At 45.4% G+C, this 71,461-nt stretch overlaps 2 protein-coding genes and 1 long non-coding RNA gene across 6 annotated transcripts in view; 1 reads left to right on the top strand and 2 right to left on the bottom strand.

The window, feature by feature from the left end:
* syngr1a (synaptogyrin 1a) overlaps positions 1 to 11,970 on the bottom strand; it is a 13,920-nt gene extending 1,950 nt beyond the window's left edge. The window contains exons 1-4 of one of the 2 annotated variants that reach the window (XM_084924872.1): positions 11,435 to 11,970; positions 8,067 to 8,304; positions 7,827 to 7,972; positions 1 to 766 (exon numbers count right to left, since the gene is read on the bottom strand). The exon at positions 1 to 766 is cut by the window's left edge and continues 1,950 nt beyond it. In XM_084924872.1, the coding sequence (XP_084780998.1) occupies positions 644 to 766; positions 7,827 to 7,972; positions 8,067 to 8,304; positions 11,435 to 11,536 (609 nt within the window). In that variant the 5' untranslated portion in view covers positions 11,537 to 11,970 and the 3' untranslated portion in view covers positions 1 to 643. Of the gene's footprint in view, positions 767 to 7,264; positions 7,597 to 7,826; positions 7,973 to 8,066; positions 8,305 to 11,434 lie in introns of those variants that run through there. The other variant, XM_084924873.1, reaches the window with a different exon arrangement.
* A 2,679-nt stretch (positions 11,971 to 14,649) lies between these two features.
* On the bottom strand, positions 14,650 to 22,558 carry LOC146387861 (uncharacterized). 2 transcript variants are annotated; one of them, XR_014800002.1, is made up of 5 exons: positions 22,338 to 22,558; positions 18,900 to 18,986; positions 18,652 to 18,769; positions 18,272 to 18,394; positions 14,650 to 14,733 (listed from the first exon to the last, which is right to left on the bottom strand). It is a non-coding gene; the product is annotated as an uncharacterized LOC146387861 (long non-coding RNA). The 2 variants fall into 2 exon arrangements; XR_014800001.1 differs by having other exon boundaries at positions 14,653 to 14,736.
* A 6,157-nt stretch (positions 22,559 to 28,715) lies between these two features.
* On the top strand, positions 28,716 to 66,401 carry crhr1 (corticotropin releasing hormone receptor 1). 2 transcript variants are annotated; one of them, XM_084924870.1, is made up of 14 exons: positions 28,716 to 28,951; positions 37,156 to 37,246; positions 37,327 to 37,377; positions 37,644 to 37,763; positions 44,904 to 44,986; positions 54,002 to 54,108; positions 60,928 to 61,048; positions 61,129 to 61,282; positions 61,371 to 61,431; positions 61,526 to 61,598; positions 62,027 to 62,112; positions 62,437 to 62,575; positions 62,925 to 62,966; positions 63,067 to 66,401. In XM_084924870.1, the coding sequence occupies exons 1-14, from the start codon at positions 28,928 to 28,930 to the stop codon at positions 63,205 to 63,207; spliced, it is 1,293 nt and encodes a 430-aa protein (XP_084780996.1). In that variant the 5' UTR covers positions 28,716 to 28,927; the 3' UTR covers positions 63,208 to 66,401. The 2 variants fall into 2 exon arrangements, with proteins under 2 accessions (XP_084780996.1, XP_084780997.1); XM_084924871.1 differs by lacking the exon at positions 28,716 to 28,951 and having other exon boundaries at positions 37,173 to 37,246; positions 37,327 to 37,517.
* Positions 66,402 to 71,461: the final 5,060 nt, after the last annotated feature.

Here is a 71,461-nt window from a genome sequence, read left to right as displayed (position 1 = left end):
GTTCACGACCAACACATCACTAGTGGTTAGCTTGGTGCAGCAGCACGGGGTGCTGTGGCTGCTTTAACCTCCTAGGACCTGGCGTCCACATATGTGGACATCACATTTTGGGTTATTTAGACCAAAATACTCAATTTTGCTCTACAAGGGCCTGATATCCACTTACGAGGACATTATACTGCTACTGTTCTATCAGAATTTTAAACGAATATCCTTGTATGTGGCTCTCATTTTTCTTAAAAACAAAAATAAGGTAAAAAAAAAATCTGGTAATTCTTTGTTTTTACATTCATCGGGCCCCAATATGCCCAAATATCAAAGGGAAATTAAAAATGCATGCCGTGGAACGGTTCGGGTCTTAGGAGGTTGAAGCTAAAAATGGGCAGAAAAGTCTCTGAAAAGTGTAGTAACTGTGATCAGCCTTTTACCATGAAGCTGCTTGTATTGTGGTAGTGATTTTTCAGCAGGAAGTGGAGGATTTAGATCATTTCTGACCATGTTGTTTCTGTTCATGTTCTGGACTGTGATTGGCTGCTGATTCAGAGGAACTCATTTTCAATGAAAGTGTCTATGTTGAGTCCCTGAATGCACCATAAGAACAAAAATCCATCGAACAAAAACTACCCAGCACATCTGAAGGGATTTATTCAGTCGTGGGTGCGGCCTCCATGGGTTCGTGTGGATTAGGATCCATGTAGTCCTGGTTGAACATGACGGTGTTGGCTCCCAATTTGAACCTGTGGATGGCAAGCAGGCTCTGCAGCACCTGCAGACACACAACATGCATGTTAGGGGTTGTTAAAAGCACCCACAATAATCAGATAAAAATTCGGAGAAATCTCTGTGTAAGGCCCAGGTGGACGATATATGATAACAAGTAAGACTGGTTTCTGAGTTTTACAGCTGGGGTGGACGAGGCTAAGCATCAGGCTTTCAAATGAATTAAAAGTCTGTGTGGGTCTTTGGTTGATTAATAGGCTGGTGTGAAAAATTGCTGCCACACCTCCCCCTCGGCCTGTGCTTCGAGGTTTCTGGTAGTTAGAATGACTCGGGGGTGTTGATTCATTTAAACTAACATAATCATCCTGCTGCAACCAGGTTTCTGTAAGGCAGAGTAAATCAATTTGTTGATCAATTATTAAGTCATGTACTAACAGAGACTTGGAGGAGAGAGACCTAATATTTAATAATCCACATTTCACTGTTTTACTCTTTGGTTCAGATGTGGATACTGTATTGTTCTTTCTTTGTGATTGTTTATGTTTAAGTTGTTTGTTTCTGGTTTTTAGTTTGTTTTTTGTCTGTTTGGGAGCTGACACAGTCTCTATGGAGACGGGTTTTTGGGGAAGTAGCAGGAGGAGAGAAGCTGCAGAGAGGCGTGTAAAACTGCAACTCTGCTTCCTGGTCCCAACTCTGGATAGTCATATTTTGGGGGGTTTAATAAATTTGTCCATATTTCTAGAAATGAGAGCTGCTCCATCCAAAGTGGGATGGATGCCGTCTCTCCTAACAAGACCAGGTTTCCTCCAGAAGGTTTGCCAGTTATCTATGAAGCCCACATCGTTTCTGGGACACCACTCAGACAGCCAGCAATTTAAGGAGAACATGTCTGTGAAGGTTCTCAGTCATCCACGTCATCGTAGTCTAAGGAGCTGTCATGGTCCTGAGTCTGGGGACTGAGTGTTTTGTGTTTCTTTATATTATTTTATGTTCTTGTTTATTCTGTTATGTCTTTTGTTTAGGTTTGCTATGTGTTAGAGTTTTGTTTTATGCCTGCCTATGTTCCCTCTGTCTGTCCATGGTGTCACTGTGTCTGCTCGTGAGTCTGTCTGTCTGTTAAGTTCAGTGTCTTGTCTGGTCCTCTGTGTCTGTAAGTTTCCTGTTTTATTCTGAAGGTCCTTGTCTTATGTGAGTGTGTTCAGTTTACATTTCCCTTGCCTCGTCAGCTGTGATTTCTCCGAGGTGTGTTCCTGTCCTGTCTCCCATCCCTTGATTACTGCTGCGTGCCTGTTGCTGGTTCGTCTGCGTTATATAGTGTTTTGTTCTCTGGTCTGCATTAATCTCCTCCGTCATCCTGAGTGGTTTCCCTGCGTCTGTCTGCATCTCTCTGTCCTTTTCCACGTTTGGTTATCATTTCATGGTTTGCTCTTTAGTTTTCCCAGTTTAGGTTTACCCAGTTCTGTTTTTCGCCACCCTTGCCTTGTATACTTTCCACCTCCTTTAATAAAGCTTCCTCACATCAGAAGTGCCTGCATTTTGGGTACTTTAACAATTCCACACAGCTCATCCTACGAGCCATGACAGGAGCTTGGAAAGACAAGCGTCTGGACTTCTTTGAGTTGCTTGAAAACGTTTCACCTCTCATCCGAGAAGCTTCTTCAGTTCTAAGGGTCAAATGGTTTGTGTTTAAATCTGGGACTCTCCACCATTTGACCCATAGAACTGAAGAAGCTTCTCGGATGAGAGGTGAAACGTCTTCAAGCAACTCAAAGAAGTCCAGACGCTTTTCTTTCCAAGCTCCTTAGATTAAGGAGAACATGCGGCTAAACATGTCACTCCTGGTCTGATTGGGGAGGGGACCAGAGAAAACTATAGAGTCCGACATTGTTTTGGCAAAGTTACACATGGATTCAATATTGATTTTAGTGACCTCCAATTGACGTAACCAGGTGTTCCGTCAATCGGCCGACGTGAATTATGATTTTACTGTATTTACGTTTACCCTTAGCCAGCAGTTTTACATTTCTGTCAATGTCGCCTGCTCTGGCCCCTGGAAGACAATTGACCATGGTTGCTGGTGTCTCTAGCTTCACATGTCTGAGAACAGAATCGCCAATTACCAGAGTGTGACCCCCGGCGGGTGTGTCACTAAGTGGGAAAAAACTGCTACACACATGAACAGGTTGGTGGTGTACCTGGGGCTTCTGTTTAAGACTATGCTTCTTCCTCACCGTCACCCAGCCGCCCTCTTTCCCCAGCTGCTTGGGGTCTGCCGAGGAACAGCTAGTGGGGCCTACGCTGTCTTTGGGTGCACCGCCTACAGGGGCCTGGCTAGCTACGGGTGTATCAAAGGTGCAAAGCCGAGTCTCCAATTCAGTGATCTTAGCCTCCAGAGCTGCAAATATGCTAAATTTGTTACAAGTATCCTTACTGTTAAAGGAGGCAGAGGAGTAACTAAACATCTGACACAATGAGCAGGAAAGTGCAGAAGGGACAGGTGAAGAGGCCATGCTGCTAGCGAGTTGGCTACGAGCTAAGCTAAGCTAGCAAAACTCAAAAGAGGCAGTGAGTGAATACTGTGAATGTAAATTACCGAGTGAATGCACAGAGAGTGAGCTTTGGATAAAGCATGTTCCACTGTTACCTTCTCCCTCCACATCTCGTCCAGCTCTTCTCTGAGCCCTTGGTATTTCTCCTGCTTCTTGTCTTCCTTCTTTTTGATGTTGATGTCATTGGGAACTGCTACATCGATCACTACAGCCGTCTTCTTCTGTTTGTCTACCACCACTACGTCTGGTTGGTCAGCCACCACCATTTTGTCTGTCTGTATCTGGAAGTCCCACAGGATCTTAGCTCGGTCATTCTCCACCACCCTTGGGGGCATCTCCCATTTTGACCTCGGGACTTCCAGGTTATACTCGGCACAGATGTTCCTGTACACTATGGCGGCCACTTGGTTATGGCGTTCCATGTATGCCCTGCCTGCTAGCATCTTGCACCCTGCTGTTATGTGCTGGATTGTCTCAGGAGCATCTTTACACAGCCTGCACCTGGGGTCTTGCCTGGTGTGATAGACCCCAGCCTCTATGGATCTTGTGCTCAGAGCTGCTTCCTGTGCTGCCATAATTAGTGCCTCCGTGCTGTCTTTCAGTCCAGCTTTGTCCAGCCACTGGTAGGATTTCTGGATGTCCTCTATCTGTCTTCTGTCTGGTACATGCCATGCAGTGGCCTGTCCTTCTATGATGGCTCCTCCTCTTTCTTGGGTTTCTGCTGCCTGAGGTATTCACTGAGCACACAATTGGCTGGGGCCATCTTCCTGATGTACTCATGGATGTTTGTTGTGTCATCCTGGACCGTGGTGCTGACACTCACCAGTCCCCGGCCTCCTTCCTTCTGCTTAGCGTACAGCCTCAGGCTGCTGGACTTGGGGTGAAAACCTCCATGCATGGTCAGTGGCTTCCATTTCCTCCTTTGGCCAGCTTAATATCCCAGCAGGATCAGTGGCAGGGCGTAGGTGTTGATTGCCCAGATCTTGTTGTTACCGTTCAGCTGACTCCTCAGGACTTGCCTGACCCTCTGCAGGCAGTGGTTGTGATTGCCCGTTTGCCTGTGGGATTCTCAGGTACTTGTAGGTGTCCTCCATGTCCGCTCATTTCTGATTGCCCTTTCCTCTCTTCGTTACTATCCAACTATACTCCATGAGTACATCAGGAAGATGGCCACAACTGACCACCTGTTCAGTGAATACCGAAGAAAGAAACAGGAGAAAGAAAAGAAGCAAGGGGTAAGAGGAGGGGCCATCATGGAAGGACAGCCCACTGCACGGAATGTACCACCGGCAGGTGGCTGACATCCAGAATCCTACCAGTGGCTGGACAAGGGAATTATGTGGTTACAGTTGCTCCAAGACAATACAAGTAACAGACTGAACTAAATACTGCAATATATTACAAAGTTTAAAAATTAAAAGAAATAGCTCAAATATACAAATAACTCAATTATAAATATCTAGAATATTACAGAGGAGCTCTGGGCACAAGATCCATAGAGCCTGGGGTCTATCACACCAGGCAAGACCCCAGGTGCAGGCTGTGTAAAGATGCCCCTGAGACAATCCAGCACATAACAGCAGGGTGCAGATGCTAGCAGGCAGGGCATACATGGAACGCCATAACCAAGTGGCCAGCATAGTGTACAGGAACATCTGTAACATCTGTGCTAGGAACCTACGGGACTTACAGATACAAATGGACAAACCAGCGATGGCTAACATAACAAACATGGTAGTAGTGGATAAGCAGAGGAAGAAGGCCAGGCTGAGAACTCGAGAATATGTGGAGGATGAAGGTAACAGTGCTAGTGCTAATTTGGAGAAACAGCACACACACACACGCATATATATATATATATATATATATATATATATATATATATATATATATATATATGTATATATTAGGGGTGCAACAATACTCGTATCGATATTGAACCGTTCGATACAGTGCTTTCGGTTCGGTACGCATATGTATCGAACAATACAAAATTTTTTATTTATTTTATCAACTTTCCTTCTGACGATGCTGTCTGTGTTGAGAGCTCAGTGGATCTGCGCTTGACAGTGCAGCCTAGGCGGAGTAGTCGAATGCAGATTCACTGAGCGCAGGGCAAGCTAGCGAGACAGAAGTTAAGCTCTCCTTGCAACATGACAAATTGAACCTCCCCCACCCTCATTCAGATCTGGCCTTTGGAACTATTTTGGTTTTCATGTGATGTATGACCCTGAAGGTAAGCGCGTCATGGACAAAAGTAAAACAGTATGTCGGATGTGCCACGCAATGCTCAATTACATTGGTGGGAACTAGTGCGTTAGCGCAGTTAGCTCGTTAACGTGTTGGCCGTCCAGCCCCACGTACGGGGCGATCCGCGGTAGCTCGTTAACGGAGATTTGCTGTGTTGTGGCGTTAACGTCATTTCAGATTAAGGCTGACAGCACTAGTGGGAACACAACGAATATGACTGCACATTTACGCCGACATCATCCTAGTGCAAAGACAAGTGGAAGCAGACAAAAACAACAAGCACGCATGCTACAAACTTTACCCGAGTCATTTAGACAGCCGTTAGCACATGATTCTCCTTATGGGGACCTGATATGTTTAATATGCTGCTGAGAATATAGCCCAGAAGAAGCGTATAGTATAGCTTTTATTTTGGAAAGAACCATTTCTCTGTAATAAACTCTCTTTTCCAAAGACGAGTGATTTCTCCATCAGATAGATTTATTTTTTTTATTACTTTAAAATTTCAATTTAAAAACTGTACTTTTGAGTTAAAATATATATTTATAATTTTAATAAATGACAAATTAAAAAAGCATATCAGGTCCCCATAAGGAGAATCATGTGCTAACGGCTGTCTAAATGACTCGGGTAAAGTTTGTAGCATGCGTGCTTGTTGTTTTTGTCTGCTTCCACTTGTCTTTGCACTAGGATGATGTTGGAGTAAATGTGCAGTCATATTCGTTGTGTTCCCACTAGTGCTGTCAGCCTTAATCTCGTTAAAATGACATTAAAGCCATAACGCGGCAAATCTCCGTTAACGAGTTACCGGGGATTGCGGGCTGGACGGCGTCAACACGTTAACAAGCTAACTATGCTAACGCACTAGTTCCCACCAATTGAGCATTGCATAGCACATCCGACATACTGTTTTACTTTTGTCCATGACGCGCTTACCATCAGGGTCATACTTCACATGAAAACCAAGATAGTTCCAAATGCCAGATCTGAATGAGGGTGGGGGAGGTTCAATTTGCCATGTTGCAACGAGCTTAGCTTCTGTCTTGCTAGCTTGCGCTGCGCTCAGTGAATCTGCATGAATTAAAAATTTTGTATTGTTCGATACATATGCGTACCGAACCGAAAGCACTGTATCGAACGGTTCAATAGCGATACGAGTATCGTTGCACCCCTAATGTGTGTGTATATATATATATATATATATATAGATAGATAGATAGATAGATAGATAGATATGATTTTGTCTGACTGTATTCTTTTATTCCTTTTTTTATATCTATTCTTGTTCTGTTCATTGCACATGTTATAAGGACAATAAAGATATTCTGATTCCATTACTGAAGCAGCGTGGAATCACCCTGACAGAGGACAAAAGGCAGAAACATCCAAAGAGGAGCTTTGAATGTCCTTCTGGAAGCCTGGAGAGCTATTTCTGAAGATCCTCGTAGAGATGAGAGAGCTGCTTAGAGAGTTCAGATGGAGCTGAAGGATGAAGCTGCTCACACCAACTATTCACTTTCAAGCTCGTTACAATCATTCAAACTCATTTACTGTATTCCACATACGTTTGCACAGATTTCAATAAATCACCGCATCTATTCTTAGCTATCCTAAGAATGACTCAAGAGTTTTGCTTAGTACAGTAAGTTTGTTCTTTAGTGTTGCACATAAACCCGACCAGGTGACAGCCAGCAGCAGGGAGCAGTCCATTGTCTCTCCATGGACCATGCTTCTACTTTAATATGTTAATCTTAATGTCACTTTATTAGCTCTTCATACACCAAAGTACATGGTGATATCACATCACACACAACGACATCACTGCAAAAAGAAAACGCACAACATAGTTCATGAATGACTCTGTTACCGCAGCAACAGTAAGGCACTTAGAATAAGAGTCCAGACTGAGCTATGAGGAGGAAACAGAAAGCACATGAAGGCTCGCCCCTGATTGGCTAAAAGAGACAAGTCAAGTAAGGTTTGAGTTTCAGGCAAGAGGAGGGCTGAACAGTTTGTTGTATTCTTCCTCAAAGGAGACTCTCTTCAGACGCTCCAGAGACAGCAGAGTGAGACCGCCCTACATACAACACGTCACATCACATGACATGAGGCACGTCACATCACATGACATGGGACACAACACACATACGACAACACAGACAGAAGGAAACAGAATCATATGAGTTGTTTGTTACATGTACACAACATATCTTATACATGTGCAAGGGTTTAAATATTTCTAAATAAACGTGTTTGTGCAGTAGTCTGACCAGCAGGTGGCAGCAGTGGAAGCCTTCACATACTTACCCAGGTGAAGATGGAAAAGAAGGAGAAAACAATGGTTGCTCTGGCTGCGTCGGCTCCTTCGTTTAGAGGATTGTCCTCTTTTTTAGAGACCTGCCACTGATTGGCCAGAAAACAGAAGCCCACAAACCAGATGAAGGCCCATAGAGCTGCACACAGCACGGAGGAACCACATTTAACAAAATGCACAAAACACACGTGCCTAATCCCACCGACTCCAAAGCACAGGAGATGGACACTCACCTGACACTACAATGTCAGCCATGACGGCCTTCTTCCTGTCCTTCACGCCGCTGATCTGGGGGAAGTAAACATCCAGTGCCAGGAAAGCAGCGCTGCATAGGAACCCCAATGTTCCCATGGTGATGCCATAGTTGCAGGCGTTCTGGTTGCGGTTGAAGATGCAATACGGCTCCACCTCCTCTGGCCTGTTGACATAGCCCTCGTTAGCAACGCAGCCGAGGATGACGATGGAGAAGAGCTGGAGCGAGGAAGTAAAGTTTATTAATAAGCAAGTTTAAACACAGCTTTTACTGATCAAAGTGTACTGACCTTGTTAGAATGTAATTTTATATTTAAGGCTATATATCTCATAATTTGTTCGTTTTGCCTCTGAAAACACTACATCCACATGAACAGAATTTCCCTTTTGGGGCATGGTAATGAGAGTGTCATCTCCACATAAGGAGATGTCCAGAAAGGCGCAGAAGAAGAAACATGAGCCGACGTCAGATGTCAAGGCCACGCTCAACAGTTTTGACCAATCATGTTAACGTTCTGTTTCTGTGACCCGCAGGAACACTGTTTACTGGCTGGGTGTGGGGCTCTTTCTTTCTTTTGGGTTTCCTGAGTGACCAAAGAGACACAGCAGCCATTTTTATCTTGAACCTTTATCTGCTTAATATTTTTTTTATAAATGCACTTTGAGCATATTTGTCTTCTCTCTCAAAAATAAATCCAACAACCTATAAACGTGCATGAAATTACATATTACATGAAAAAGCAAACGCAGACACGGAACCATTACCAGGCCATCAACAGAGGACAGCAGGGGGCAGACAGAGTTTCAGCGGGAACAGCCAATGGGAGATCAGTGGCTCAAAGAGAGAAATGGTGGATTCTTTGAGGCACACAGAATGTCTTTTTCCATGGCCTCTCCGAACTCCTCCCACACAGGAGTTTTTGCGTTGGCCACTGCCCAAGCCGCTTTCTGCTAGGCTTGTCGGTACCTATCGACTGCTTTCGAAGTCCCACAGGCTAACCGAGCTCCATACAGCTCCTTCTGCATGATGGACTCCACCACCTTGTGGATGCAGCTCAGTGCAGCAGCTCCAGCAATGTGCTGAACATGGTCCATTTGGACTCAATGTCCTCAGTCTGCCTTGGAATGCTGTCGAAGCTTTACCGGAAGACGGAGGTGAAGATCCTGTGGACTGGGGTCTCTCCCAAGCAAAATCTCGGGTGTGGGAGGAGTTTGGTGAGGCAATGAAAAAAAAACTAAACTGGAACATAAAAAAACCCAAATCTATTAGCAGCAACCAACCAACCCAGTGATGTCACACTGTGCTGTAACACAAGATGGCACTAATCACGTTTTAAAAATGTTAAGCACTTATTTTTTTAGATCCAGCAGAGTTATCTATGTCAGTTTTTGAGAGCAGGACTGCTTGGTGTGAATTTGCTTTTATCAGAGATAGCAAAAGTAGGAACATTCTTTATTTAAGTCGAAGTACAGCAGCACCATTGCTGGAGCTGCTGTACTTCTACTGGAGCTGTTGGAGTATTTTGAAACTGTGTTAAAAAAATACTCCAGTAAAAGTTTAAGTACCGAAGCAACTTTTTTACTCAAGTAAAAGTTTAGGTTTAAAGTACAGATTTAACAACATGAGGACTTCCATGTGAGCTTTAAATGAGCATCCTTCCTTTGACTCTAAGCTCTCTGCTTCCTCTCCTGTCCTTCTTTCTTATCTTTCTCCATCTCTGAGTGAACGTAGCGCTCTGTCTTTTCTGACAAATAAGCAGCTGGACTTTAGCTGCAGCACACTGTGGGACAAACTACACGCACACAGTTTGTGTGTTTGCTGATGTTTGTTGAGCTGATTTGATTTGATTTGATTTGACAGTGTTTGAGGTGAGCTGAGAACACTTTATCATCCGTGGTATCAGTCAGAATCAGCTTTCTATTTTCACCTGACTATTATGTGAGCAGCAGATCACTGTTAACAGTTTCGGTGCTATGAATGGCTCTGAGGCCCGACTGAAACAGTTCCTGTTTCTTGCCTGAGCTGGGACCCGACGGCTGTTGTAAAATGAAAGTTAACTTAGCAACAGGACGGTATGTCCTTGGCATCAAGGTTTGATGTTTTTGTGCCATGGCTGGATTCTGGAGGCAGAGTGGGCATGATCACATGCAGTCTGATGACTTCCTCAAAGAAAGCACTGCAGTCATTAAAAATGCTAACAACACAGCGCAGCTCGAGTGGATACACGGCTCCTGTCACACTTTAATACATTTATACAAAGACGATCACAGTTTTGGAGAATGTTTTATTTGTGGTCCTTGAATAGCGTCTGCAGATCTGCAAATATTTCACATCAGAAACCTGTTAATAAAGGAAGGTTTTCAGCTTTTAAACAATCAATCATGTGCAGCTGGACCTAACAGAGCTCCATGTGACCTTTAACCAGCAAGCAGCTGTTACCCTGCAGCATACACCTCCCAGCTCCACAATTACCTCTTCCATCCTGTGCTATGGAGGCGTGGAGGACTGCATGTTTCTATCCAATCACGGCAGTCTCTCTCCTGAGCTGTCCAATCAGAGTGGCTGCAGAGTCAAACAGTGAGGTTTTGTTTGAGCAGTCTTGTGTTGAGCCTCAGGAATTTTAACACCAATCTCATGACTGAATCACACAGGACTCTCAGGACCCAGCAGCCAGTAAAGTGACAGCTGACCCCAAACAGAGAGAGAACCGACCAGAACCAGAGCCACTCAGTCACACATTAACACAAAGGCTGATCACTTAAACAACAGAACAGGCAGACATTTGTGAAGATGCTGATCTCCTGAAGTTTTACTTCCATCATCTCTCAGGTCAGAGGCACATCAGAGGAGGATGGACATCAGCAGACCAGGTGGACCCAGACTCACCTGAACTGGATCAGAACCACAGATCTAAGAGGTTCTGTCAAACCTCAGACTTCATTCAGAATTCGGACAATTCGGGACTCCATTAAAGTTTTTTCTGCCTCACTTGGCTGGATTTACTCTAACCTGTCAGACATTCATCCCCCTGCTGGAGGGAGCTTAAAACACGTGTTGGGGAACATGCGGGGCATGTTTTGAGAGGAAGGCATTCAGGGAGGGGGCCAGGCACCAGCGCGGGTGTGAGACTGTGCGTTCAGCAGATGAGACTCTGAGAGAATGTGTAGCCCACATTGTCAAACTCACCTGAACGCTCTAGGATAAAACAGGTGAGCCTGTCACATGACACCACAGCTTCTTGGATCTGATTGGATGGCACCGTGAGACCTCTCAGGTTTGTCCATAACACTAATGATTGGTTTGTTTAGAGACCCATCTATGACATAATTATGACATCACAGGACTTACCCAGCACAGGATCCTAACGACGGTCTGCGGCTGCCTGATGAAGGTCGCAGGGTCGAACGCTCCGCCGGCCTTCCCCGCCCCGTACGCCTGGAAACCGTCCATCCACTTCCTCTTCCTCAGACCAGCTCAGACCACTGCAGTCCACCTCAACCCTCCAGAACCCAGCCAAGTCCAGTTAGTCGCAAACAGACTGGTCCCAGTTCACTGCATCAGGACAGGCCCAGTCAGACCAGTAGGCTCAGTTGGTTTGGGTGTGCCTCTCTCTTCTTCTTCTCTGCTGTTATAAACTACTCTGTAATCTGCAGTAATCCTCTTCATCCTCCCTCACTGCACAACAGCCTTTAGCTCCCCCCACACCGACTCACAGGGTGGGCACCGCTGCACCAATCAGAGGAAGCGGCCACAGCTATCCAATCATAGTGAAGGAGGCGTTACTCTGCCTGAGAGGAGGAGCTGCCTGCGAGGCAGACCTCAGGGCGGAAAACTACTCATGTCTGTCTCCTCTTTCCTTCCTTCCTTCCTTCCTTCCTTCCTTCCCAGTAGCTTTGTAAATCCCAGCGATTAGAGGTTTGCGGTGATGAACTCACAGACCGGGATATCATGGCGGCGGCTCTGAGGAAGACCTCCCATCTTCATTGTCCAGTCTGGAGATTAACCATCAGCTTGATTGTCCCTGATGGTGTGGTTGAGGGGTGGGGGGTAGCTGTGACCCCTGTGAAGGCCTCATTAATTAAAAGTACATCTGCAGAGCAACATCTGCTCCTAACCCTAACACCGCCTGTCTCAGGGAACCTCACTGAGCTCCATTCCTGACCTGAGTACAGCCCAGCCCCAGACCATCACCCACTGAAACATCTGGAGCTTCACAGAACCCAAAAACCACAAAAACATCTGGTTTCAACCTGCAGAAGCTGGTCTCCTCAGTTCAATCAGAGCTGTGGCCTGAACAGCTACAAGTTTTTTATATTTAATGATTGTTTTGATCTTTACTCTTTGACCCTGAACCAGCAGCGATGCTGCAGCTGAGAGAATAAAGACTCCGAGTTTCCTCTCATTCGTTCATGTGCAGCTTGTTCCTGAAAGCAGGAAATGAAGCTCCAGCTGCTCAGACTGAACATCCATGTGATCGTGCGCTGATCCAGACCATGGTTCTGATCTGCTGCAAACACACACCTGAGTATCTGTTCAACCAATCACATTGATTCACTCTGATCTGCGACATACTGCAGCGAGTTCCACTTTAAAGTCTGAGCGCTCTGATGGGGGACGCTGTCAGAGTGGCTGTAAGCATCACAAGAACTTTTTTCTGCCTTGGTCTGTATCAGCTGTTCCTCTGATGATGTCGCCTTGTTTGATGTGAGCATGCTCACCACGGTGACCCCTGTTAACCCCTGAATCAGGCTTTAGGCTTGGTCAGACAGCACAAAGAAAGCCTGGGTGAAGTTTCAGTTCAGGGTGACTGAGTGTCCTCACAACGGAGGAGAACAAGTGTGTGTGTGTGTGTGTGTGTGTGTGTGTGTGTGTGTGTTAATAGGATCAGTGGGAGCTTCGTGTGTCATCTCATTCTTATTTCCTGTTTGTTTGTTTACAGATGGAGACGTTTGTTGTTGAGTTTTACTGAAAGTGAACTTTATTGATAAACATGTTGCAGTGCAGACATTTATTAAGGTGTCGATCAATAATCAGAGCACCTCCCGCTTCATCAGTGATCATGTGACACTCGGTGTTATTCAGTCATAAGACCTTCAGACAAACGCTGCTCATCCTCATCATCGTCTTCATCTTTGGGGAGACGAGTTCGCCTGAAGAAACCAAGCTGCACACACACACACACGCACACACATTTTACATGTGAACACAAAACAAAGACGAAAACTAGCCAAGGCGACTTCAGCGTGGTCGTCACGGTGACTGAGGATACCTGCACAGGTACAAACTGAATTTAGCTCAGTAATCATCACATTACTGTGGAGCTGACAAATGTGACACGAACCGCTAATTAATCACGAACATCCTCCAAATCAGTGGTTCCCAAACTTTTTTTGCTACGACCCCTATGTTTTACAAGAACCCCCCCAAACCACACTCACACACACATATTTTGTTTTCAAACTCTGTTGCAGTTTATTTCACACATCAAACCTTTTGAAAACAGTTCAGCCAATAAAAGTCACTGCAATACGTTACAGATTGCTATTAAACAAGCCACAGAAAAACAAACCATCTTTGTGGTGTAATTATTTTACATATAGTTGTTTTTGTTGTTGTTTTTTACTGTGTAAGAATATTCAACAGTGCTATCAACACATTTTTTAAATAATGTCTCTCTGTGCAAAATGGGTTTAATATAGTGCTGTCAGCGCTCACGCGTTAATGCACCTGACCCGTGTTAGCGCATCAAAATGGTCAAATCCCCGTTGACGAGTTTACGCAGTTTAGTCTGTGTGAGGGTTACTCGGCGTTAACGCATTAATGCAGCTTAAGCGCGTTAACGCCGTCATCACAACTAACGCGATTAACATTTAACTGGTCTATAACGCAGAGAGACTCAAAATCCCTGGAGGCAGTTTGTCCGAAGTTTGTTCATTCTGCGCTCCAGACGCGTTAAGCGCATTAACAATTTTAATCGTGTTAATCGTGATGATCGCGTTAACGCATTTTGCTGTGTTAACGCCGTATTAACGCGTTAATGTTGACAGCACTAGTTTAAAAACAGAAACACCTGTGGGATACTGTTTGTCCGTGATTTGAACCAGGGAACAAACTGTGGCAGGATCTGTGTTGCACCAAGGTACCGACAAAATGTGTTCCCCTGCCTCGCGAGCATTAGCACAGAGTGCGGATCCAGTTCACTCCGACTCCATTATAGACATTAGACGTGGGAGAAGTGATGTTTTAGTTTTGTGAAAAATGAGTGTCGTTACATTACCTTTCAGTTTGAGGGTTACAACAGAAAGTGATATATTTATTGTTCTCACGTGGTATCCAATCGGATTATTTTACCTGATACTTATTTTTATCCTCCTGCAACTTTGCTGTATAAAGAGCTAAAACCTCCAAAGTTTCAGGAGTAGTTAGTCGTACAAGAAGTGTTTGTGAACTAAAAATCAAGAATGTGGGATACTGTTTGTCTGTGATTTTGACAGCCCAGCGTGTGCTCTTGATGCAGGGGAAAGTAATTCTGCAGGGGAGACCTACCTACCACGACAGCTGTTGTGCAGGTGAAGCCAAAGGCAAGATATGCTTCATCATATGTTCTAGTCTTTGGCTTGGAAGCATATATGGAGATGCTTCATCCTCTGCTTTGTGTGGGAGCCCCCGTCAAGAAGAAAGAAAGAAAGAAAGAAAGAAGAAAGAAAGAAAGAAAGGGTTTTTATTGCCAAATGTTGAGCAGGTTTACAACATTAGGAAATTGCTGCGGTGCTTCAGTGCAACATACTGTCATAAATTACGCTAAAATAGACATGAAAATAAAAATAAGAATAAGAATTAAAAGTGCTAAGTAGATAGATATATACATGAGTGCAGGTGGTGATCAGTGCAAACATGGAATGATGCAGTGAACACAGTGTAGGGTCATGTGTTAGTGATGGGAACAGTCATACGGTTATTGTTCATGTGTCCAACAGCAGAGGGGAAGAAACTGTTCTTATGACGAGAGGTTCTGGTGCGAATGGACCGGAGCCTCCTGCCTGAGGGGAGCAGGTCAAACAGACTGTGTCCAGGGTGAGAAGGGTCAGCTGAGATCCGAGCTGCACGCCTCAGTGTCCTGGAGGTGTACAGGTCCTGCAGAGATGGGAGTCTGCAGCCAATCACCTTCTCAGCAGAGCGCACAACACGCTGCAGTCTCTGTTTGTCCCTGATAGTGGCTGCAGCATACCACACGGTGATGGAGGAGGTGAGGATGGACTCGATGATTGCAGTGTAGAATTGCATCATCGTCCGTGTTGGCAGGTTGAATTTCGTCAGCTGCCTCAGGAAGAACATCCTCTGCTGGGCTTTCTTAATGACGGAGGTGATGGTGGGCTCCCACTTCAGGTCCTGGGTGATGGTGGTACCCAGGAAGCGGAATGAGTCCACAGAGGTGATGGGGGTGTCAGTCAGGATGATGGGGGGGAGTGGGGCTGTGTGCTTCCTGAAGTCCACAATAATCTCCACTGTCTTCTGGGCATTCAGCACCAGGTTGTTGTGGCTGCACCAGGACACCAGACGTTCAACCTCCCTCCTGTAGGCAGACTCATCCCCGTCCGAGATGAGTCCAATAACGGTGGTGTCATCTGCAAACTTGATTAGCTTGATAGACTGGTGGGTGGAGGTGCAGCAGTTGGTGTACAGGGAGAAGAGCAGAGGAGAAAGAACACAGCCCTGAGGGGAGCCGGTGCTGATGGTCCGGGAGTCCGAGACGTTCTTTCCCAGCCTCACATGCTGCTTCCTGTCCGTCAGGAAGTCAGTGATCCACCGGCAGATGGGATCAGGCACATTCATCTGGGAAAGCTTGCCTTGGAGATGGTCTGGAAGGATGGTGTTGAAGGCAGAGCTGTCCACAAACAGGATCCTGGCGTAGGTTCCTGGGGAGTCCAGATGCTGCAGGATGAAGTGTAGAGCCATGTTGATGGCGTCATCTACAGACCTGTTGGCTCTGTATGCAAACTGCAGGGGGTCCAGGAGGGGGGCCGTGAGGGTCTTGAGATAGGAGAGAACCAGGCGCTCAAATGACTTCATGACCACAGATGTCAGAGCCACGGGTCTGTAGTCATTTAGTCCAGTGATCCTTGGTTTCTTGGGGACAGGGATTATGGTAGAGGACTTGAAGCAGGCAGGCACATGACATGCCTGCAGTGAGGAGTTGAAAATGCCAGAAAACACTGGGGCCAGCTCGTTTGCACAGTGTCTGAGGGTGGCAGGAGACACACCGTCTGGGCCAGGAGCTTTTCGAGCATTCAGACTCTTAAACTGCTACCTCATACCTGCTTCATGAATATGAAGAGTTGTGGTGGGAGGAGGTGGTGTGAAATCCTCCTTTGTGTGGGGTGAGGAGGGGGGTGTTGTAGGTGAAGTGTTTGAAGGTGGTGATGGCTCTATGGAGGGGGGAGAGGTGGGGGAATGAGTGTCCAAAGTGTCTCTATTGTTGGGGCCGTTGGAGGTGTGAAGGCTGCCTGATGGCTCGTCAAAACGGCAGTAAAAGTCGTCAAGGGTGTTGGCCAAGAGCAAGTCATCAGTGGAGTGGGGGGTTTTAAGCTTGTAGTTGGTGATATTCCTAAAACCTTTCCACACAGAGGCCGAGTCATTCTCTGAGATCTGCTGCTGCATCTTCTCAGAGTGCTGATGTTTAGCAATGTCCACTTCTTTAGTGAACCTGTACTTGGCCTCTCTGTAGCAGTCCCTGTCTCCGCTTCTGAACACCTTTCTCTTTTCCAGCCACAGCTTTTTGAGTTTAGGAGTAAACCAGGGTTTGTCATTGTTATAACTCACCCTGGTGCGTGATGGCACAATGCTGTCCTCACAGAAGTGGATATAGGAGGTGACAGTGTCCGTAAACTCGTCCAAGCTGTTAGAAGCAGCCTTCATTGTGTCCCAGTCTGTAGACTCCAAACACGTGCGAAGCTCCTCCACAGCCTCGTTGCTCCACAGTTTTTTGGTCCTCACGACAGGTTTGGAGAGCTTCAGCCTCTGTCTGTATGCGGGGATCAGGTGGATCATGACGTGGTCAGAAAGTCCGAGTGAAGCGCAGGGCACCGCACGTTAGGCCCCGCTGATCGTACTGTAACAGTGGTCTAATGTCCTCTCCTCTCTGGTCGGGCATTTAATATACTGCTTGTATTTGGGAAGCTCATGGCTCAGATTGGCTTTGTTAAAGTCCCCAAGAGCAATGATGAGAGAGTCCGGGAATGTCCGCTCCATGTGCAGTATCTGCTCCGCGAGTGCGCACTGAGCTGCCTGCGCATCCGCATCTGGCGGGATGTAAACAGCGGCCAAGATGAATGAAGAAAACTCCCGCGGAGAATAAAACGGTTTGCAGTGAATAAAAAGGTATTCCAGGGAGGAAGAGCAGTGCTGAGCAATCACTGTTACATCTGTGCACCAGCCACTATTAATGTAGAAGCAGACACCTCCACCTTTGGTCTTACCAGAGAGAGAGGCCTGCCGGTCCGCGCGCAGCAGATGAAAGCCCTCCAGCTTGAGCGCGCAGTCCGGGATGTCCTCACAGAGCCACGACTCCGTAAAACATAAGACACAGGAGGAGGCAAAGTCTCTGTTCATGCTTCTCATCAGGGCCAGCTCGTCTATCTTATTCCTGAGTGAGCGTACGTTGGAAAGGAAGATCCCAGGAAGAGCAGTTCGCAGTCCGCGTCTCCTCAGACGCACGAGTGCGCCGGCTCGCTTTCCTCTCTTTCGGCGTCTCACTTTCCTGATCAGAGTCTGCAGTAAATCTGCCGCAGATGCGACAAATATTGGAAGTAAATCCACAGGTGTTGTAGTCCTGTAGTTAAGAAGCTCTTCTCTGGTGTAAGAATATCCAGAGGAGTGCCCAGACACAGAAGTTATGCACAAAAACAAGACAGAAGTAACGCACTGAAGCATCAGGGCATCCATACGCGGCGCCATCTTGGAAAAAAACCTGTCCATTATGCTAGCAGTGTCCAAGATTTCTTTTCTTTTTATTATACATACCCCCCCAAGTGTGTCAGAGCTCTAACACACACCTGACACACCGAAATTCACACACAGGTAATGCTCAGTCAGACCAGCTGTGTCTCTGTTGAGTGCTAGACTAGTCTGTACATGACTGGCTGAGTAGTGGTTGATTGATTGATTGATTGATTGATTGATTGATACCTTCCAGAAGATGAAACAGGGAATGCAGAGGAGGAGGAGCCCACAGATGACTGACAGAATGATGTAGCCAATGGGAACACTTTTCTCACCGTCTGGAGGACGCCACAATACTCTGAGCTGAGTCTGCACACACACACAAAGTTACCAAATTAGCACCTCAACTACGGAACTGTTGTGTGTGTGTGTGTGTGTGTGTGTGTGTGTGTGTGTGTGTGTGTGTCCACTGTCCAGCAGTAGCGGTTGGACCTTTGATGATGTGTTGATGACGTCATAAGATGCAAAGGAAATGAGCTCATAGTTCCGATAAGGAGTCTGTAAGGAGAAATGCAATAACATCACCACCTACACGTGTGTGTGTGTGTGTGTGTGCACGCGCATACCTCTATAAGTGTATTTGTCCACAGTCGGGCTGAGATTCGGATAACTGCACTGAAGCCCCGCCCCAAGTCTGTGACAATACACAAACCTGACACAGCCTGCCTCGCCACTGCTGCAGTTCTACACACACAAACACGATCAATCGATGATTGATTAGTGATGCTGAGCTGATAAGGTAATGATATTGTTATGGATGTTGTGAGATGGTAAATGGCTTGTATTTGTGAGATCAGTAATAAAGTTTCTTCACCACATGAACAGTCTGTCTGTGTGAGTTTGGCTCCGCCTGCTGGACTGATGGAGAAACTGCAGACACACCCGAGGAGTTTCCAGCCAGCTGCAGGCGTGTGGAGGGAGAGAGAGGCGTCAAATAAACAGTTTAAAATACAGAGTCCAACTACAACACTGAATATCAAAACTGGGAATTTTTAAAGTTTTCAGAGAAAACTTTTCTTATTTTGGATTTGATGCAGAGACTTGTTTCAATAAAGTTTCCAAGACCAGTGAAAGGTCTTAATGCTGAAAACCAAAAACAGCATTGAAGGAAATATAAACAGGAAACGATAGACATAGGTCATATCAGGCTGCACCGGACCTCAGCACCTGGACCCGTTTTCTTCACTGTTCAGGCCAACAGAGACGCCAGGACATCAACATCATGCTTAGTGCTGGTACCAAAGAAAGCATCCCCTTCTGGCGACTTCAGAGAAGTTGCCTTGATGTCACATGTCACAAAGGTGAACCTAACACCGGTTCTTGCAGGTGAAATATGCTCTCGACTGTCTTCAGTTTGCCTCAGCCTCTCATGCAGGTGGATGATGATGTTATCTACCTGCTGCAGTGTGTTCACTCTCACCTGTGTAGTACTGCCTTTAACACCGTCCATCCACTTAGAATGTGCATCGCCATGTCACGTTCAGTGTGTGAATTTTAGAGTATATGTGCACGGTGTTTATCATGAAGACAAGATGAGCAGAACATGAAAGGCTGAACTAAACTGAACGACTGATCTGAAAACGCAAAATTGCCAATGACAAAGCACCGGAGGGAAACAGAGGGCTTGAATACATCGGATAAAGATGAAGAATAGAAACATGTGACAACACCGCTTAACCAAGCCTGACTAACGACACAGGAAGTAGAAGTAACCATACAGCACACAGACAGATGACCGACACAATAAAACAGGAAACATACATGTGAAAAAAGACAGTGGGTCAATGATCCAGGAACCCTGACAGCGCATGAGTCGCTGATTGGAGTTTTGCATTCGCGAAAGAAACACAAGTGGATTATGATCTGTGAAAACTTGAACGGGCACGGAGCTAGACCCAATGTAGACCTGGAAGTGTTGCAAGGCTAGCAACAATGCAAGCACTTCCTTTTCGATGGTGCTATAGTTCATTTGGTGTTTATTGAATTTCTTCAAGAAATAGCAGATTGGACGGTCCACACCATGTTGATCTACTTGCAGCACGACCGCACCCGCTGCAGTTGCGCTGGCGTCCACCTCCAACTTAAAAGGAGACACAAAGTTAGGTGCTGCTAAAACTGGGGCACTGCACAGTAAAGTTTTCACTGACTCAAAAGCAGTTTGGCACGCCGCAGACAATGTGAAGGGTTTGGTCGGGCTGACTAGGTCAGTCAGGGGAGCGACTACGGAGGCGAAGGTTTTACAGAAACCACGGTAGTAACCACACATTCCCAAGAAGCGGCGTAACACCCTCCTTGTTTGTGGAATCGGAAACTCAATAATAGCCTCCACCTTCACGGTTACGGGGCACACTCGCCCGTGCCCCACCTGCTTTCCGAGCTAGGTGATGGTGGCTTTTCCGAACTGACATTTGGTCAGATTTACAGTGAGCGATGCTTCCTCGAAACGCTTAAAAACAGTTAAGAGGGTTTGGAGATGACTGCTCCAGGAAGCAGAATAAATGACCACATCATCTAAGTAGGCATCACAGTTAGGGACCCCGGCCAAAACCTTAGCCATCAGGCGCTGAAATGTCGCTGGCGCATTACGCAAGCCAAAGGGCATCACGGTATACTGAAGGAAGTGATCGGGGGTAACGAATGCAGAGATCTCAGACGCTCTTGCAGTTAAAGGAACCTGCCAATATCCCTTTAATAAATCCAATTTGGTCACATAAGTAGCGGATCCCACCCGATCAACACAGTCATCCATCCTAGGTAATGGGAAAGAGTCTGCTTTAGTGGCCGCATTCACCTTTCGATAATCCGTGCAGAATCGAGGAGTGTTGTCAGACTCGGGCACTAACACACATGGAGAGCTCCATGCGCTAGCACTTGGAACAGCTAAGCCATGCTCTAGGAGATAATTGATTTCTCTCTGCATTATTTCCCTTTTCACTGGATTCACCCGGTACGCATGTTTTTTAATTGGCTTATGCCCCTCCACATCAATGTCATGACATAAGACAGTTGTTTGGTGAGGGTGATCAGAGAAAAGTGACAAGTTATTTTTTATCAGAGTAATGATGTCAGTTTGAGCAGTTTCAGGTAAATCGGCAACAAATGATTCAAGATCATTTAAAATTACTGAATTTTTCAGCCCACTACCTAATGCAGCATCCCTCCCAGATAATCCGTCATCCGACAGTTTGTAAGCAGGGAGGATGGCAACAGCGCACACCGGGGGCGCTGTTGTATTTTGTTTACGGGGATAGAAAAGTTTCAACTAGTGATGGGATTTCCGGCTCTTTTTAGAGAACCGGCTCTTTCGGCTCCGAACCGGCTCTTCAGGTTGTTTTGTTGCTTATTATTAACAATAATATAAAATTATGCACAAAAGGAATTACTAATGTAAAAAAAAGTGGTTTATTTATATATGTTTATATATAAATATAAGCGGTGGCCCCTAGAGACAAAGCACGTACAAACTCCAAAACACAAACACGCACTTCTGTTGTCTTTTGTACGTGTTTTGAGTTTTTATGTGCTTCTGAGTTTTTACGTGTTTTGAGTTTTTATGTGCTTTGCCTCTAGGGGCCACCGTAAATATACTTTTATTTATTCACTCCACATAAAATGTAATAAATAAATCATATAATACAAAAATCAACTATTCACATTTCAACTTTTAACTATTTAAATTTTCAGCTTTTTCCTTTTACAAATGTAAAGTGAAACAACACAAAACACTGCAAACCACAACACAATTAAATATAAATTAAAATATGAAAACAAAAAGAACATGCATATTCTCTGTCATATGGGCCTGCATGAATAAACTTTCTGAATCCTTTAACATCCACAACTGAAAATAGTTGTGGATGATTACTATACCTTTCTAATGTGTCGTTGTTGTCCCTGGCTCTCTCTCTGTCTCTCCCTCCCGCTCTGTTCCTGTGCTACTGAGTGTAACTACCGCCCCTCCCCCCTCTGCCCAGCATAAAGCACAAGGCTCGCGTGCGGAGTGAAGCAGAAAAAAAGTGCGAGAGAGAGAGAAAGAAAAAAAAAAACCCACGGCTCGCGATAAGTAGCCGGCTCGCGTCGTTCACGTCAAAGACCCGGCTCTAAGAGCCATTTCGTTCGCGAACGACCTGCCGGGCAGGGCAGGGACACAGCCAGAGAAACCCGATCAAAGAACAGACATAGCCATCGCCAGAAAAACAAAGAGCGGGGGAGGTTTCTTGGTTTCACCTGGACACCACCGGCCCTCGCTCACCTTTTCCGTCTCTTGGGGGTGGGAATCCCGAAGGTTGTGCACTCAGATAAGGAGGAAGAAGTTTTTTTGCAGCTGTCCCAGCCGCTCCTGACTGAAATGTTTAACAGTGAATCCCGATCATAACCACCAAACAAATCAGCTGACTGCGAGCGGTCCCAGGTCTGAGGCTTCCATCTCCTGCAGATGGAGACACACTGATGGTCACCTGCTGTAGCTCAGTATCCGTCCAACAGAGGGCAGCAGAGGCACTTCGCCAGCCTTCAGTTGGTGTTGAAGCAGCAGGACAGAACCCATCTACTCTTCTGATCAATAATCAATCACACACTGTGTGTGTGTGTGTGTGTGTGTGTGTGTGTGTGTGTGTGTGTGTGTGTGTACTCATGAAGGTCCTTCCTGCCACAGATGCCGTCTGACTGGTTGTCACAATGATTTTGTTTATTTGCGCATTAAATAGAAAAAACACAAATTAACAGTAAACATAAAGATGAAAGCCTCTAATAATAATAATAATAATAATAATAATAATAAAAGCAAGACCTGGAAAAGGAGTCCAGAATGACAGAGAGGAGATCTGTTTACAGAAGGATAAAAACGGGATCTTTGTTAGTTCCATATCTTAGATGACGAGTCTTAACATGAGCCATGAGCTAAACTGTTGCAGTGAGACGACCCTCGATTGCTAAACAGAGGAAGTGTGACGCGATGGGAGCTGGGAGATTCATACATCAGTATTACTCAATAATATTCCTTTTTTGAAACACATGCTGAGGCAATGTTTAACCATGAATGTGTCAGAAACCATCAAAGAAAGAAGCCTGAAGCTTTCACTGGTCGTTCTCACCCTCAGAATGAATCAGGAGCCATCATTTGGGACACACACATCCAAATATGTCCTAAATCTGAGCAGTGACAATATCTAACTGGTAACAGTGACGGACCAAAGCACTCTGGAACTTTTAACTCTCACGCTTGTTCGAGTAAACGCGACAAAAACACAAATGTAACCCAACAGAAATGTGGAGCTGTAATTATTCCTGACAAAATCATTTTGTTAATATGAGCACATCTTTGTATTTCCATCACCTGAGTCAGTCCGCCTTAAGCTGTCAAACTTTTATGGACCATAAAACATTTCAGCCAATCACAGATGGTGGAGTAGATCAGAAGGAATGAGCCAATAACGTCCATGAACACCGACACAATCATCTATGTTTTTGAGTTTGTCTCCTGTTAACGTTGCCGTGCTGTGAGAGAGTTTTGGACCTTCGTCATCGCAGCTTCAGTCACGTGGCTGTTAGCTGCTGACGAGCTGCAGCTCAGCTGAATCCAGCTCGTACGTCTTAGCAGGTGGAAGTCTGAGGTCAACATATCTTTCCTGTCATGCTGCTCTGCATTCTGCTACCTGGGACGCATGCACAGGTAACACGCATGCAGTCTGCATGGATGTGTTCATGAAATAGGCGTGGCCTCCACATGGAGCTGAAGAGCTCACGCCTGTGGTCCATCGCCTCATCCCTCACCTCCTCCTGCCTCCTTCATCAGATCCATCAGCGATGACGTCACACACGTGTGAACGTCCTGCTGGCCGAGCCCGCTGTAAGCAGTGCCGACAGCGAGAAGACGAGGAGGAAGAGGCACGTCAGAGTAATGGGACGGATTCATGAAGCTAACATTAATCTGACAGAGAGACTCGACAGGCACACACACATTTGTGTGTGTGTGTGTGTGTGTTCCCTGCAGCTGAAATGCAGACTTATCACTGCAGAACCAGCACAACCCGACTGTGTGTGTGTGTGTGTGTGTGTGTATGTGTGTGTGTATTGTATCCTTATTAAAGCTTATTAAATCAGCCCACATCCTCTCAAAGCACACACACACACACACTCACACAGGAGGGTGGGTGATGCCTCAGTGTGCTTTGTATCAGTTTACCCAGAATGCACTGGAACATGAGTGTGGTTTTAAGGGGGGGGGGGGCCAGTACGGGGAAGGAAACCCCAACAATCCACTGAGCAGCGCTTGGTGGCAGCAGGAAAAGGCCTCCAGCAGATCCAGGATCAGGGAGGAGCAGCCCTCTGCACAGGTCAGCTGGAGGTCAACCTTACCTGAGCTCAGGTGTGGTGGCTCAGCAGGTGTTTCATGTGTCCCTGGTCGGCCAGATGAACAATGAAGTTTTGTTTCCCGAGACGATCCAAACACATCGCCTGCTGTCCCAGCAGCGCTCCGTTTACTCATCAGCAGTGACTCACCGGCTCAGTCTATTTACTGTGCACCGGCTGGGTTTATTTCCTAACACTGACAGGTATTTCTTTAGTGACTCAGCTCTGTCCGAGCCTCCGGCTGTGTTTTCTTGCTGCACAGAGAGCCACAGCAGACTCACGGAGACGACAGGTGAGCCTCTGCCTCACAGTTACAGCAGGCCCTGCTGACATGATGTTCAGCTGAAAGTGCGGCAGCGACCTCTTTCAGCTGTAATGACTTCTGACAACCGATCTGCTCGTTAGCTCGAGGTTAATCTCTGAGCTGACTGAGCTGCTCGTTAAGATTAATAAACAGTGAGGGTGGGTGTTATTTTCTGCAGGTGAGCAGAATCAGAGGTGACACTTGAGTAGAAAAAGAGCAGATCTCACCAGCAGCAGGAAGAAGAGTCAGAGGACCTACAAAATAAAACCCTAACATCACAGCAGCTCTGCAGCCCATGCAGATTTAGAAGCAACATGAGCTGCTGATTGGTCAGTTCTCCAGCTTCCTTCTGTAGACATTGGAGCAGGGCGATATGACCAAAAATATTTATCACGATATGCATTTGAAAATTTGCAATAACGATATAACTGACGATATAACTGACACGAGACACAATACTTTACAACTCCACAACTTTATTAGTGCAAAAAAATCATTGTATTTTCACTTAAACAAGCAGCTGTTTTTTATTGCATTAAAGTTATATAAAATGTAACAGTGCAAATGCAAACTCCTCGCTGAAGGTTTAACCAAAAGCCATTTCCAGTAGAAACTGGCCGACATATCCTCAGCATAACCATGTATAATATCCACAAAACTTAAAAAGAGGTTATACACACACAATACAGTAATATTATGTTGAAGCACAGTACGTCTGTGAAGGTTCTCAGTCATCCAGGTCATCGTAGTCAAAGGAGCTTGCAAAGAAATCCACTGTCAGGGGATACAGAGCAGACTTGATTCTACAGAGAGCACAAAATCACCTTTTAAGTGAAAGGATAAGACAGGTCCATTTCACTATAGATGTCCTCCAGATCAAGCTCAGCCAGACTCTGCAGGAACTGGAAACCCGTCTACCCTCTCCAATCTTAGAAGAGGTTTACAAGTTTGTGGACAAGGCTCAGCGGGCCCAACACTCTAAAGGAAAAGAAAGACAACGCAGGAAATTTCACACCTTGCTTTCAAAGACACACGCTCCTCATTCTGAACCTACACAACCCAGAGAAGAAAACACACCTGAAGACAGTCAGGAGAAATGGGTAAAGAACTTTTCAGACTGGAATCTCACTGAACCTGAAAAGAGAGTATTAGCCAAAGGACTCAATTTTGCCATTTCTCCACAACAGTTGCCCATAGTGGACCTCATCACAGCCACAGAATCCGCCATACGGATTAATAAATGATCACAGACAGAAGCAGAGCAGATCAGGATGAAAGTCTCAGCCACCCTCTCCAGTGCCAAAGTCCCTCCGTCCAACCTCACATTACAAGAAAAGAAGGCCGTCGCTGCCCTGAGCAAAGACCACAACATCACTGTTTTACCAGCTGATAAGGGAAGGTGCACCGTGGTCCTGAACACTACAGATTACCATACAAAGATCACTACTCTCCTCAGTGACAACAATACATACGAAGCCTTAAAGCGAGACCCCACAAGCAGCTACAAAAAGAAAGTTATAGCTTGCCTTCAAGACTTTGAAAAGGACAAAATCATTGACCGCCTTACATATCACCGCCTTTACCCAGGGGATGCCATACCCTGCATTTACGGACTTCCTAAAATCCACAAGGAAGCTGTCCCACTCAGACCCATAGTCAGTAGCATAAACTCAGCCACTTATAACATTGCAAAACACCTTGCTACCATCCTGGCACCTCTTGTGGGGAACACCCCACACCACATCAAGAACTCCACCGACTTCACTGACAAGGTCCAGAAACTTACCCTGGATCCAGATGAAACCATGGTGTCCTTTGATGTAGTCTCTCTCTTCACTTGCATACCCACCACGGAGGCCGTGGAGACTGTCAGAAAACGACTACAAGAAGACAGCTCCTTGGAGGACAGGACCAACTTCACACCCGATCAGATCTGCACACTGTTAGACCTCTGCCTCACCACCACATATTTCAAATACAGCGAAGGCTTCTACAGACAAAAACATGGCTGTGCCATGGGCTCCCCCGTGTCACCGATTGTAGCCAATCTTTACATGGAGGAAGTGGAAAGGAAGGCTCTTGGCTCTTTTAAAGGGAGAGTCCCCAGCCACTGGTACAGATATGTGGACGACACCTGGGTCAAAATCAAGACACATGAAGTGGAATCCTTCACTGCGCACATTAACGCTGTGGATAAAAACATCAAGTTCACCAGGGAAGACACAAAGGACAACTGTTTGCCTTTCCTGGACTGCGCTGTGCACATTGAAGAGAACGGCAAACTCAACATCGAAGTTTACCGGAAGCCCACACACACGGACCAGTACCTCCTCTTTGACTCCCATCACCCTCTGGAACACAAACTTGGAGTAATCAGGACCCTACACCACCAGGCAGAACATGTTCCCTCTAAGCCTGAAGGAAAAAAGAAGGAACACACACATGTAAAGGAAGCACTCAAAACGTGTGGTTATCCTAACTGGGCGTTCTTAAAGTCAGCAAAGAGGCACAGAAAAGAAGATCAGACACCAGCGAGGGAGGATAAGACAGACGCAACAACATTGTCATCCCCTATGTAGCCGGTGTATCAGAAAAACTTAGGAGAGTTTTCTCCAAGCATGACATCCTGGTGCATTTCAGACCCAGCAACACGCTCAGACAAAAACTGGTTCACCCGAAAGACAAAACTCCAAAACACAAACTTAACAATGTGGTGTTTGCTGTACAGTGCAGCGAGGAATGCCCAGACCTCTACATCGGAGAGACCAAACAGCCACTTCACAAGCGAGGACAGAGAGGACAGATGGTTTGAAAGAGGAGTGAAAGAAGCATCTATGTCCACTGTGAGCGACCATATTTGAACAGGGGCGGGGGTTTACGACACCAACTGTCTGCCATCTATAATCCAGTTTTGAGTTCCCTCCCCAGACGCCTTAACGCCCACTCACACCCTGGGCCATCTGACCTCATGAATTCGCATGATAAGGTGGGGCCAGGTTTCACAATGAGCTCATTTAAAATGTCTCGTTTTTAATAAATAATTATCTGAATCTTACAACAAACGTTTTCATCTGATGTCAAATGTATAGAAATCCATTATTGTACATAGTAATTTTTTTCAGGGTCCCATCATAATTTCTTCAGAAGTAGCTCAGTACTGTATATGATGCCAGTATTTCCCACATTTTCTAGATACTGCACCAGTACTGTGTGTAAAATGCCATCAAAAAGTCAGTTAAGTTTTATTCTTTCTCACCTGTCTCTCTGTCTCCTTTCACTTTTTAAAGGTTGCCATGTTAGAAAAAATATTTTGCCCTGCCATGCTGTTTATTGATGTGGCAAATGAATGGTTTATGAAAATATATCTAAATCTGTCATCAGTAATCAGTAATGATCATGTCTCACCTCTAGTCTTCTCTGTCTTAATTTCAGGTTCTCACCATGTGTTGTAGATGTTCAGGAGGTTAACTCGACCAAGCAGTCTACTTTCGGGTACTGTTTAGAATACCAGAATAGGGAGGATGGTGTAGGTTTAAGTTTATTAGACTGATACATATATACCAACAAGACAGTGTACATCACTGTGACAACAGTGTTTGTTTTCATTCAAAGGCTTTATGGTTTTTCCTATAATACCTGGTAGGCCGGTCTCTAGTCAAAATGCCAGGGCCGATTTTTTGTCCCAGTCCAGCCGTGATCGGCACTCGGCTGCCAGCTGACCACGATCAGCTCAGAGAGAAGCGATCGATCAATAATCCATCACAATGAAAAGGTTTTCATCCAGTTTCAGTTGTTTTCTATATCACACACACACATGACAAAACACACACACACACACTGGTGGTTGTTCTCATTGATTAATCGATTTTTGATCTCTATGTTTGATGGTTTCTTAACCGCCCCGCCCCCCCCCCCCATCTCTCCCTCTCGCACTATCCTCTGATTGGCTGGAGCTCTACAGCAGCCTCCTCACTGCCAGCACGCGCTCCTCAGTCGGTCAGTGTGGATGAGAGCAGCTCGGAGCGGACCGGGACAGAGCCGTGCTAACCCGGACTCTCGGCCCGGCTCGGCTCGGACTGACATGTTCTGGGATCTAAACCGGACCAGAGCGCGCGGGACACCAATGTGAGCTGCAGGAAGGCGCATGCCAGAGCGCGCGCGTCCGAGTGGATGAATGAGTGACGGAGATGGACCGGAAACTACTGAGTCAGGTAGGGGGCCGTGTGCGTGTGCACAGTTCCGTGCTGCGCGTGCACCCTCTCAACTTTAAAGTGTGTGCCAAAGTCAGCGACTCTTATTGTGAAAGAACGGCCATAATTCAGAGGGGTTTCAAAATAAAGGTTTCCCCCATTAACGATGTTTTTTTTTAATTAATTGTGGCTTTTATTTTGAAATTCTGACTCTGTAATTTAGCAGCAGGATATCTTTGGAGCATGCTCAGTGTTAATTCACTGCCTGCAGGAGGTGAGCTGATCCTCCTCACAGCTGTCCAGCTGGAAACATCTGGAGAGTTGGGTGACGTCAGATGTACTGATGTCTTTTTGTTTTCATCAAGTTTGAAGTTTTTTTTCCTAAACTCAGAACAAAGTTTATTGAAAGGAGGAATAATCTTTGTCGTGTCTCACACTTGTGTGATGCAAAGGTCAGAGGTCAGAAGTAGGTTAAGTCTATGCACCTCCCAAACCCAGCAGCACACATGCGTTTCTGTCTGAGAAACACTGTGACGCTGCTGCAGGAAGTGATGTCAATGATCTGACATCAAGAGCGCAAAGCACTCTGATAGATGAACGCTCCATGTTGTGACTGAAGCTTCTGTGAAACACTGGAACGTGCAGCTCTACTCAAACTTTGGATGAAAACCAAACAGCAGTTCAGGTTCCTGATGGGCGGGAACCAGCGGCGTCTGAAAGCGTATCAAACCGCGGCCCAGAGATGAGCCTCAGCGTCACGTCCTCACAGACCGAGTCAGATGTTAGGAGTACTCTCACTGGTTGTTGCTTTAGTCAGTCTCATCTTTAATGATGTTGTTTTTGCTCCGCCCACTTCCTCTCTGATTTTCCTTCATATTTAAGAATCGACTTAAACATTTCCAACGATCAGGAGCTTTATTTATGTTTACAATTTAATAAAACCACAATAATTCAGATAGAGCCAGAACAGTATGCATTTAAATAAAGAACACACAACCACACACACACAACTCAGAGTTGTAAGGACTCTGTGTATAGATGGAGGTGTGGCTTCTCTTCAGTGTACAGCCAGCTGTTTTTGTGTGTGTGCCACAGTGTGTGTGTGTGACTGTGTGTGTGTGTGAGAGAGAGAGAGAGTGTGTGTATGTGAGTGTGTGTGACACACACTGTGTGTCACAGTGTGAGTGTGTCACAGTGTGTGTGTGTGTGTGTGTGTGTGAGTGAGAGAGAGAGAGAGAGTGTGTGTATGTGAGTGTGTGTGACACACACTCACATACACACACTCTCTCTCTCTCACACACACACACACACACACTGTGACACAAACACACACACACTCTGACACAAACACACACACACTGTGACACACTCACACTGTGACACACTCACACTGTGTGTCACAGTGTGAGTGTGTCACAGTGTGAGTGTGTCACAGTGTGTGTGTGTGTGTGTTCAAAGCAGCAGTAATGACAGTGAAGAGAGAGAGGATGTAGTGAGGGGGCGAGCGTCATGCATCACCCCCTGTCTCCATCTGTGTGCTCCGTCCATCATGCTCCACGCTGAAGGCGGAGGTCAAAGGTCAGATATCAGGTGACAACATGAAAAGTATAGGAAGTAGTTCCAGGCCACAAAGCTGATTTATTGTCAACCACTGGCGAATGAAGGGTTAAACTTCCCACAGCTGCACTGTGATTGGTCGGCAGCCTGCTCCTTCACAATAAAAGCCTCCTGCTGTGTGTCCACAGTGAAATTTGAAGCTGTGACAGGAGGAGGTGGGCTGGAGGTGATAATCATCACTCCTCCACAGGGACATGAAGGAGGAGAGCGCCGATTAAAGGAGCAGTCTGCTGCTTAATGATGATGAAGGACGCTGAAGCTCTAAGTGGTTAAAGCTCCGTGTGTGTGTGAACCGTTATCATCACAAAGTCATCATCGGGCCCTCAGCGCAGCTCAGACGGCCGATCCTCAGGCATAGCAGGGAGGAAAACCAGCAGTGACACACAGCAGGACGTTCCAGGGAAAATGTTGTGAGCCCAGATGTGAGGCCATCCTGTGTAAGAGCTCGGCTCTGTGTGACATTCAGATTCGAAGATGCTGAACTCTGAAATAAACAGATCAGCTCACAGCTGGCTACAGTGGCGGTCAGACGAGGGGGTCAGGTCTTTGAGCCTAGTGGCTGGCGCCATGCTGTGGGTGCATGTCAGCCTGACATGCTTGCTGGGTTTTTCACATTTGTCAGCATTTCCATGTCAGCCATGGAGGAGGTTCAACTACTGGCAGAGCAAACTGAGACGGCAAGGTGCATGCTGGGAGTCGTGTGACTAGTGTCATTGTGCATTATTGTGCATTACTGTGGTCTGTTAGTGTGTGCTGGTGTGGTCCAGGTTACTTTATTTACACCTGCAGGTAAATTTGTTTTACAGAGAAATGATGGCGTTTGTCGTCACAAAACACACCTATGTGAACCTGACACACACATGTTTGGTCATCAGACACGATGAGTCTAATACAACAGTTCTTATTAAGTTGAGTGAGAGGAACAAAGCTGTTTCTATAACGCCTCGTCCTGCATCTTGAAAATCAGCCCGCAGAGGATGTAGCCATTATTAAGAAGTGATAAAGCCATCCTCTGTACCTGAATCTATATTTCTTAAGGCTGAAGGAAGTGAGTTCCAGAGCCGAGGAGCAGGGCGACTGAAAGCTCTTTGCCCCATAGTGGTAAGGCGAGCAGAAGGAACAACAAGATGAGTGGCGGATGAAGATCTGAGAGAGCGGGAAACTGTGGTGATATGAAGCAGATCACAGCGATAAGGAGGGGCAAGGTTATGGATGGACCTAGTTTCTATGGGCAACCAGTGAAGCTGTTGAAGAATTTGGGAGATATGGTCTCTTAAGAGAGTACGAGTTATGACGGAATTTTGAAGAAGTTGAAGTTTATGGAGGGACTTATTGGGGAGACCAAATAAGAGTTGGAATAATCGATCCGGGAAGCAATAAGACTATGGACAAGGATGGCAGCAACATGGGAGTAAGGAAAGGACGCAGTCGGTTAATGTTACGTAAGTGAAAGTATTCATACCGGGCTATGTAAATAATGTGAGGCTGAAATGAGAGCGTACTGTCGAGTATGACACCCAAATTCTTTACCTGCGGGGAAGGAAGGATGGGGGATTTTCTATATTAATGGAGAAACTGTGAGATTTGGTTAAGGTAGAGGCCGTGCCAACGAGTAGGACTTCTATTTTACTACTGTTAAGTTTAAGAAAATTGGAGGAGAACCAAGATCTCCATAAGACAGTTCAAGAGGGAGGTAGGTGGGAGGGATGAATTAGGTTTGGAGGAAATGTAGAGCTGGGTATCATCAGCATAACAACGAGAATTGACATTATATTTTCGGAATATATGACCAAGTGTGTTAGTGTGGTGTGTTGATGTGCTAGTGTGATAGTGTGTTGGTGAGTTAGTGTGTTGGTCTGTTAGTGTGTTGTTGTGTTGGTGTCTTAGTGTGTTAGTGTGTGGGTGTGGCGTGTTGTTGTGTTGGTATGTTAGTGTGCTAGTGTGTGGGTGTGTTGGTGTGTTAGTGTGTTGGTGAGTTAGTGTGTTGGTCTGTTAGTGTGTTGGTGTGTTGTTGTGTTGGTGTCTTAGTGTGTGGGTGTGGCGTGTTGTTGTGTTGGTATGTTAGTGTGTTAGTGTGTTGGTGTGTTAGTGTGTTAGTGTGTTGGTGTGTTGGTGTGTTAGTGTGTTAGTGTGTTGGTCTGTTAGTGTGTTGGTGTGTTGTTGTGTTGGTGTCTTAGTGTGTTAGTGTGTGGGTGTGGCGTGTTGTTGTGTTGGTATGTTAGTGTGCTAGTGTGTGGGTGTGTTGGTGTGTTAGTGTGTTGGTGAGTTAGTGTGTTGGTCTGTTAGTGTGTTGGTGTGTTGTTGTGTTGGTGTCTTAGTGTGTGGGTGTGGCGTGTTGTTGTGTTGGTATGTTAGTGTGTTGGTGTGTTAGTGTGTTGGTGTGTTGGTGTGTTAGTGTGTTAGTGTGTGGGTGTGGCGTGTTGGTGTATTAGTTTGTTAGTGTGTTGGTGTGTTGGTGTGTTAGTGTGTTAGTGTGTTGGTGTGTTGGTGTGTTAGTGTGTTGGTGTGTTAGTGTGTTAGTGTGTGGGTGTGGCATGTTGGTGTATTAGTTTGTTAGTGTGTTGGTGTGGTGTGTTAGTGTGTTAGTGTGTTGGTGCGGTGTGTAGGTGTGTTTGTGTGTTGGTGTGTTAGTGTGTTAGTGTGTTGGTGTGTTGGTGCGGTGTGTTAGTGTGTTGGTGTGTAGGTGTGTTAGTATGTTAGTGTGTTAGTGTGTTAGTGTGTTGGTGTGTTAGTATGTTAGTGTGTTGGTGTGTTAGTGTGTTGGTGTGTTAGTATGTTAGTGTGTTGGTGTGTTGGTGTGTTAGTGTGTTAGTGTGTTAGTGTGTTGGTGTGTTAGTATGTTAGTGTGTTGGTGTGTTAGTGTGTTGGTGTGTTAGTATGTTAGTGTGTTAGTGTGTTAGTGTGTTGGTGTGTTAGTATGTTAGTGTGTTGGTGTGTTAGTGTGTTGGTGTGTTAGTATGTTAGTGTGTTGGTGTGTTGGTGTGTTTGTGTGTTAGTGTGTTAGTGTGTTAGTGTGTTGGTGTGTTAGTATGTTAGTGTGTTGGTGTGTTAGTGTGTTGGTGTGTTAGTATGTTAGTGTGTTGGTGTGTTGGTGTGTTGGTGTGTTAGTGTGTTGGTGTGTTGGTGTGTTAGTGTGTTGGTGTGTTAGTGTGTTAGTGTGTTAGTGTGTTGGTGTGTTGGTGTGTTAGTGTGTTGGTGTGTTAGTGTGTTAGTGTGTTGGTGTGTTGGTGTGTTAGTGTGTTGGTGTGTTGGTGTGTTGGTGTGTTAGTGTGTTGGTGTGGTGAGTTAGTGTGTCTGTGTGCTAGTGTGTTGTGTTGATGTGTTGGTGTGTTAGTGTCCAGCCCTCTTCTGGCGTCGGGATTCCAAACCAGTTCAGACCATTTAAACTGGTTCTAGGAGCGTGGCTCAGTTTTTTCAAAATAAAAGTCTTTCAGGTTAATAGCACAGTGCTGTGTGCGTGGTAGCCTCGGATTGTTCAGCCTCTGCTTTGTTGAGGCTCAGACCCGCAGCAGGAAGTGCTTCCGCTGGCTTTTGTTTAAAGGTTGTGCTGTTGTGTGAGTGGGTGGCAGCTTTCCTTTGTGTTTGCCGAGCTCATTACGATCCTCTGATTCTTTTTATGCTGCTCAGTCACAAGGCTCCGTGTCCTCCACACATAATTCATGTCAGAGTGCAGAGAGCGGGATCAAGACTCCAATCAAAGGAGTTTGATCAGACTCACACTCGGCAGAGGAAGCTCGTTACAGACTCATTATTGTCCTGAATGAGTCTCATTTACAGCGGCTTCATTTCTTCTGAAAACTCTGACATGCTCTGACATCTGTTTGATTTTAATCTGTTTTTGTGGCTCATCATTGATCAGTGAGGAGCTGCTATGTTGCCTTCACTGCCCTCTGTTCCTCTGAGCCTCCACAGTTTCAAGTCTCTCAGCTGTTGGCCAGTCTGCTGCTGTCTGTTGTGGACAGGCTGGATTACTGTAATTCATTATTATCAGGAAGTCCTAAAAAGTCCCTGAAAAGCCTTCAGTTAATCCAAAATGCTGCAGCAAGAGTCCTGACAGGGACTAGAAAGAGAGAGCAGATTTCTCCTGTATTGGCTTCCCTTCATTGGCTTCCTGTTAAATCCAGAATGGAACTTAAAATTTCCTGAAACTCTGAAGTTGTGCCAGTCATAGGGAAGAGCACCGATCCTGCTCCACATCCAGAGGAGCTGGCTGAGGTGGTTCAGGATCCTGAGGAGCCCCCCCATAGTGCAGTCTGATTGTTGGGCTTTCTTTGATATATCAGGTCCTTACTTTACAATAAAGCTGCATCATTTTGTTCTACTTTCTGTGGTTGGACAGGGGAGGAGCCTCCATCCTTTTGTGAGAGGATGTCGTGATGTCATCACCTGGTCGGATCCCTGCTTCACTCTGCCTGTTGAGGTTTTCTTGAGCGAGAGCTTCAGACTCAGAGCTGCAGGTCTGATCAAGTTTCTGGTGAATGATGAATTCAAGTGTGCAGGTTAGACAAGACACAGAGGCTCCATACCAGGAGACATATGGACCAGCAGCACCTCTCAACCAATCAGATCGCACACACACACAGTGCACCCCTGTGTGTGTGTGTTCCAACTGATCCGATCTGCGGTGTCGCTTGGGCTGGACGAGCCTCCGGAGGCAGAGCGGGCTCAGATAACGAGGATGGTTTCTGCAGCAGCTGCAGGACGCTGACGTAACTCCTCCCACTGAGCTGCTGAACGCGCTGCCAAGATCCAAACATTCACGGCAAGAAGACGGAGAGTGTGCTGCACTCAGCTAGCGGTCTAATTTTAGCTCAGAGACACAACAGTAGATCTCTGCGGCCGACACATTTACTGTGTGTGTGCATGTGTGTGTGTGTGTGCATGTGTTTGTGGGTATACCTGTTTAGACGGCTCTGTTGGGACCTAAACTTGAATGTTACCATTCTTGTGGGGACCAACTGCCTGTCCTCAGAGTTTGCAGACATGTTTGAATCTCAAATGTGGTTTTCGTGTCAGGGTTACAGTTAGGCTGAGGGTTAGGGTAAGCATAGATGTCCTTACTAAGATATCAAAATGAGAATGTGTGTGTGTGTGTGAGACACACTGCCAGCTGAATATCAAACTGTGAAGTCACGCTGTGTGAATCATGGCGACATTAGCGAGGAATTAACAGAAGACTCCACATTTTCGCAGACTGAGCAGCTGATTGATGATCAATCACTGAGCTGATTGATCAGTGATCACTGGAGCTGTAGAGGCAGAGATGAGCGACAGGCAGGTGAGAGCTGAATATTTGCTCAGACTGAACGCCCTCTGAGGAAACACCATCTGATCTCACGCTCAGATATGAAGGAGTCGGCACATGCATCTGTATTATTACTGCATTATTACTGCAGTCCAAACAAACAGAGCACCTCAGAGAAGGTCCTGAGACAGAACATGACCCAGCACATAGCGCCGATGAGAGCGCCACCTTGGCACCAATGTAGCAGGTCCACTGATTTAAACAGGCCTCGCCAATCGCAGTGCATTCTGGGTAGTTGCTGTCATGTTATTGTTCATCCAGAACCAAAAGAAAGATGGACGCCAACAGGAAATAAGAGGAAAACTCACGTGAATGATCAGCAGTTGATCAGATTCAGAGAGAAACAGCGAGGCGGTCCGATGTTCAAGTTCAGCCCGTCTGTGGTGTTCGTGGGCGTGGGCGAGTCACGGCTCTGTGATACACGTTTCTGCATCTCTGACTCTGCAGACAAACACTTTAGTTTCACTAAACTGTGAATCTGAAAAATGAAAGTCATTCATTGAAGCAGGCTTATGTCTCTTATTTTGGTGCAGTCTTCATTACATCACTTCCTGTTCTGGTGCAGTAGCTTGTAATCTCATTGTTCTTGGGTCAGAGGTCACACCCAGGCAGGATCACAGCATCACAGAGGTCCTTCGATCATGCCTCTGAGGCGTCTCTTTTGTGACTGGCTGAAAGGCCTTCTCCTCTGAGTCGGTGCGTGTTTGTTTGGACTCATCACGGGCAGTAATAATGGACACAGACAGGATGCGTGTGCGGACTCTTCCATATCTGAGTGTGAGATGAGATGCTGTATCCTCGGAGGGCGTTCAGTCTGAGTGGATTAACACCTGTAACGACAGGTGAGGCGTAACGACAGCTGTTAACTTGGCAGGTATTGCAGTGCTGCGGTCACATGATTATCGTCTCCTAAATGGTGCTGAAGGTGATCTGCCTTCTTCTTCCAGCTGATACCCAGCCACTTGTCATTGGATGGCTGACCTCAGCTGGTTGTTGCTGTGACCAATCACAGCTCAGCGACCTGACTTGCTGCTGTAATGGACGTCCCCTCCAGGCGTGCGTTGCAGCAGCGTTGCATTCCTCCTCTGTGTTCCATTATCGCCGCAGAGGCGATGCAGTGCATTCTGGGACTGCAGCTGCATCATTAACAGGAGGATCCTGAGCTCCGTATCATATAAATGAGATATTATTAGTCAGTTAGAACAAAAACACAGAAAACACGCTGATGAACGCTGCGCCGCTCAGCTGGATCATCGCCGACCGCTGGTCATGTGATCGATCTGAACCGAAACTCTGCTTTCAGGTGGTCTTCGTGTGCGTGGCGCTGAGCGGGCCAGTCTCCCCGGCTGAGTTAACCTGCGAAACTTTGATCCTGCTGTCGACCAACTTCACAGGTAACTTCCTGTTTGGGATTTCCTTTGACGTGCTCAGTGAAACCGGAGCGCCAACACCTTCTCTGTGTTCTGCCTCTCAGCAAGGACCTTAGTCCTGCTCAACCAGACATTTACCATCAGCAACTCCTCAGGTCTGTATCACACACTCACCTTTGACTTTTGACAAACATCAGCACCAGGATCACCATGAGGTACTCTGCTTTTCGCCATGGCTGTACTCTCAGGTGTACCTGTGCAGTACTGTTTAAGACTCCAACAGGAAAATTAAGAGGTGCTTCCTGTTTGAGTCATTCTCTAACTTTCATTGTAGACTTCAATAATATTTACCAAAGGTGAGTCTCATGAAGTAAAGTTCCCTACAGGTCCTTCTGCCTCTCGCCTATCGCTCTCTTTGCAGGTGTGTACTGTGACCTGTCGGTGGATGGGATAGGAACCTGTTGGCCTCGGAGTGCAGCAGGTGAGCTGGTCTCCAGACCGTGTCCTGAGCAGTTCAACGGGATCCACTACAACACCACCAGTAAGTGCCACCTACTCAGATGCAGAGACTATCATGCTAACACGTTCACAGACAATTTCTGATGTGTGAATGTGACAACAGCTACACACTTTCTCTCAGACACAGGCAGAGTTTTTTCTCTCATAAATTTAGATTTTTGTTTATTTTTTTACCTTTAGGGGCAACGACGAGCTGTTGACCGTTCTCTCCTAGAGGGGGCGTGTTTTTCACAGTATATACTCTGTCTCCATTGTCTTCAACTGATCTTTATCCACAGCCAATCAGAGGCTGCCAATTAAGTGTCAGCCAATCACAGTTTCACACTCTGTTCTCAGTGACGTCCAACACCCCCTCTGTACCAGGAGGAGCTGACTTCTTCTGTGCCAACTGTCTTCATTATATCCACTGTGTGTGTGTGGGTGGCATAAATATCCTGTTTAATTAAAGGTTTAGGTTGCCAATCGAACTTAATAGCATGAGTCATCTGTGTGTGTGTGTGTGTGTGTGTGTGTGTGTGTGTGTGTGTGTGTGTGTGTGTGTGTGAGAGAGAGAGACCAGCTGGAGCTCATGTTTCACTGGACCTTCATAATTTCTTCACACACAGAAAAAATCTTGCCTCTGATGTAATTTGGCATCTGATCGGGTAACATGTTAATAAAGCGTCTGTCTGTGGGCACTGATGTATTGATCTGATCAGACTGATGTAAATTAAACACAGCGTGCACTGATGAGGTGGGTGATCAGGGGCGTAAGGCCCTGATGACAGCTCAGTAGTTGCCATGGTTACACTGGAGTCGAGTTGGGTTGTGTTGTCTTCAGATTCTGATCAGTTCTCTCTAATAATGATTGATTGAGATATCGATGGATGATGAGGTCCAGTTCTGTTTGTGAGCTGTGAGTCTGAGGACCCAGAACCAGATCCAGAACCTGAGCTGGTTTGTCGATGTCAGGGAGCAGACATGTCAGAGGGAATCACTGTGGATGAAATGCTGTTCCTAATTTAAATAAATTCAGATCAAACTGAGGTTATTGTACTCGGCCCTGAAAATCTTAGAAATATGGTATCTAACCAGATTCTTCCTCTGGATGGCATTACCTTGGCCTCCAGTAACACTGTGAGGAACCTTGGAGTCATTTTTGACCAGGACATGTCCTTCAACGCACATATTAAACAAATATGTAAGACTGCTTTCTTCCATTTGTGCAACATCTCTAAAGTTAGAAATATCCTGTCTCAGAGTGACGCTGAAGAACTAGTTCATGCATTTATTACTTCCAGGCTGGACGACTGTAATTCATTATTATCAGGAAGTCCTAAAAATTCCCTGAAAAGCCTTCAGTTAATCCAAAATGCTGCAGCAAGAGTGCTGACAGGGACTAGAAAGAGAGAGCAGATTTCTCCTGTTTTGGCTTCCCTTCATTGGCTTCCTGTTAAATCCAGAATTCAAAATCCTGCTCCTCACATTCAAGGTCTTAAATAATCAGGCCCCATCTTATCTCAATGACCTTGTAGGACCATATCGCCTCTGTCAGTGCGCCCCAGGATGGCTGCGGCTACAGTGTAGCTTGCCATCACCAGTGTGTGAATGTGTGTGTGAATGGGTGGATGTGTAAAGCGCTTTGGGGTCCTTAGGGAGTAGTAAAGCGCTATACAAATACAGGCCATTTACCATTTTATATCACCGTATTAGAGCACTGCTGGTTTACTTGTGTAACTAGGGTATTTCACTAGCTGAGACCACATCCTCATTTAGATCTGACAACAGATGATGAAGAATTGTGAACTGATGCTGCAGTTTGGGGAAGGCCTCATAGTGGACTGACAGCAGCTACTCGGCGGATCCCCAAAGAAGGAAACCCCCTAAAAGTACTGATGAAGTGCCTTGAGGCAACAGTTGTTGCGATGTGGCGCTATATAAATAGAATTGAACTGAATTGAGCTTTACAGAGGTCTTGGAGATTCTTGCAAATATACAATTGGTAGGCTTGTAATGACCGGCCCATTACAAGCCTACCCATGGTCAGAGATTCCTTTGCTAGAAGCGGGTGTTGCTGCACTGATGCAGAAGGAATGGCCAGAGAAAAGATTAGGAGAAACTCCAGACAATGAGAGAACTTGATGAAAGTGTGAAAGAAACCAGGATCTGGTAGAAACGTGGATAAACACAATGATAAACAGTTTTTGAAGGTGAGGTGTGCTGGAATTTTCTAAGGTTGAGGTAATTGGTCAGCGGACCATGGGGGCTTAGACATGAGCTGAGTTTGAAGAGAACCACCTTCTGCCATAATAACGACCAATGCAGATAGATGAAGGAGCAACATCTGTTTAGAGCTGAATGTAGTCAGGGTGGGACAACTGATCATCAAAACGAAAGTGATGCCATTCCTGTTAGCGATAAGTTGCCAGAGTGATTATGGCAAGGACTGATGGTTTAGATGCCGCAAGTGGTAGCAATTATGCACAGAGCAAAGTTTAGGTGTCCAACAGGAAGAGCAGCAGTCCTTTAGCACAAGAGGGAACAAGGAGAAAGTTTTGAAGGAAGAGATTGATACAATTAATGTGACATTAATACTTCTCTGAACAAAGAAGCCTGGAACTAAATGTTGTCAAGGGTTATGCCAAAAAAACCCTCCTGTTTCTCTTCTGACAATGGAACGCCAAGTTCAGTGAAAATTGACTTCAGGGTGGATACCTCAAGAGCTGGAGAGGTGATATGACCAGGAAATCGTTGAGAAGATGGACCAGATATGGCACTTTATGGTTGTTAGAGACATTCCAAAGCAAGTCTCCAAAAGTTGATTCTGTTCATCTGGACGTAGCGTTTTGTGGGAGAAACGTTTCATCACTCATCCAGGTGACTTCTTCAGTCTCAGCTGACTGCAGGTTTCAATCTTATAAACAGTACATTTGCATAATGACTGAAACCAGCCCACTCAAGTAACAATAGGCTGGGAGGTCAGTTCCAGGATCTAAATCAAGGATTTATACATCGCGGAAAACTAAACAATCAGGGATTTTGGCACTAAACAGAAGAGCCACCTCGTCAGGCCAGGGCCCTGCAGTCTACGCTGGTTTGAGGGCGGAGTCAAGGAGGCCATTTACATGAAACGGGAAAGACCATCTCTGAATCAAGGAGGGGGCCTAAGGGTACATCTGTCATGATCTTACAATGCTGTGATTGCAGCCATTCCCCAACTCTCTGTGAATGGGACTCGTGGCCATTGATCAGTGGTCTTTGATCAGTGGGTTTTGGTCAGTGGTTGTTGATCAATGGTCATGAGAATTTGCATAATTAAGGTTAAGGAACTGACCTCCCAGCCCATTGTTCCTTCAGTGGGCTGGTTTCAGTCATTATGCAAATGTACTGTTTATAAGATTTGGAGAAACCTGCAGTCAGCTGAGACTGAAGAAGTCACCTGGATGAGTGACAAAATGTTTGTCCAGATGAACACAATCAACTTTTGGAGATTTACTTTTACGATTGAGCATCAAGACATTCCAAAACAAGGCTTTGGAGAGTAAGTAAAATTGTTTGGGGCTGCTTTTAAAACAGAAACTTCAGAATAATAGGCATTCTTCCACTTTTCTAATTGCAATGCCCAGATGGTCTGAATGGCAGTTGAGAAAAGGGCCAATAATTAAGCCCTCCCTCACTTCTTTGTCAGCAAGTAGGCTGTTTACGGTATCTGGATCATTGAAGGCTGACTGGAGGTATTTGCATACACAAGAGACTGAAGGCTGAATGACAATCACTGGGTGGAAACCATCTGAAAAACCTTTTAATAACAGGTTGATAGAATCTGGGTTAGGATGGTTTTTTTTTTTTTTTTTGGGGGGGGGGGGGGGGGGGGGGTTTGTGTCCCGTTTGGATCTTTAGCCATCAGAATTGTTGTCTTAAGGCCAAGAAAGATGCCAAGCGGATTTATTTTACCAAGTGGATCATCATGGCCTTGCCATATTGGTCCATTTGATTGACCTTTATTATAATTATGTATTTATTTTATTTTCGGTTGATACAAACGGGACAGACGTGACTGGGGGATAGGACAGGGAGAAAGAATGAAAGAAAGAGAGGGAGAGAAAGAAAACCAGAGGGGAGAAGAGACGGTGAGAAAGGGGGGAAGAAAGAAAGAAAAACAAACAAAACACCTGGATCACCTGTATGGAGAAAAAAAAAACAGAAGAGAAAGCAAACAAAAAAAAGAGCAACATAATAAATACAGCACCATTACAATAAACTAGCTAGCAGTAGATAACAGTAGATACTAAATATTAAACGATATTGTGCAGCATGCAAGATAGACAGCGCACAATGTGCTTTGAGCCAGCAGCCAAGAAAGGTGTAGTCCGCGTCTGTGAACACCCGTGTGTACACCTGTGTGCATACCTGTGTGGATCAGCATGCTTGTATTCCAAAGGTTTCTCCATGTAACGATCTGCTAGGGAGTGTGGGGAGCCATAGCCCCGTCCACCAGGGTATGAAGCAGGTATGGAGGAGATCCAGGCCCCAGATATCCAGAGGCCCCAGAGTACAAGGACCCGAGGAGGACCACCAAAAGGGGGGGAACTGTGCCACCCTCCTGGGAAGAGCTGAGTAGAGCCCCAAACAAGAGGTCACCCAGCAGCTACGGAGCAGAGGCCAGACGGGGTTGCAGTGGCGTGCCCGCGGGCTCTGCCGGCAGCCAGCTGTGCCAGAGAGGACCGAGCTTCAGGCCCAGAGGCCAGAGGCCTGAGGACATCCCACCCCCCGGAAGGGGCCCAGCCGGGCCACAGGCGCCAGGCCCTGCCAATCGGCCACCAGGAGTGAGCTGGTGCATACATGAGCGCCCAGCCCCAGACGACAAGGACCACCAACACACCAACGTCTGAGGGCATCAGCCACCGGCAGGGAGTGTGGTGAGGGGAGATAGGCCTCCGTACTTTGGAGGGCCTGAGATGTTCCTAGAGAGGTGGAGTCTAAGACCCAACCTGACATATAGACACAGACGAACAGGCGCACGCGGACACAAATGTGCATTCCCACCCCATATGCACAACCAAATACTCGGCACTCACCCAACGTGTAGACAGACACAAATAGACACTGCACAGACAGTCGCACTCCCCAAACATACTCTATATCCCAGGTCCAGGTACCCCCGCCCTCAGAGGGGCAAGCCGCACCTAGACCCAGGAGATGTAACCCTTCTCTCTGGGGTGGAGGCAAGCGGACCACCTCCTTATCTGCAGTAGCAGGGAGGCCCCGCATCCCAGACCCCAATCTGACGGCCAGCACCTCCTCCCAGCCCCCCAGCCCTGACTGCTAACAGAACCGGGGTGAGTGAAGACCTCAAACCTCCCTATGCCCGCTCATATGTAGTGTTGCTGTGTGCTGTTCTAAAGTGCATTTAAAACTCAGGAGAGCATGGTACTTGCTTCCTCTCAGAGAGCAGCACGGCTCCTCCCGAAAACCCTTAGTGTCTATATGCATTTAAAATTGAGGGTAGGGCACCAGCGCCAGAGGTGGGTTGGAATACACCGACCATAGGATGTTTTTTTTTAAGTGTCCTTTAATGTTGCAATATTTATTGGCATGGATATAGCTGGATGTAGATGGATGTAGCTGGTCATTGCTTGGTAGGAAAATTATTGCTAATGGTGTAGCCTCCTAGTTGCATAACAATTCTGCTCTTATCTGTATCTTATGGCAAAGTTCAATTCAATTTCAATTCAATTCAATTTTATTTATATAGCGCCAATTCATAACAACAGTCGCCTCAAGGCGCTTTATATTGTAAAGTAGACCCTACAATAATATGTACAGAGATTGGGGATAGGGATAACCTGTTTCAAGGCAGGTTGGGACGATGGCTTGTTTCAGAGAAACTTTAAATTCTCTGACATAAGACACAAGAAAGATTAAATACGGTGGTGAGGATCCATGATAGCTGGGCAGCACATGCAGCAAGAACATTTCTAGATACTCCATCAGGTCCAGCAGCTTTCCTCTGGTTCACCTGGTGCTCCACCTCACGAGGCACGTGATCAATAGTGGGACAGGACAAGGACAAGTCCCAATAGGGCTTAATATCTGGGTCTCTCCACCGGCTGGTGCTAGAACTGAAGAAGTTTCTCGGATGAAATGTCTCCAAGAAACTTAAAGAGGTCCAGACACTTTTCTTTCCGAGCTCCTTACACCATCTCACTGCATTCAATCATTACTTATCATTAACCTTTTCATGCATGAATTATAACAACCTCAATCAGGTTTTTTGTTCATCTTTAGGCATGAAAAAAAGATGAAAAAAAGATTTTTGAACTTCATTTTTTATTAAACACAATATTTACATTACTGCTTTTAAGCAAAGCAGAATACCAGGAACCTAAGGCTGGAGGGTTGTCTGCTCACTCATCCAGGTAAGGAATCCCAATCCCATCCTAATTCTGTTCGTCTGGGAGAAACTTTTCATCATCATCAGGTGGCTTCTCCAGTCTCAGGTGAACAGAAGCAACCTTTTGGGACTAAGTAGGGTTAATTCAAAAATTACTATTACTTCTATTACTAATTGGTTTTGTCTCGTGGGAGTGTCTTTATTTCCACAGTATTAACTCCAGTTTTCGGGCCCTGTTACATACATTTCAGTGTAATATTACTCAACTGTTACCACATTTGCTACTTCTATAGCACATTTAATTACAACAGCAACGATGACCAAAGTGCTGTACAAAAATGCAAAAATGCAAAACAACTAGTACCAAATAACTTTGGTACTAGTACTAATTTGGTAGTAAATTACAAATTACCACAGTATTATGTTCTTGTTTAGCCCTCATTAGCCTGCTATTACCACTTTATTACGAGCTGTAATGGAAAAAAGAAAACTTTATTCAGCTGTAAAGTCATAAACAAAGTCATCATTTGTTTTACATCAGGACGTGTTGTTTTAGTTAAGCGCTTCATAAGAGAGCAGCTGGATTCTGTGGTTCACATCTGTCAGAAAACTGTTTAACTCGACTGAAGGCTTCACGGCTCAGGTCATTACTTGGACAGGCTGACAGAAAAAACAGACTTTGTGAGCACGGGTGGGATCAGCTTTTTTAACCTGTAGCTCTGTGACTCGTGTGTCATGTGACTCGTGTTTTACCTGTACTGACAGTAACGCGTTGATGTTTGTGTTCAGATCGGGTCTACAGAGAGTGTCAGGTGAACGGCAGCTGGGCGCCTCGAGGAAACTACAGCCAGTGCACCGAGATCATCGTCCTGGTGAGAAGCACCAACGCCAATCACTGATCAATATGCTCTGACCGTGTTTCTATTACTGATGAGCTCATAAACCCGAACAGAGCCTTAAGGAGCTAACATTAGCCACATTAGCTAACACGATGTTTGGTAGTAATGCACAAGTCCTTTTAAAGGAGGAAATCATGCTCAGTGTGTGGCAGTTTAAAAGGAGTTAGTGCAGGTTTCACTCGTATGTTTGTTATTGGGCCCAAAATGAGGGTAACGATGTGACATCACTAAAGCTCCGCCCACCCTCTGTCATTACTCTGACAGACCAAGGACGACTACGTCCCCAGATGATACATGGGACAGGAAAACACTTTCAGTGTGTGTGTGTGTCTTTGTGTGTGTTCACACGTCTTCTGGGTGATAATGGTCTTCTCTGATACTCTCATCAATATTGGATTTAGATTCATTTTGACTGTTGTCTGATGACATCAGAGCGCTCATACCACCCGCCCGTCTGTCTGTCTGCCTCAGGCTCATATACTGGTGTCATCAGAGCATGACACACATACCTACACACACACACACACATATATGTTGGGTCTGTGTTTCCACATGCCCCGCTAGTTTAGAGACTTATTCCTCATGAAGAACGGAAAACAAGACAGAACATCTTCAACCGGCTTTTTACCCGCTAACAAGGGAAGTTTGGTCAGAACCAGCTCCTCACCTGTCTCTAGCCCAAATCCTTCAAAGAGTAGCTTCCCTCGCAGCTATTTATTCCCATGATAGTTACAGTACACAATACAACACAACACAAGCACCTCCCACCGTAAAACCCCCCAATGGTTACAAAGACAAGGCACTATGTGTGTGTGTGTGTGCACGTGTATGCATGCGCAAAAATGTGTGTGTGTGTGTGTGTGTGTGTCTGTGTGCGTGACTTCCTGATCACAACATCCTTGGTCATAAAGGGGGTAATCTCCCCCACACCCAATATATGGTTCAATTCCTGTATTGGTTCTAGGGCTGCCACGATTAGCCGACTAGTCACGATTACGTCGACTATCAGAATCGTCGACGACTGATTTAATAGTCGACGCGTCGTTTGAAGCTTTGTAAGATCACAAAAGACGCAGAAATAAGTAGTAGGATTTAAGAGTGTAATAACCGACTGAAACAGAAGATGGCAGCACTGCATGTACAAGGATGCCAGCTGCCATTAAACCCCGAAGAAGTAGCTGTGTCCCAGAATTCATAGTGCAGCCCAGCTCAGTTTCCAACAATGGCGGCAGCTAGTTAGTTTTAATATTACTCTTATTATTCATTCTGGGTCACAAAATAAACGTTTAACATATTTTCAGGCGAGAATGTAGCTGTGTAAACCTCAAATATCTGTTCAGTTTATCAAGACACCACATATTTTCAAAAGCGCTCCGACGTTTTCGGAGACGTCTGTTACCCACTAGCTCATTAGCTAGCCGGGTGCAAGGCTCACTAGAGCCATGAGAACACCGGACTCCCGGCAAATCGTTGAAGGAAAAGAAAAACAGAGGGGAAGAGGGACAGTGAGAAAGGGCACTTAAAAAGAGAAAGAAGAGAAAAAAAATCTCCTGGATCACCTGTTGAGAGAAAAAGAAGAGAAAACAAGCAAAAAAAACCAGAGCAACATACTAAACACAACACCATCACGTTAATCTAGCTAAGTGTAAACAGCAGTAAATACTAAATATTGAATGTTGTTGTGCAGCACGCAGGATCGACAGCGCACGATGTGCTTTGAGGTAGCAGCCAAGAAAGGTGTGATTTAAGTCTACGAACAGTGAACACCCGTGTGCACACCTGTGTGGATCAGCGCGCTTGTATTCAAAAGGTTTCCCCATGTAATGGTCTGCAAGAGGGTGTAGGGAGCCATAGCCCCGCCCCCAGGGCATGAAGCAGGCATGGAGGAGATCCAGACATCTAGAGGCCCCAGAGTGCGAGAGCCCACGGAGGAGCACCAGGGGGGCATCCGTGCCACCCTCCTGGGAAGAGCTGAGGAGAGCCCCAGATATGGGGTCACCCAGTAGCCACGGAGCAGAAGCCAGAGGGGGCTGCAGTGGCGTGCCTGCCAGCTGTGCCAGCAGCCAGCTGTGCCAGAGTGAACCGAGCCGCAGGCCCAGAGGCCGGAGGCCCGAGGGCCCTCTTTGCCCCGGAAGAGGCCTGACCGAACAACAGGCACCAGGACCCGCCAAGTAGCCACCAGGAGTGAGCTGGTACATACCAACGCACCGACCCCTGAGGGCATCAGTTACCGGCAGGGAGTAAGGCGTTACTAACGGCATTACTTTTTTCAGTAACGAGTAATCTAACTAATTACTATTCCTGTCGTTACAACGCCGTTACAATTACTAACAAGTAAATGCGGTCCATTACTATTTTTCAACAAACAGACGGTTGAAGCTGTGTTCAGCTTACTGCATCTTATATCAGTTGCACGGAAGTAGCTGTAAGTAAGCTGGACGCTACAGCTCTAAGCAGCTGTGCGCGCTCCCGCGGACGGTAATCACGATCACTGTCTAGCACAACACCTGGAGCTAAGGGGGCAAAACAATCGCATGAGTGCTGCTGTTTGACTGAGGAAGAATAAAGTAGTCGTGGTAAGCCAATCACTTGACCACTTAAAGACAAAGCAACAAGGTGACATATACCAGTTTATAAACTGTGTGGCCACGTAAAACCAGAGTCATGATAATCAATATATACGCGGCGTTTTTTCCTCAATAGTTTCGTCACATTTACTGTCTAAGGACAGCACAGCGAGACCTCTCTGCTTATGAGCAAAAAACCCCAAAAAAACAGGGGAAGTTTTAGGAGTGAGAGAGAGAGAGCAAGAGAGGAAAGACAGCAGAAAAAGAGAGAGAGCGAGTTTTGAGATGTGAGAGATTTGTGACGTTCAGCGTGTTTGCAGTGTGTAGTTAATGTGTTGTCTTGTGTAGTTAGTGTGTGGTGTTGTGGATAGTTTTGTGTTGTGTGTCAGAACAATGAGGCGACTGCTGTCTCCAGGTAGAAACAGCAGTGATACACCTGCTGCTGTCAGACCTGCAGGTATCAGGCTGTGATGTTCTCCTTTATAGTGGACAGAAATTATGTTTTGGAGTGGCACAAATAATTTGTGGCATCTTATTGAAGAACAGCTGATTGTTCTGTAAACAGTTTGAAATGGTTATTTAAAAAATCAAGGTAAAAGGTAAATGGCTGCAAATAACTTAGTTGTTTGCAAACCTTGTGTATATGATTTTAAAATTGACAATTTATATTTGCATTTAAAGTTATGAAATATGATTCATTAAACATGTTTGTGGTTGTTACAGTAAAAAATATAAAATTTTCTACTCTGATTTTATGTTTTTTGCCTGATTTTAGATCAATTGTGTTAGTACAGTCTGTCAAAATGAAAACATGACTGTAAATTCAGACGCGTGAGGTTGTGCTGAAAGGATGAGACCAAACAAGGCAAAGTAAATAGTTTTTAAAGGTAAAATGTGGAGGGAAAATCAAAAGTAGTTAAAAATGGCCAATTATACCCTGGACCCCAGAGGGTTAAACGTTTTTTTTTTAAAGTAACACAATAGTTACTTTTCAAGTAATTAATTACTTTTAGAATATTGTAACTCAGTAACTAATTCAGTTACTTTTTTGAAGAATTAACTAGTAACTATAATTAATTACTTTTTCAAAGTAACTTGCCCAACACTGGCCATAACGCAGCAAATCTCCGTTAACGAGTTACCGCGGATCGCCCCGTGCGTGGGGCTGGACGGCGTCAACACGTTAACAAGCTAACTGCACTAATGCACTAGTTCCCACCAATTGAGCATTGCGTGGCACATCCGACATACTGTTTTACTTTTGTCCATGACGCGCTTACCTTCAGGGTCATGCTTCATATGAAAACCAAGATAGTTCCAAATGCCAGATCTGAATGAGGGTGGGGGAGGTTCAATTTTGGGTAGGGTTGAGGCAGTTGCCATGTTGCAACGAGCTTAGCTTCTGTCTCGCTAGCTTGCGCTGCGCTCAGTGGATCTGCACTCGACAGTGCAGCCTAGGTGGAGTAGTTGAACGCAGATTCACTGAGCGCTCAACACAGACAGCATCGTCAGAAGAAAAGTTGATAAAATAAATAAAAAATTTATTAAAATTTTTTGTATTGTTCGATACCGAAAGCACTGTATCGAACGGTTCAATACCGATACGAGAACTGTTGCACCCCTAGTATATATATATATATATATACACATATATATTAGGGCTGCCACGATTAGTCGACTAGTCACGATTACGTCGACTATCAAAACCGTCGACGACTGATTTAATAGTCGACGCGTCGTTTGAAGCTTTGTAAAATCACAAAAGACGCAGGAATAAGTAGTAGGATTTAAGAGTGTAATAACGGACTGAAACAGAAGATGGCAGCACTGCATGTACAAGGATGCCAGCTGCCATTAAACCCCGAAGAAGAAGAAGCAGCGTCCCAGAATTCATAGTGCAGCCCAGCTCAGTTTCCAACAATGGCGGCAGCTAGTTAGTTTTAATATTACTCTTATTATTCTTTCTGGGTCACAAAATAAACGTTTAACATATTTTCAGGCGAGAATGTAGCTGTATAAACCTCAAATATCTGCTCAGTTTATCAAGACACCACATATTTTCAAAAGCGCTCCGACGTTTTCGGAGACGTCTGTTACCCACTAGCTCGATAGCTAGCCGGGGGCAAGGCTCACTAGAGCCGTGAGAACACCGGACTCCCGGCAAATCGTTTTCAAACCCACCGCCGTCTTTCGCTACTCAGGTTAAATATATATAAGTCACTTAGATAACTTAAAAAATGTTATTGTTCGGCTTTTTTTAGTATTTTATTTGTTCCTGAGTAAATCGGTTTGGCTGAGATTAAAGTTATAGTTTTTACACAGCTGAATAAACGTCAAGCAGACAGCTGATTATCAGAAGTGTGAGATGCTCGAGAATATACTCCGGTGTCCGGTTATATTTTAGATAGCAAGGAGTTTATTAAACTTCACCGAAACAATCTGCAAATTTCATTAAAATTTAATAAACTATTATCTTGTCTTTAGTTAGCACATACCATAAACACTTAAAGCTGTAAGCTAATGATAGTTATATAAGAGCAGATGCTGCTGGTGCAATAAGCTGTACGTTTTACGTCTAATGGATGATGATCTGATTAGTCGACTAATCGCAAAAATAATCGGTGACTAGTCGACTATCAAAATAATCGTTTGTGGCAGCCCTAATATATATATACACATACTACACTATAATACATGTATGATATGATATATATCATATCATACCTCATTTGATATGAGCCTTGGGGAGGTATGATATCATACCATATCATACCATATCATACCAGGGCTGGGGCGGAGCTCACTGCAGGCTCCCACCCTCAGCGCACACACACCTGTGTCTCATCAGGCTCCAGTTACAGGTTGGACACTTAAGGCCGGGACGCAGACAGTCTCATCAGTGGATGATTGTGCGAGACACTTTCCCCGGACCCGTGACCGACCCAACGTGTGAACCTTTGTGAAGAGAGGAGCAAGAGTGAATGTGATTCTCTTCCCGGACTTTCCCTTTGAACCTTGGACCCCCGCTATTCCCCCACTGTATATATCTGCACCTGGTGACTTTGTAAATAAACGTTGTACCTTGGATTGAGCTGTGCTCTGCGCCTGAGTCCTACTACAGTCCGTGACAGAAGGATTCTTAAGAATATAGAGAGAGAAAGAAGGAAGTCGTAGGGGTAGTTAGAGTTGGCGTGGTCCAGTAAATCAAGGCTTTTGTTGCCTATGTAGAGCCATTGTTGACTCCAGATTGTTGTCTTCAGTATTTTTGAAGTCTGCTAGTTGCCTCCAGACCTTATTGGTGGAGGTCAGCCCAGAGCATGACCGCCATTAAACACACAGCCCCAGAGATAGAGAGGGGGCGTGTTTGTATGGCCGCCAGCTGTCATCTAGAGTTGTATGAATTTACTGTTGTAAGCAGAAACTGACCATAACCTTCTGGAATTACCAGATGATAATAATAAAAAATGACACACTCTATCATGTTGAGATCAGGGCTCTGTGGGGGCCGTACCATCACGTCCACTACTTCTTGTTCTTCTTTACTTCTTGAAGATTTGACTTTGGCTGTGTGTCTGGGCTCGTTGTCCTGCTGCAGAATACATTTGGGTCCAATTATACGCCTCTCCGATTGTATTGCATGATGGACAAGTATCTGCCTGTATTTCTCAACATTGAGATCACCATTATTAAATCTCCAACTCCATTTCCAGAAATGCAGATGCAAATGTTCACCATGCTTCACCATGCTTCACTGTCGCCTGCAGACACTCATTATTGCACTGCTCTTCAGCCCTTTGACGAACAAACTGCCTTCTGCTACAGCCAAATATTTCACATTTTGACTCATCAGTCCAGAGCACCTGCTGCCTTTTTCTGCACCCCAGTTCCTATGTTTTCGTGCATACTTGAGTTGCTTGGGCTACCATGTTGGAGGTATGGCTTTTTGGCTGCAACTCTTTCATGAAGACCACTTCTGGACAGGCTTCTCCTGACAGTAGATGGGTGTACCTGGGCCTCACTAGTTTCTGCCAGCTCTGAGCCGATGGCACTGCTGGACATCTTTGGATTTCAAAGGTTAATGAGCCTGATGTGTATTTCATCTGCTGCTTTCTGCATATGTAAATCTAACTCGGGAATTATCATACTAGATGCAGAAATAGCTACTGATCTCTAATCTGAGGAGTTTGGAAAGCAGAGTGTCTGGACTTCTTGAAGTTTGGGAGTGTCCCCAAGTTGATCCTATATTAGTCATCTGTCTAATCACACAAACTAAGGTGTGAAAACGGCTGTGGGTCACTATCAGCCAAGGTTGTGAGACCCAACCCCACCCTATCATGTAACTTACTGAGGTCAACTGACGCAAGATGTGAGTGGGCAGTAAGAGGGGAGTACTCAGACCTCTACACTGGAGACACCAAACAGCCTCAACATAGAGCCACTTCCATGGAACAAGACTCAGCTGTACAGCTGCATCTAAAGGTCAAAGGTCACTTTTTACATGTTGGACAGAGAAGACAGATGGTTTGAAAGAGGAGTGAAAGAAGCCATTTATGTCCACTGTGAACGACCATCTTTGGACAGAGGGCGGGGCTTCCACACCAACTGTCTGCCACTTGTAATCCAGTTTGAGATCCTTCCCAGATGCATTAACGCCCACTCACATCCTGGGTCATTTCACCTGAGGAAATCACATGATAGGGTGGGGCAAGGTCTCACAACCTTGGCTGGTAGTGACCCACACCTGTTTTCACACCTTGGCTCATGTGATTAGACAGATGATCAATAGTGGGTCAGCGACCCCCTTAGTGACTCTGCATCATTTGCTCTTAGAACTGAAGAAGCTTCTTGGATGAAACACCTTCAAGAAACTTAAAGTCCAGACATTTTTTTACCAAGCTCCTCATATCACCATGAACCTTCAGCAGACCTACTGATCTCTAATCTAGAACATGACCTAGACCAGGTTACTTCTGCAGCTTTAGTTACCATGGAGATGAGAACCGATGAGTTAAGCTGGAATGTACTCTGCTTAATGCAGAGCTCAGGTGTTTGCAGGTGATGGGAAGTCACTGAAGCATGATTTCTGCCCTCTCAGCCACACAGCATCGATTTGTAACCTTTGTTTGATTTTAACAAGTTTTCTGCATCCTCCTGATCCACACACTCTCTCACACACACAGAATAAACTGAAACAGTCAGTGACAAGTGTGAGAACATGAGTGATCAAACGTCAGTGTGAATGAGTCCTCAGAGAGCGAGAACCATCTGGAGCCTCTGTGTGTGTGAGCACTAAGGGAAGCTGGTCCATTTGCTGTGGGCAGCGTTTCCCTGGGGTCCTCACAAAGGCACAAAGAACAACGTGTGTGTCTATAAGTCCATATGTAATGTCATGTGGTCTGCTTTGTGTGTGTGTGTGTGTGTGTGTGTGTGTGTGTGTGTGTGTGTGTGTGTGTGTGATAGAGAAAGAGAGAGAGAGAGGAGAGAGCATCTCCCACTGAGACAATCTGTCACCCATTTCCTGCTCTCCTGTGATTGGCCAGAAGAGCTGGCTGCTGGTCAATCACAGACCGTAATTAACAAGCAAGGTGTGCGTGTGTGTTTACAGTGCAACGAGGCTGAGCATGAAAGGAAAGTTGCATAACTGTTCATTATTATTACAGCACAAACACATAGTTGTTTTGATTACACGTTTGGCATAATTTTTAATCATCTAAATGAAAACAACATGTTGCTATGGAAACATGCACACAGAGAAAGGATGTGATTGTAAACTGATTATTGGATAGATTTTGTAAAGGGCATGACCCCCGTTACACCTCAGCATCTCATGTGAAAGCTGCGACTCTGAACAGAAACATAACCTAAACTAACCTCGTATTGTGGATGGGTTATCTCAGTTGTTCAGTTGTTCTCCTGACTGAAGTTTGGTCCGTGTACAGCATCCTGCCATGCAATTGCATTTGTTCCTAACCCATCCAAACTTCAGTAACCCTACAAACGTCACTGCTGTTTAGTTTTCTGTCTTCATTTCATTTTAAATCCCTCAGTCAGAACATGGTATTGTATATTATTTAATCTTAAAAACATTTTTGGAGACCTCCCACATACCACTAGAGGGAGCCCACATACCACCAGTGGTATGCATACCACAGTTTGAGAACCACTGCTACAGAGGTCTTAGAGAACATGAGCTCCTTCACCAGCTCCAGATAAAAACCTTCACCAACCAGGTGGGAATTATTTTTTTATAGGTCAAGACTATAGGATCCAAAGAGAGATCAAAGGTCAAAGACATGACCTCAGATATGCTGTGGTCGAGTCTCAGGGAGCTGTTTATGAAGAATGTTTACTTGTTTCTGGGGTTTGGGGTCATAGGTCAGATCTGACAGGTTGTCCTTTCTCGCTCTACTTCCTGTTTCAGAGGAAGAGTAAAGTTCACTATCAGGTGGCTGTCATCATCAACTATCTGGGCCACTGCATCTCTCTGGGAGCGCTGCTGCTTGCCTTCACGCTTTTCATGAGGCTCAGGTAATGCACCTGTCTGTCTGTGTGTACACCTGTCTGAAGACATGTCGCACGCTTGCTGTGAGGACAGCTGAAGGGTTAAGCTTCAGTTCCTGGTTCAGGTTAAAGGATCAGTTATGCGCATCCTCACAAAGAAAGGAGCACAGGGCCGGCCCCCTGGTGGACGGTGAGGGTAATGCAGGTGACTGTACCATGAAGAAGATTAAACAAACCCATGATATCCTTCCATCATCTGGACTCACCTTTACAATGGCGCTCACACAAAGCTAGTTATCAACTCACTAACCCTGCACATTCACATGGAGGGCATCTGTCCAATCACAAAGGGGCATTTCGTGGGTCACATGACTCTTCTTCCACAGAAAATAATCCCTGTGAGTGCAACCTGATGTTACAACATGGTGATAAAAAAATCTCTAAAGAACAGCGAAGTATGCAAATAAAATGCAACATTGTAGTAAAAAGGGTGAGATACATGCCACAGAAAATTCTTAATCAATTTAGTGCACGCAAACATTTGAATTCCTGGTGATAGTTTATTACTGAGCACGCTCAGTGCTGCTGTTTGTTTCCAAGGTGATGGCTGGAACCACTGAAACATTGTAGCTTCCTGTCCCACAGCCCGGTGAAGGAGGCGTGGAAATCAGATCAGAGTGAATGAATGTGATTGGCCGATCAGGTCTTCAGGTGTGTGTTCCATGTTTCCAGCAGAGTGGCGAGACTCAGCATCATGTCTGAATGAAGCAGAACACCACATGCACATCCTGTGACAACACCATTATCGACCATAAATCAACAGTGCGTCTTAAGTATGAATTCTGGTTGTGCTTACTGACCTCAAACCAATTTTATGTACACGGCGCTCAAAAATCTGTCAAAAAATTTTTAATATGACTTTGGTAAGCTACAAAGCTGCACCGCTTGATGGATTGTCGGAGCATCACGGCTACCATAGTCAGGAGCCTCGTGGAGTGATGCGTACTGTGCTTCAACATAATATTATGGTGTGTGTATAAGGGCCTGGCACACCTGGAACACCTAGCTGTTAGGATGCTACATGCTTATGAAGTAGATTTCAGACTTAAGGCTATCAGTCGCTTTTTGTTTCGCTTAATGCACCTTATGTATGAAAATAGATCCGTTCATTGATACTGCACCTTATAGTCTGAAAAATATGGAAACTGAGAACATTACCTGCTCTGGACACTTTGAGTTTTTATTGCTGTTTATTGCTGCTGTTCAAGGTTTGAAGCTAGATTTGATGACTGAATTCAGACCTCAGGTCAGCAGGTACAGTGCACTGGTCCTGTTTAAGGATAAGATATTAGAGAGAAAAAAACTGTTGTAAATTTGTTTGCTGACAACAGACAAAAACCTAAAGAATAAAAATCAATATGTTTATTATTTACTGATCATCAGGGAAGCACAAAGACAGTGCACTGTAATGAGGGGTTTTCCAGGAATGATGATGCTATTTTCTGGAGATCTGATTGGTCTATAGGTGGCGATGTCATACCAATTGATCTGTAATCTGGAACCTAAGCAGGTCTAGAGAAGGTTGGAGTCAGAGCACATGTTACCATGGCAGTTTTTCCCAGTAAGTAATAAACTACCTACAGAAAGCCCAGGTTAACCCTGAAGTTATCTGGATAAGCCAAAACCCGGCTTAGTAATACAGACCTCTGAAGCTGTGATCCAGTAATTAATTACTAAGTAAAACAAGATCAGAATTAATCTGTGCGAACGACGATGTATAAATCCTGGCAATCCCTCTGGCACTTAACAGCGTACACTATGTTACTCTGTTTGTGTCGGGGGACCCGATCCTTTGGGTGGTCTAATGTTTTGGCGCAGCGTGTTTTGGGGTTTAAAAGCCACAGAGACCCGGTGTTTAGAGAAAATGTGTCTCAGGTGTTCCGATACTCCTGACACGTACGGGATCACTACAGGTTTTCGATTAGGCAGCGGTTGTCCTTCTCTCCTGGATCGGCTGGAGCTTTCTTTAGGAGCCTTCCCAGCTTTGACAAAAATCCAGCTGGGATAACCACATTTACTCAGGGCCTTCTTGATGTGCTGTCCTTCTGCTTCCCTGGCCGCTGTGTCTGTGGGGATGGTGTTCGCTCTGCGTTAGGGTTGGGCGATATGTAAACCGACAATCGTCAGTCCAATAATTGTCGATGTGGTGACTTTTTGATGGGCGGAGCAATGTAATCATACATGTTTACAACACAGAAGAAGTTCAAACATGGACGAACTAATTTCCCCCAAGAAATTAGGGCTGTCAGCGTTAATGCGGTCATCACGATTAACGCGATTAAAATTTGTAACGCTCTCAACCCATCTGAAGCGCAGAATGAACAAACTTTGGACAAACTGCCTGGAATACGTTGACAGAGACATTTCAGGGATTGTAGCTCAGTCCGGTCCTGATAGGTTAGTTGTTAATCGTCTTTGTCATAATGACGGCGCGTTAACGCTGACAGCACTAAAAGAATATTCACATTCACTAACAGGGACCACTCCCTTGGTAACGATGAGCAATGAGGGATGAGGAAGTGTGATTAGTGCTGCGGTTTGGGGAAGGCCTTGAAGGGGACTGGCGATGGCTCTCGGGCCGGGCAGAACCCCCTGTACTAACAAGAAATAAAGGGAGGAAAGGAAGAGAGGAGAGGACAGGAGAAGAGAAGAGAGAAAAAAAGGGGGGGCAGGGTGGTGCATGAAAATGAGATCAGCGGGTATTGAAGAAGGGAGGCTTTTATAGGCTGAGGCCAGAGGGGGCGTGAAGGAGGAGTGGTCCCGCTCCTGAAATTCAGATAATATCTCCACTAAAGTCGCTTATTTTGGATGAAAGAGGTAAACCTAAGGATGTAACCAAAGCAGTGTGCCGCTTGTGCAGACGTATAGTGCGAGCAAAGCTCTCAAAGGCGGCTAACTGGCATGAGCATGTACGTGTTCACCATCCGGCTGAGTATGCTAGACTATCAGCAGCTTCTGCAGCTCTGTCAACAAGCGTTTGGCGCTCTCTGAGGAGGGGGCTGTTAAAACAGTGCTATTATTGTTTTTTCTGTTGACTGGATCTATTAGCGCCATCATTATTAGCAAACGTACTCATGGGCAAACAAATGAATCGCTGATGGGCTCAGCCTTTTGATGATAGTCGATATATTCATCCTATCGCCCAACCCTACTCTGCATTGTAGCGTCAGACACCCAGTTTGTGCTCCAGTAGATGATTATTAATAACAAAGTGATTCTGTTCCCATTCAGACCGTGCAATATCACCCAACAGTTTTTCATCACGTTTGTTTCATCTCCCCGTCATATGCTACTACTCTCTTTTATTCATTGGCACAATACTATGCCACTTTTAGAATCACCTGCACTGATAGCTAAGCTGTTTATTTTTCAGGATATAGTTATATTGTTACTTCATTAGAGTTATTTAATATTATATTTGCACTATCCTACAGTATATTACTGTATACTAGTATTGTATATATTGTATATCTTATTCCTCCGTTCCTCTGTCTCTCTTGCTGCATTGAGCATGTGTATGACATAAAAATTTCCCTCGGGATAAAGAAAGTTCTTCTTATATTATGATGAGAGTCAAACCTTAAATACTGATCTGTATGTGTCGGTTTACGGTACACATCAGCTTTTAGATGTCCCCCATTACTGATGGAGATCTCACAGTCTAAGAAGGCTAACCTGCCACTTTGATGTGTCGGTCCACCGAGTGAATGTGATCCGTGAAATGTGAAACATCCTGAGATTTGATTTTCACCCAGGTGTCATCCACATACCTGAACCAATGACTTGTTCCAGAGTAGGATAGCAAAGCCCTCTTTTCCACTTCTTCCATGTACTTGTTGGCCACTCTTGATAGTCCAGGGTCTATCGAGCAGTTTCAGTAGAATGAGCTTGTGAAATGAATGGACCCCACGCAGCCTCAGGTGACAGTTTTGTCATGTTTTATTTGCACAACACGTCCTTTCTTTTTCCTTAGGTTCGGAAGTTGGCTTTTCAGCTGCTCCTCCACTCCACACTCAGCTCCTCTCTCGAGCCCCAGCATCACTGAAATAGTCTGATTACTGAGTGGCAGCAGCTGTCCTGCCAGCCACCCTGGCACTGCCCCTCCACTGCATCGGAGCCAGATACCACAGCCCTGCCACAGAGCTCTGCAAAAGCCAGGCTGGAAGATAGAGGCACATTATAAGACAGTTAGAAATGACTGGTTTCTTCCACTGTGTTTGGTGTGCAGCACACCTGCACCGTCGTGTATGCTCCCAGCGTCATGTAGCTTTGACATGATTCAGGTCCTCGCAGACGGGAGAGTTTTTCAACATTAGAAATGACACCCTCAGGATGTGATTGATGTTCAGACCCCGATCTTCAGCCTGACCTATTAAACTGAACCATTCTCAGCCTCTGATTGGCAAGCTCAGTTTACCTGATGGTCTTTCAGACTTCAGTTTGAACCCCCTGTGGCGAACCTGAACAATGAGCCGAAGCTTGCTGTTCTCGGCCATCGCCCTTCCTCCACTATGTCTACACTTCACGTTGGTGCTTCAGGTCCTTCTTCGTCTTCTCTTCTGCATCACCCAGGTTGGCTTTGTTTTCACGGGTCCACCGTTCCAGAGCTTGCTGCCTGGTCTATTTTACAACTTTGTCAAGTCTGATTTTTCTGTTCCTGAGCCTGATTGATGCTTTGAAGCTTCTGGATTTTCTCTGTGATTCTTAACTTGGTGAACAGCTGGGAAACACGGCATCTTCCTCCAGGAGAGTCTTCCTCACTTGACTGAATGTTGTCCTTGACAAACTGCTCAGCATTCTCGCTGATATGCTTGTTTCTTCAGCCCAATGACGACCTCCTTCACACTAGAGATGGCACGATACCACTTTTTTATGTCCGATACCGATACCGATATCATAAATTTGGATATCTGCCGATACCGATATGAATCCGATATAGTGTGTTTTTTAATCAATAAAACGTTTTTTAATATCTTGCTGCATTTTGTATAAGTTTATACTCAAGTTTAAATAAATAACAACACTAAAGCTATTCTGTTATACCTGTATGTAAAAAATACACTGCGCCCAAAATATTTCATAGTTCAGCAACACTGATCAATCTAATAAACTTAAACCTGCTCCATCCTCCCTATTCTGGTATTTTAAAGAGTACTTAGCAGAAATATTAAGCAACCTAACTAATAGGGTTGCAAACTCCCAACAAAAAAAAATAGGGAACCACCCCCCACCCTCCACCTCATGATGCTTAATCGATGTAATCAAATTTAATTTGATGCAGTGTGAAAAAAATGCACAGAAATAAATTATTTTTCAAGAATAATTAAATAGATTCAACATCTTTCTTCAACAGAACTGCAGACTGCACAGATGGTACCTTCCTGAAGGAAAAAGTACTATAGCTTACTAGGGTATATTAGACTTAACAGTTACTATATACAGTAATGGACTTCTATACATTTTACATCAGATTAAAACTTTGAGTGTAAGAGTCAGATAATTATTTATTAAAAGCTAGACATTTTAAATGAGAATAAGAAAGAAAAGTATGTCTTTGTGCCCCCTTTTCCCTGTTCATGCCCTATCGGCCCCCCTGGCTAAACTTTGCTAGATCCGCCCCTGCACAGTTACCAGCCGTCAGCTGCGTAGAAAAAGATCCTGGTGTAGAAAGTAATATTAAATAAATCCTAACAACAGCTTATCAAGCTTAAACGTGCTGCTGTTGTTCAGCCGCTGGTTTCCTCTTTCTGGTGAGAAGTGGGCCAAAAACTAAGAAGAGAGACGGACTCGCGACAGAAAAGCCGATCAGCTGATCATTGATCAGTTTCATGATTGAAGTAGCAGCAGGAGAGAGAGAGAGAGAGGCAGTCGCTCCATATATCGGTTGTTAAGCTTAACGTGGGAATGCTTTACAAACATTCAGAGATGAACTTACACACTTGCTTTACTTCTCTCTGGGAAAACTACCTCGGAGATGAAATGCTGGTTTGGTAGCGAGGCTACAAATACACACAGCCGCTCTATCACGTGATGCACACTGCTGCGACGTGCTACGGTTATGAGCCGAGTTACGCCATGTAGCAAGTTTTGTGAGGTGCTTTTTTGATATTTAATGGATCGGATTACATTTTTTATTTCTCGCCGGTATCCGATCCAGTAATTTGGGTCAGTATCAGAACGATACCGATACGTAATATCGGATCGGTCCATCTCTACTTCACACAGCTCCTCTCCTCTTTGAAGCCAGTCACGATTTCTGATGAACGAAATGCTAATTTAACACTTGACTCTAAATTAGTCCTGAGAGTAATGAGAAAGCAGGCTGACCTGGACTCGCAAGTGCTTATTGGCCGATAGTCCTTTATTTATCAAAATGATGCGAATGAAAACAAGCTTTAAAACAAACTGAAAGCTCTCCAATTAAAACATGAGAGGGTGATGCAGGGATGGTGATTGCTGTTAAATATTCCGTCATGTTAAATAAATCAAATTGAAGCCTGTTAAAATGTAATGTACTAAAACCACCAGAAGGTGGCAGTAATGATCTGAAAGGTGTTTCCTGATGCTGCTCTGAAAAAGTCTGATGTTGTGAGATTAGCTGCTCACAAACAGGACAAATGCACAAACACAAAGGTGACCAAAAAGGCGAACATGATGAAATCCAGTTTAAACGACCGAGCGCAGCAGGAACAAGCTGCGGAAAGCTCAGTCCTGAAAAGCTCACCTGACTGTATAGTGTGGAGGTGTTTAAGGAGGAGGCGATCAGTTCAAGTCTGTGTGTTTCAGGAGCATTCGCTGTTTGAGGAACATCATCCACTGGAACCTGATCTCCGCCTTCATCCTGAGGAACGCCACCTGGTTCATCGTCCAGCTAACAATGAATCCCGCTGTTACCGAGCGAAACCAGGTGCTCACGCACTCACACGCACAGTCACATACTGACAAACACACTGATGATGACCGTGACGCTGACTCCGGCCTCTGCAGGTGTGGTGCAGGCTGGTGACGGCAGGTTATAACTACTTCCATGTGACCAACTTCTTCTGGATGTTTGGTGAAGGCTGTTACCTCCACACTGCCGTCGTTCTCACCTACTCAACCGATAAACTCAGGAAGTGGATGTTCATCTGCATCGGGTGGGGTCAGTCCATCTGTCCCCCTTTCTGTCTGTCTACCTGTCCTCCTGTCCCTCTCTCTGCTCACCCGTCTCCCTCTCTGTCTGTCCACAGGTATTCCATTCCCCATCATCGTGGCGTGGGCTTTTGGGAAGCTGTACTACGACAATGAGAAGTAGGTCATGTGACCAGACAAGACTTCTTCTGCTAAATATAATGTGTTGCAATATTGAACGTGAGGAGTCATGTGACTGTGTTTTGATTGACAGGTGCTGGTTTGGAAAGAGGGCAGGAGTTTATACAGACTACATTTACCAAGGCCCCATGATCCTGGTCCTGCTGGTAGGAGCACAGCCAGTCCACCTTAAAAACACTACAGTCCTCCTTAAACACAGCCAGTCCATCTTAAATTCTGTCAGAGACTGATGCTGATGTTTTGGAGATTCCTTTGACCAGCAAGTGGTGCTGAAGCCTCCATCAGACAGTAGAAACCAGTAAAAACCCATAAAGTCTATAAATATCAGATTTGTTACAGACAGCTGAGAGGATGATTTATCGAGAGAGGAAGAGGAGTGAGATGGTCTGGTTTAACGTGAAAAGACACGTCAGCTGACAAGCTGTCATGTGATGTGGTCTCTGAAGCCTGCTAACCTGATCAGACTCAGAGATGTACACACACTGAGAGGTCACATGTGTGTCAGAAACACCTGCACAGGTAACTTGGCTCGTAGTCCAGCTGTGTATAAACCTGGAAGTCTTCTTCTCCTCAGATTAACTTCGTCTTCCTGTTCAACATCGTCCGGATCCTGATGACCAAACTCAGGGCATCAACAACCTCAGAAACCATTCAATACAGGTAGAAACACACCTGTAAAAGGGAAGAGCGTGACAGCTGAGCTGGGTTTGTGATTGATTGATCAGAAATAAGTCATTGGTTTGGTCTTACAGACAGATGAGAGCAGGTGTGATGTACAGGTGATAGTTAGCTGTTGCCTCACCTTTGCATGTCTCTTTAGAGGTCATCAAACACTCACACTGGCCGTGTCTTTACGGTCTGTCTTCACTGATGTTTATGCAGCTCCTCACATAAACCAGCTTATTTTCCCCTCTCGCTGCATGAGCCTGTTTGCTGAAGGTAAAGAATGCCTGTGTGGGTTAATGTGCTGCTCTGGTGCTGCAGGAAGGCTGTGAAGGCGACGCTGGTGCTGCTGCCTCTGTTAGGAATCACCTACATGCTTTTCTTTGTGAACCCCGGAGGAGAGGACGAGGTCGCTCGGATCGTCTTCATCTACTTCAACTCCATCCTTGAGTCCTTCCAGGTTCAGACTGCCACCCACACCAGAGGGAGCCTAACACAGTTTAATCGATTATCAGAGCGCCTCGGTGTGGTCACTGAGCACTAATACATGAGCTGTTGCTGTCAGACCAGGTTCAGCTTACTAAATACAGTTTACTGTGCTGGTCTCAGTCCAAGACTAAATTGACCGAGCTTTCTTAGCTCAGTTTACACAGACTGATCTAAAAAGAATCATAAACCTTTAGCCTAGCTATTAGCCAGAACGTTGATGGACTCATCCTTTGATGATGTCACTTCTAGGCTGGACTATTGTAGCTCCTCCGCCCATCAGTCGCTGTTAGCTAACTTGTCGACTCTCTGTGTCCCTGCAGGGCTTTTTCGTCTCTGTGTTTTACTGCTTCCTGAATAGCGAGGTTTGTCATGTTAATCAGGATTCCTCTTGGTTTCACATCATGTATGAATCGTATTTACATGACCGTTCTGATGTCTCTGTTTACCTGTTTACATATCTAGGTGCGCTCCGCGGTCAGGAAGCGTTGGATTCGTTGGCAGGACCGTCACTCCATCCGGAGCCGTGTCATACGTGCCACGTCGCTGCCCACCTCACCGAGCAGAGTGTCCTTCCACAGCATCAAACAGTCCTCAAACCTCTGACAGACCTGAACTCACCCAATGGCGGTCTGAGATGTGATTCCCGTTGGCCAATCTGAGCTCTTACGATGCATGAGGACCAGACAGTTAGAGGGGGGCTCTGTGTGGCCCCGCCTCTCTTCACCCTCACTAGACTCCTTGTCACTGGACTCAACCAATCAGCTGCTTCATATGTTGCACTGAGCAGTAGGGATGGGTATTGATAAGATTTTCACGATTCCGATTCCATTTTCGATTCTGTTTAACGATTCGATTCTTTATCGATTCTTTTTAAAAAAGGAGAACACTAAGGTCGATTAGCTTAGAACTTTGTTTTATATCTTCTCTTTGAACAAGACAGAAATTTAGGAGTAACATGGCCTTACAAACCCAACAGTGAGATCTTAAGAGATCCAGCCTACGGCTCTTCAATGGGGTGTCACAGGGTCCCCAGGAAAAAGAATTGTAAATGTAAAATAATAAAATAAATATTCTTCTGTAGCAATAACAAAGTATAACATAAATTATTCTGTAGCCATTACACAAGAATATCCAGTAATGTCCCTGCCTACAATTAAACACATTCACTTACTGAAAATCATCTGCTGTGGTAAATGGCTGCAAGCCTTTGACCACAAACTCAGTCACTGCTCGGTGACATTCGTCTATCCTGGCCTGAAAGGAGACGCTACAGGTAGACTGCAGCGAGAACTGCCAGCATCTGAGCCAGACTCTGTCTCTCTCATCATGGTCACCTAAATGCACAGTAATAGCAGGTTTTGTAATAAGGCAGATCGCGCTAACATAATATGCACTGTTAGTTGATTATTTACCTGCCGCATTAACGGGAGAGGACGTGCAAACGTTACCGCTGCTGCTGGGTTGAGATTCACGAGTCCGGAGCGGAATTAAAAACACGACATTCATTTAAGGTTATCGTGTGTTTTGTGAGCAAATGCTTTTGCATATTCGTAGTGTTTCCTCCCTTAAATGAAATATCTACTTTGCAAGTATTGCAAGTTGCCCTGTTGTCATCCGTTCTCGTAAAGTAGAACCAAACTTTTGAGCGTTTGAGCCGCCGTGTTTCCTGCCAGGTAAATGACGCTACCCATCCCTACTGAGCAGCCAGACTGCATTTTATAATCGGTTTATTGATTTATTGATCAGTGTTTTATTTATCAGCTATTACTGTGTGTATTACTGATCACCAGCTTTCTGCTCTTCACACACACGCACACTGATCATCACAGATTCAGAGGTGTGTGGTGAGAAACCTAACCCTAACTTAGACTGTCTGATAACCCTGACCCGGTGCTCACTGTTTACTGCCTGGACGTCAGCTTCCTGCTCTACTTCCTCTGGTGAACATTTATTCAGATTAAATCTTCGGGCAAGTGGATTAAGGATTTGTACCATTTCCACCAGTGGCAGGAAAGTAAAGCTGGATTATCAGCAGGTTTTATTTTGCATCAGATGGAGTCTTTATAGCCACAAGAACGTCTGCTTGATGTTTGGTGTGAGTGCTCCGCCACAGAGACACTGCTGAAGACACACAGCAGCAGATCCAGGAGTGTGTGTGTGTGCACGTGTGTGTGCGCGTGTGTGTGTGTGTGCGTGCACGTTTGTGTACGTGTGTGTGCATGTGTTTGTGTGTGTGCGTGTGTTTGTGTGTGCACGCGTGTTTGTGTGTGTGTGCGCGCATGTATGTGTGTGTGTGTGTGTGTGTGCACGTTTGTGTACGTGTGTGTGCGTGCGTGTGTTTGTGTGTGCACGCGTGTGTGTGTACGTGTGTGTGTGTTTGTGTGTGCACGTGTGTGTGCGTGTGTGTGCACGTGTGTGTACGTGTGTGTGCGTGTGTGTGCACGTGTGTGTGCGCGTGTTTGTGTGTGTGTGTGTGTGCACGTGTGTGTGTGTGTGTTTGTGCGTGCAGTTTAATAAATTAACCCAAGCTTAACTTGCTGTGAAAGGGGCGGAGTTTACACCATGTGACCAATCAGAAACATGGACAGATCAGCAAACTGATCTCTGCTTATTTCCTTCATGAACAAATGGAAAAGAGGCCGTTTATACAATCATTTCCACCTGCAATCCCTGGCCAGGTAAAAATACGTGACACACTCAAGTTGACACACAAGCCACCACGGCGAGTGGACGGGAGAGCCGGCTGGCTTGGATTGGCTCTTAGCCTGCGCCTTTGCTGTGCTTCCAGTTCTTCGCACAGTGGTTTTGGCGACTCAACGTCAGGATGAAAAAGCAATAGAAAGCACAAAAACACCATTTAGCCTGGAGTGGCTGTTGTGTGCTGCTGCCGCAACGCCAATTACTAAAGTATGACAAAATCTATAAAACGAATAATGCGCCTGAAAAGTGTGTTGCACTCTGCCGTGCATTATTAATGATTCATGCTGTTTGAAAATTCATGACAACCACTTAAGTAAAATTTCAAATCTACAGTAACAAAAATCATGCAGCCATTTTCTTCTGCTTGTCTGAAGTCGGGTTTGGGGGCAGCAGCAGGAAAGCCCCTCCCCCTTTCACCTCGTCCTCCAGGAAAACAGAGACATTCCCTGGCCAGCCGATCAATCTGATCTCTCCAGCATATCCCGGGCCTCCTCACCCTAGGACATGCCTGGCTGAAACACCTTACCCAGGAGGCGACAGCGTTAGCCATCTCCTTTCGATGTGGAGGAGTTCCCCTCCTGAATGACTGAAGTCCTCACCCTAACCCTAAGGGAGAGCCCATCCACCTTTTGGAGAAAACTCATTTCTGCTGCTTCAATCCGCATCTCGTTTTACAGTGTTCACAAAATGAAATGTGCGAGATTAACAGATTTATGGCGTTTCTCAACAACAAAGTGCATTTGGTGCCAGATGGCTGCTTGGGACACTCTAACTGGGCATGAATTAAAAATATAACAATTCCATTAAAGCAGTGGTCCCCAACCACCGGGCCACTGACCGGTACTGGTCCGTCATTTGGTACCGGGCCGTGAGAGCTGAGACTCGGGTTGAAATTTATGGTTTTCAGGGTTTTTATCGTTAACTCGGTTTCCCTGGGCCTTTTCCTGTGTTGTAGTTGTGCGTCTTATTTTGAAAGAAATATTTACACGTTACCATAGTGACCAGAGAGCATTAAGGGGCAGAGAGGAGGATGTTACTCTCAATGCTGTTGGTGCATTTCAGGAGGATGCTAATAAAGTTACACAATTACACAGTGATTTTGCGTTTATTATTATATTTACAAAATCCCTCAGTTTTTGTCTCGGTCGTATTGTTTTATTTTGTTGTATTTATCCGCCACACCTTAAAGGCCGGTCCGTGAAAATATTGTCTGACATCAAACCGGTCTGTGGAGCCAAAAAGTTTCGGGACCGCTGGATTAAAGCACTAGTAAGTCTGTTACTGACAACAATGATGAAGGGGAGGGAGAGCACGGTCCCCTGAGGGGCCGCTGTGCTGCCTCACACATACGGTACAGAAGCCTCACATACTGTGGTTGAGGTGGTAGATCGTCTATGCAGTCAGGTGACTGAAAATCAATATAATATCAGCATTAGGGAGCGTTGCATTCTTCAAGTAAAGCCCTGGCTCGTCTCTCCGCTTTCATTAAATAAATTTAGAGTTCTGATTAGACGTTGCCAGGTGACAGGTGTGTCATCCAGGTCATCGCAGCTATCCTGTGGACTATCCTGTGCTGGTAGATGTTCTGCAGAGAGGAGACTGGACTCCTAACGATCTTTTTGGCAGCCTTCACCACTTTCCAGGCATTTGCAGTCCATAGGATTGGTGTTGCCGTATCACGATGCAGAAGGTCAGGATGCTCTCAGCTGCTGCAGCTGTAGAAGTTTCTACATATGAAACTCATCATCCTCAGGAATCACAGCCACTGCTGAGCCCTCCTAACCAGTTCTGTGGGGTTAAATGTCCCACTGAGGTCCTCACTGATGTAGACACTGTTGGGATTTGTTTTTATTTTTAAGACTAATATCTCACAATTAGAATCACATATTTGTCTTTTACTGCACACAGTGTATTGTAGAAGAGTTTTGGATTCACTCTGATAAAACAGACGTTTCCTTGTCACCTCCTCACAGGAATGTGGCCTCGGGCATAAATCAGGTACTGCTGGAATGCACTCCACAGCTCTTCTTTAACTCTACAGGCCTGGCTGGAGGACCAGAGATGGTTGTCATGGTAATGGGAGCATCGCCATAGGAAGGGTCATATCCAAATAAGGAGATGCCCAGAAAGCTGCAGAAGAAGAAACATGAACTGGATCTCAGCCAGATAAGCCAATGACCTTAGTATCCTGTTATTACACATAATGAAAAGTGCTGCTGCCTGTGCGCGATGCATCCTATCACTGCAGTGTCATCTGCAAACTTTAGAATAGAATAGAATTCAATACAATAATACATACACATGTGAGAACGGTGGCACGAGTCAGGGAGAGGCTGAACAGCCTGGTGAGGATCCCTGCCAGTTGGCCCGTGCAGGCTTTGACCGCAGCTGCTGGGACACTGTCGGGACCGGCAGCTCTCCTGGGGTTCACTGCTCTCAGTGACCTCCTGACCTCATGCTCTTGCAGGGAGAGTGAGGCGGGGGGGGAGCATGGGGGGGGGAGTGGTCTAGGGTGTGGTCTCAAACTAAGCAAAAAAGGAATTGAGCTTCTTGATGCATGCCCAATCATCCAGGTAAGTAAATCCCCAAAAGTTGATTCTGTCGATCTGGACGTTTTCAGTGGGAGAAACATTTCGTCACTCATCCAAGTGTCTGTGAAGGTTCTCAGTCATCCAGGTCATCGTAGTCAAAGGAGCTTGCAAAGAAAAGCGTCTGGACTTCTTTAAGTTACTTGAAGACGTTTCACCTCTCATCCGAGAAGCTTCTTCAGTTCTAAGGTCAAATGGTGGAGAGTCCCAGATATGTACGGCAATATGTCTGTGAAGGTTCTCAGTCATCCAGGTCATCGTAGTCAAAGGAGCTTGCAAAGAAAAGCGTCTGGACTTCTTTAAGTTACTTGAAGACGTTTCACCTCTCATCCGAGAAGCTTCTTCAGTTCAACGACACCAACTCTCTGCCATCTATAATCCAGTTTTGAGATCCCTTCCCAGACGCCTTAACGCCCACTCACATCCTGGGCCATCTGACCTCAGGAATTCGCATGATAAGGTGGGGCCAGGTTTCACAATGAACACACCCGAAACTCTGGCTGATTGGGACCCACACCCAGTTTCACACCTTGGCTCAGGCGATTAGAGGATCATCAGGGGGTCCTTTTGTCCCTCTGTGGGGGGATACTCCCACTAGGTTTATATCTGGGACTCTCCACCATTTGACCTTAGAACTGAAGAAGCTTCTCGGATGAGAGGTGAAACGTCTTCAAGTAACTTAAAGAAGTCCAGACGCTTTTCTTTGCAAGCTCCTTTGACCACTCATCCAAGTGACTCCATTTGCATTTGATCCAATGCAAATGTAATGTTTATAAGTTTGGGGAAACCTGCAGTCAGCTGAGACTGAAGAAGTCACCTGGATGAAGATCGAAATAGTTCTCTCACTGAAGATGTGCAGATGAACAAAATCAAGTTTGGGGGAATTGAGCTCCTCTTTGAGTTTGAGGCTGCTGTTGGGGTTGGGGGCTCTGGCCTTTGTAGTTGGTGAGGGCTTGGCGGGGTTGAGAAAACCCTCTATCCTCTTCCTGTCGGCCTCCTTGGCCTGTTTGAGGCCCTCCCCAGGTTTGCTCTGGCAGTGCTGTGCAGAGAACTGTCCCTCAGCCTGAGTTACGAGTTGTGATCAGAGGATAATAATAATAATAATAATAATAATAATAATAATAATAATATTTTATTTATAGGCACCTTTAAAGACCTTGAAGGTTTCCTTACATTAGTGCTACAAAATAAAAACATAAGGTAAACAAATCTAAGAATAAGTATGGAAGTATAAAAGCTAAACAAGGTAAAAATGGACTAAGACTGAGTCATGATGAAGGGAATGCAATTCTGAACAGATGGTTTTAAGACGTGATTTAAAAGTGGTGAGAGAGTTGGTGGTCTGAAGATCTGCTGGAAGTGCATCCAAAGTCTCGGGCAGAACAACTAAAGGCTCTGAGTCGTATGGTAGCCAGGCGAGCACGTGGAACAGACAGAAGGGAAGCTGAAGAAGAGCGGAGCGTACGAGGGGGCGAGTACATATGAAGATCAGATAAATATGGAGGAGCGAGGTTATGAAGCAGGATAATGTTGCACTGCAGGGGTCTGGTATGTGGTTTTAAAGGTGGGCAGCACCACTCTCTCTCAAAACACTTCCTACTGGTTACAGTGAGTGCTGCTAGCCTGTCCTGCTGCCTCCAGTGCTTTATTTACCTGACCCGATGAAGCCGTTAGGGGAGGGCAGGAGGGGCAGGTGGACTGGGTCGGGCCTACTCCCTGTGTTACAAAAGTATCCAAATGTTAATCACATATAAACAAAAACACCATGTCATGATGAATTGGATTACATTGAAGCTTTAATGGTTTTATAGGCTGATCGTACAAAGCCATGCTTCACTTCAGTACACTAGAGCGCCCCCTTGTGGTGGACCTGCTAACTTCTTATCTGCTAAGAGGAGCTGGAACACCATTATGTTTAAACTTATACCTGAACATGTTTAGATTATTAAAACTAAAAGTATATGCCACTATACATTATAATTTATGGATGGATGGCTGAACTGTGCTGGACTCCCACGCTTCTGAAGATTAAATGTATTTATTTATTTTTACTTTTCTATTTATTTGATTTTAATCAGGTCATTACTTATTTAACTTGTTATAACTTCTTCTCGTTGTGTTGCGTTTCTTCATGGTGAGTGACAATAAAGAACCCTGAACATTGTTCTTTATTGCATTCGTCTTTTTTAAGTCTGCTGTTTCTGATGCTCCTCGGAAAGTTTCCAAAACCTACAAACAGCAGCGGATAACACAGCTCACCTGTGCTGAGTCACACAGCTATGCTGAGCTGATGGACACAGCGAGAGCCTAAGATTTGTTAGTTTCCTCCTGCACTGATTTTAACGGTGCGCCTTCAGAGCATCAGGTGCATCTTCTTGTCCCCCACAGGTGAGAAACTGAAGCTGAAGAAAATACAGGAACCATGGCGCTACAACAGTCATTCGCTGTTCTTCACCTTCTGCTTCTCGCATGCAGAGAATGAGAAACGCATACCTGTACCTCAGGTGTGGCTCAAAGTTTCAGGACATTACAGACAGGAAACACCACCTACTACATGCAGCTCTACTGCACCTGAGGGCTGCAGAGCAACCGCTGCAACACCTGTGACAGGTGTTCAGTCTTTACGTTACAGTTTTGTCAACACAAAGTTCTTTATTTGGAGCACATTTCTACAAGAAAGATAAGCTATCCTGTTTTTCAGACCATAAGGCGCACCAGATTAAAAGGCGCATTAAGCAAAACCAAACAGTCAGATAAGTCGAACTTTACTCATCTCATTCTTCTTGCTTCCTGCACTTCTGGACCATTGATTCATTAATGTTGAATTCTCTCGCAGCTGCTCGTTTCACATGTTCTACTGAGTGACTGATAGAGTTTGAAATCCACTTTGTAAGCATGTCTCTTAACAGGAGCTATTTTGGGGTCCTTATACGCACACAATATGGTAATATTACGTTGAAGCACGGTACGTGTTACTCTGCGAGGCTCCTGACTATGGCAGCCATAAGCTCCAACAATCCACCAAGTGGCTTTGTAGCTGACCAAAGTTGTACTAAAACATTTTGATGTAATTTTTGAGCGCCATGTAGCACATAATATAGGTTCAAGGTCTGTAAACACAACCAGAATTAATACATAAGGCACACTTTTAAGCAAATGAAAGGATTTTAAGTAAATGGCCTGTATTTGTAAAGCGCTTTACACATCCAGTCACACACACATTCACACACTGGTGATGGCAGCTACATTGTAGCCACAGCCACCTTGGGGCGCACTGACAGAGGCGAGGCTGCCGGACACTGGCGCCACCGGGCCCTCTGACCACCACCAGTAGGCAACGGGTGAAGTGTCTTGCCCAAGGACACAACGACCGAGACTGTCCGAGCCGGGGCTCGAACCGGCAACCTTCCGATTACAAGGCGAACTCCCAACTCTTGAGCCATGATATAGTGCGGGGCAACAACTGTAACCCACATAATTTCCTATTCTGATTCTGATAGTTTCAGGATACAGGACCTGCCATTATCCAGTGACACATTTGCTTACCTGTATCTTTTGCTCGTTTCTCC

The sequence above is a fragment of the Perissodus microlepis genome, chromosome 4, assembly GCF_051167445.1.
Source record: "Perissodus microlepis isolate ML-2025 ecotype Zambia chromosome 4, ASM5116744v1, whole genome shotgun sequence".
In the NCBI taxonomy this organism is placed as follows: domain Eukaryota; kingdom Metazoa; phylum Chordata; class Actinopteri; order Cichliformes; family Cichlidae; genus Perissodus; species Perissodus microlepis.
This window is presented reverse-complemented; position numbering and strand designations above follow the sequence as displayed.

Bases quoted from the DNA above. Each gene is read 5' to 3' on its own strand.
- crhr1 (XM_084924870.1), top strand. From the start codon at position 28,928: ATGGACCGGAAACTACTGAGTCAG. The intron at 44,987-54,001 runs GTGAGAAGCACC...TTCCTGTTTCAG, and splicing joins GCACCGAGATCATCGTCCTG to AGGAAGAGTAAAGTTCACTA. The intron at 61,432-61,525 runs GTAGGTCATGTG...TTTGATTGACAG, and splicing joins CTGTACTACGACAATGAGAA to GTGCTGGTTTGGAAAGAGGG.